This window comes from Suncus etruscus, chromosome 2 (assembly GCF_024139225.1).
Source record: "Suncus etruscus isolate mSunEtr1 chromosome 2, mSunEtr1.pri.cur, whole genome shotgun sequence".
NCBI lineage: Eukaryota > Metazoa > Chordata > Mammalia > Eulipotyphla > Soricidae > Suncus > Suncus etruscus.
In genome coordinates, this window is record NC_064849.1 from 114,641,705 (window position 1) to 114,713,793 (window position 72,089).

A 72,089-nucleotide genomic window follows, 5' to 3' on the forward strand; every position below is an offset into this window, starting at 1 on the left:
AAAGGCCATTGATTTTTGTGCATTGATTTTGTAGCCTGCAACCTTGCTATATGAGTCTATTGTTTCTAGAAGCTTTTTGGTAGAGTCTTTAGGGTTTTCTAAGTAGAGCATCATGTCATCTGCAAACAGTGAGAGCTTGACTTCTTCCTTTCCTATCTGGATGCCCTTGATATCTTTTTCTTGCCTAATCGCTATAGCAAGTATTTCCAGTGCTATGTTGAATAGCAGTGGTGAGAGAGGACAGCCTTGTCTTGTGCCAGAATTTAGAGGGAAGGCTTTTAGTTTTTCTCCATTGAGGATAATATTTGCCACTGGCTTGTGGTAGATGGCCTTCACTATATTGAGAAAGGTTCCCTCCATTCCCATCTTGCTGAGAGTTTTGATCAAGAATGGGTGTTGGACCTTATCAAATGCTTTCTCTGCATCTATTGATATGATCATGTGGTTTTTATTTTTCTTGTTGTTGATGTTGTGTATTATGTTGATAGACTTACGGATGTTAAACCATCCTTGCATTCCTGGGATGAAACCTACTTGATCGTAGTGGATGATCTTCTTAATGAGGTATTGAATCCTATTTGCCAGGATTTTGTTGAGGATCTTTGCATCTGCATTCATCAGCGATATTGGACTTTAATTTTCTTTTTTGGTAGCATCTCTGTCTGGTTTAGGTATCAAGGTGATGTTGGCTTCATAAAAGCTATTTGGGAGTGTTTCCACTTGTTCAATTTTATGAAAGAGTCTTGCCAGGATTGGTAGTAGTTCCTCTTGGAAAGTTTGATAGAATTCATTAGTGAATCCATCTGGGCCTGGGCTTTGGTTTTTGGGCAGACTTTTGATTACCATTTTTATTTCATCAATGGTGATGGGGGTGTTTAGATATGCTACATCCTCTTCTTTCAACCATGGAAGATTATTAGACTCCAAGAATTTATCCATTTCTTCCAGGTTCTCATTTTTAGTGGCATAGAGTTTTTCAAAGTAGTTTCTGATTACCCTTTGAATCTCTGTCATATCAGTAGTGATCTCTCCTTTTTCATTCCTAATATGAGTTATTAAGTTTCTCTCTCTCTCTTTCTTTGTTAGGTTTGCCAGTGGTCTATCAATCTTGTTTATTTTTTCAAAGAACAAACTTCTGCTTTCGTTGATCTTTCGGACTGTTTTTTGGGTTTCCACTTCGTTGATTTCTGCTCTCAGATTTGTTATTTCCTTCTGTCTTCCTATTCTTGGGTCCTTTTGTTGAGTACTTTCTAGTTCTATTAGCTGTGTTATTAAGCTACTCAGGTAAGCTCCTTCTTCCTTCCTGATGTGTGCTTGCAAAGCTGTAAATTTTCCTCTCAGTACTGCTTTTGCTGTGTCCCATAAGTTTCTGATAGTTTTGTGTCTTTATTGTCATTTGTTTCCAGGAACCTTTTGATTTCCTCCTTGATTTCATCTCGGACCCACTGGTTATTGAGTATGAGGTTGTTTAACTTCCAGGTGTTAAAGTGTTTCTTCTGAGTCCCTTTGGAATTCACAAATAATTTCAGAGCCTTGTGGTCAGCGAAGGTAGTCTGCAAAAATTTCTATCCTCTTGATATGTTTTATGTACCAGCATGTAGTCTATCCTGGAGAATGTCCCATGTACATTGGAGAAGAATGTGTAATCAGTTTCTGGGGATGGAGTGTCCTATATATATCCACTAGGGCCTCTTTCTTCCATTTCTCTCCTCAGGTCTAGTATATTCTTGTTGGTTTTCAGTCTGGTTGACCTATCCAGTGTTGACAAAAGCAGTGTTGAGGTCCCCCACAATTATTGTGTTGTTATTGATATTGTTTTTCAGATTTTGTCAACAGTTGTTTTAAAATATTTTGCTGGCCCCTTATTTGGGTGCATATATGTTTAGGAGAGTTTATTTCTTCCTGCTCTACATACCCCTTGATTAATATAAAATGTCCATCTTTGTCCCTTACAACCTTCCTGAGTATAAAGTTTTGCATTATCTGATATTAGTATGGCCACTCCAGCTTTTTTATGGAGTTGTTTGCTTGGATAAATTTTTCTCCAGCCTTTTATTTTGAGTCTATGTTTGTTCTGACTATTCAGGGTGCGTTTCTTGTAGGCAGCAGAAGGTTGGATTGAGTTTTTGATCCATTTAGCCACTCTGTGTCTCTTAACTGGTGCATTTAGGTCCATTGACGTTGAGAGAAAAAATTGTCCTGGGATTTAATGCCATCTTTATATCGAAATTTGGTGTGTCTTTTGGTTAGTCTTGTTTTAAATTAGGTCTTTCAGTTTTTCTCTTAAGACTGGTTTTGAGCCTATAAAGTTTCTGAGCTGTTTTTTGTCTGTGAAACCATGTATTCTTCCGTCAAACCGGAAAGTGAGTTTTTGCTGGGGTACAGTATTCTAGGTGAAGCATTCATTTCATTCAGTTCTTGTCACAATATCCCCACCACTGCTTTCTGCATTGAGTGTTTTCTGGTGACAGGTCTGCTGTAAATCTCAAGGATGCTTGCTTGAATGTAATTTCCCCTTTTGATCTTGCTGTTTTCCCAGAATTCTGTCTCTATCTGTGGGATTTGTCATTGTGACTAGGATGTGTCTTGGGTGGTTTTTCTGGGGTCTCTTTTGTTGATACTCTTCGAGCATGCAGGATTTGATCACAAATATTCTTAGCTCTGGAAGTTTCTCTTTAATGATGTTCTTGACCGTTGATTCTTCCTGGAAATTTTCTTCCTGGGTCTCTGGGACGCCAATGATTCTTAAGTTGTTTTCTGTTGATCTTATCATAGACTTCAATTTTCATACTGTTTCCCATTCTTGACTAATTTTTCCATTGTCAGTTCATTTGCTTTAAGTTTTTTTCCAATCTCTCCTGCTGTATGGAATTGTTATGTATCTCATCTTCCACAGCACCAAGTCTATTCACAGCTTCTGATACCCTGTCCCAGAGCTTATCCATTTTGTCATTCACTTCGTTTACTGATTTTTTCAGGCCTGTTAGTTGACATGTTATTTCAGTTTGGAGTTTTGTGATTTCTGTCTTCATATTTTCTTGATTATTATTAGTGTTCTGTTCCACTCTATCCATGGTTTTTTTGAGGTCTTTGAGCATCTTCCATATTGCTACTCTAAAGTCCTTATCTGAGAGGTTGATTAGTTGGTTGGTCATTAACTGGTCATCAGAATTGTCATCTTCATTCTCTATGTCTGATGCTGGCCTGCGTTGTTTTCCCCATTGTCACACTTGTATTGTGGGTTTTTTCTACGTGTTGTGGTGGTATTCATTGGTTATATGATGCAGGCAGCACACTTCTCTGGCTCCGCCCTTTCTGGATGGGCCTGCTTGCCTCCAAGGTAGGGGAGTCCCTCTCGTGGGATGAAGCCTCACACAGGATCAAATCTTAGGCCCGAGCATGCAGCAGAGAAGACAGTCTGGAGAGAAGTTCTTGCTTCTGTGATCCAACACTTTCTTAGTGTGTTTTTTTTTTCTTCTTGTGATGGTGTTATTTTTTTAGAAAGAGCGCGCGGCTGCGTACGAAGTGGAGCTAAGTGCCTTCTGGAGCCTCTTTTCAGCCCACTCTCAGGAGGTTCATGCAGCAGGATAGTAGAGAGACACACACAGGCAGCACTCACAGTTTTTCACAGTCGGGCCCCACTGGACAGGCGTAGTTTTCACTCGCTTGCTTGGCAGCTTCAGAATGCTGTATTTTTGGGGTCGCTTTCCAAGACTCTGAGGAGAGTTGCTGGGTAGCTTCAGTTTTTGGGGAGTTTGCTTCCCAGGGCTCTGAGGTGAGCTTCCAGAGTTCAGGGAAAGACCAGAGAAGAGTAGACAGGGCTCCCTTCAGGTCCTCAGTTTCCTCAGAAGGGAGCACAGCCGGGTGGAGACTCTGCAGGTAGAGATATTAGCACTCTGCCTGGAAACCCCCACATGCAGCCATTTCTTATTCACTTCACTGGCTCGCTGGCTAGCTTCCGAATGTAGTTTTTTTGGGTGTTCGCTTCCCAGGGCTCTGAGGAGAGCTTCCAGAGTTCAGGAAAGACAGAGAAGAGGTAGGACAGGGCTCCCTTCAGGGTCCTCAGTTTCCTCAGAAGAGCACAGCCGATGGAGACTCTGCAGGTAGAGCAATCATCACTCTGCCTGGAAACCCCCACATTCCAGCCATTTCTTACTCAGCCTCACGTTGCTGGTTAGCTTCAGTTTTTTTGGAGGTTTGCTTCCCAGGGCTCTGAGGAGAGCTTCCAGAGGTTCAGGAAAGACAGAGAAGAGTAGGAACAGGGCTCCCTTCAGGTCCTCAGTTTCCTCAGAAGGAGCACAGCCGGTGGAGACTCTGCAGGTAGAGCAATCAGCACTCTGCCTGAAACCCCCACATCCAGACCATTTCTTACTTACTCACTTGCTGGGTAGCTTCAGTTTTTTTGAGTTTGCTTTCCAGGGCTCTGAGGGAGAGCTTCCAGAGTTCAGGAAAGACAGAGAAGAGTAGGACAGGGCTCCCTTCAGGGTCCTCAGTTTCCTCAGAAGAAGCACAGCCGGATGGGAGACTCTGCAGGTAGAGCAATCAGCACTCTGCCTGGAAACCCCCACATGCAGCCATTTCTTACTCCTATTACTTTTCTATTTGTTTATATTGGTGAACTGCATAATCTTTCCTGGTCTAAAAGGGTATAAAATAGTAGATCAATGCTATTTTTATCAATATTTTCCTGATTAATTTTGAGGCTGAGAATATTCCTATAGATTTTTTGCTTCCTGTTCATAATTTTCCATCCATTTTATTAGATTCTTTGTACTTACTTATTTCTTAAATAGTTCTTTTTATTTAGTTTTTTGGGGGGCACACCTGGTAGTGTTTGGGGGTTACTCCTGGCTCAGTGATCAGAAATTCTTCAGGCAGGCTCAGGGGACCAGGGTGGGATGCCAGGGATTGAACTTGGGTCGCTCACATAGCAAGACAAATGCCCTACCTTCTGTGCTATTGCTCCCAGCCCTCTCTTGAATAGGTTCTTGACAATCTGAAATTAGTCCTCAGTATTAACTATCATTTGACATTCCACAGGCTTTTGAATAAGTTATGTAGTTCAAGGGGAAGAAGCTTTCAATTTGAAAGAATTTTGATGGATATTAAGATATACAAGGGTTAAAAATCTTCATCTTCATATTGCAAAGATCTCCTATATACATTTTTGTTTTTAATATTTGGGGGCCATACCTTATTGCTCAAGATTTACTCCTGACTCTGTGCTCAAAGGATCACTCATAGGCAGGCTTGGGGGGACTATATGAGATGCTGGGGTCCAAATCTAGGTAAGCCCCAGGCAAGGCAAGCACCTAACCTATTATACTATCTCTCAGCTTCTCTCTTACACATTTCTAATAATCGTTTTCAAGTGATATATACCGTGGAGGGGATCTTTCCAACTGCTATTCATAGAACTCAGGAGCTTTCCCCATTGATCTCTAAATGTATTAGTGGTTTCATGCAAGGAGCATAAAGATGTGGGCTTTCTTGGGGTCCTGTTTTGCCAAGAATTGCCCAGGCTATACTGGTGGTACTCTGTGGTGCCTCCAGTGCTCCACCAGTGTTTTCTAGGGTTTGAACCTTGAATGAATTCATGGATGTCATAAAGTACCTTAAACCCCTGTTTAAGGTGCCTAAATTATATTTTTTCAATTTTGGACCGTCAGATATATTTGAAATTTTTAAAGAAGAGCATGAAAGTTGGAAAGTAACCTCATTTTCTCCCACACTTGTGACTTGTAATATTTCTCCACCTGTTTGTAATACCACATTAATCACACATGAATCATATAATCTGTTATTTTTGGGTCTTGCAGTAGTTTCTTCTTAATCTACAGATCTCTATGCAGCTGTGCCAGACTGTCTCAACTAGTTAGACTTATATTATGTCTAGACCTGTTTCCTCGTATTGTTTCTTCTTTCTCAAAATGATCTTGTCTGTTCTTGTTTATATATTTCTCTATTCTATTTTAAATTTCAAACAAATTTGTAGAATTGGTTTAGTTTAATAATATTTTTCAGCTCCTACTTTGATTATGAATGCACTGAGTTGATAATATTATTGGGGGACATTATAGATTTACAGAACTGTCATTACATGACAAAATAGATTAAATTCAGTGGTCTATTATTTGCAGCAATTTTACTGTGACTATCACAGAAGCACTGAAGATATATTCTTCTAGTATTCAGCAGCTGTTGTCAAATTCAGCAAAGAAATTATTTACTAATGGATTACCTATGTACATCTTCATTGCTTCACTTTACCAACAAATAAAATTATTAACCAACGTTCATATTAGAACTTTATCATCATTATTGGTAGCCATATTACATAATATATGGGAAAAATCCCACTTATTAATATATACATACATATGATATATAGAGATGTATGCACATGATAAATTATCTAATCTATTATTATATACAGAACATTGTGAAAGCTATGATGTAATATTTTTCCTGAGAAATCTGGTTTTTAAACATTTTGTCAATATATCATGTATCTAGCCCATGTCCTTCTTCCAGTCTTAATATCCCACTGCAGAAGACCACTCTACTCTCCACGAACAGAAATGCCAGAATAATTAATCTCCCCAAGTAGCAGATCTCAGCCAATGATTGACACATAATACTCTAGATACTCCCTTCTTGGGTGGGATGGCTCTGAAATATGTATTACACTATATCCAGAGCTTCCCTGAACAAATGGTTCCAGTTCTCCAAAGCATGGACTGACTTGATTATTATCTGTATGATATATATTTTTTCTTTTAATTTGCTCTTTGTTTCCTGTGCATCTTCTAGATAAGCTTATACATGAATTCTTGTCTCATGGTTTGAGCTAATTTTGTGGTAGGGTACTCAGTAGTCTATGTTTCTTGGGCATTTCAACCAAGTTAAATATATAAAAAAGTCTTACTGAGGAAGAATTTTGTGAAGGGAGAGTTGTTGTTTCATTCTGAGCACTGCTACTCAAGAAAGGAGACGAATATATTTGTGGATGATGTGCAATTTCTTTACTTTGGAAGTTTGACAACATTTTCTTATTTTCCAGGACTCTCATAATAGTCTATTGTTGGTCTGGATAACTTAAAGCAAAAATTAATTTCTTCACAATGCAGAGGCTGAAAGACTGAAATCAAGGTGTTAGCAGAGTTGGTTCTTTCTGAAGACTGACTAAGAATCTATTTCCATATTTTCTCCCAGCTCTTGACAATACTTAACATCCTGGGTAAATCTTTAATTGTAAGTGGATCACTTTGAAGTCTTCCTCTGTCTTTACATGACTTTGATGCTATGTGTCTTTGTGTCTTCAGATGTGTTATAGCTTTTTGGTTGTCTCTCTTTAATAAGCACATCAGTCATACCAGCTAAGGGCCCACCTTATACATTTAACTTACTCAACAACCTGAATCTGTTATAATTCTATTTTCAGAGTTCCTGAGGTACTGGGAGGTCCTGGGGAATAGAACTGAAATCAATCCATTCATATTGCCAGAAACAGGCAGTCTCTTAGCATGGTGAACTGAGAGAGCTCCTACCTTCTTATAAATTTGAAAGAATTTGAACTGCCTACATAAATAGCTTAATAATGCAGCTTATAAAATTAGAAAATGATCAACAAAAGAAACAAAAAATACGTACAAAGAAGGAAATAACAAAGCTTATAGCAGAAATCAATAAAGTGGAAATCCAAAAAAGAATCCAAAGGATCAATGAAAGCAAAAGTTGGTTTTTGGAAAAATGAAGAAGATTGATAAACCACTGGCAAAACTCACGTAGAAAAGGAGAGAAAAACTTAATAAACCTTAATAAAAATGAACTGAGGGAGATCACTACAGATACTGCAGAGATTCAAAGGTTAATCTGAGACTACTTTAAGAAACTCTATGCCACGAAACATGAGAACCTGAAAGAAATCGATAAATTCTTGGACTCTTGTAATCTTCCACAATTAAACCAGGTTGATTTAGCATATCTAAACAGACATATAACTATAGAGGAAATTAAAATGTTAATCAAAAGCCTTACCAAAAACAAAAGCCCAGGCCCAGATAAATTCACTAACAAATTTTTTCAAACCTTTTAAGAGGAACCAATTCTTTTCCAGCTCTTTCATGAAATTGAAGAAACAGGAACACTCCTAAATAGTTTTTATGAAACTAATATCACCTTGATACCAAAACCAGATAGAGCTGCTGCAAAACCAGATAGAGCTGCTGCATCAGACCAATATCCCTGATGAACACAAATGCAAAGATCCTCAACAAAATCCTGGAAAATAGGATTCAATGCTTCATCAGGAAGGTCATACACCCCGACCAAATAGGTTTTATTCCAGGAATGCAAGGATAGTTTAATATATGTAAATCAATCAACATAATACATATGAACAAAAAGAAAAATAAAACCACATGATCATATCAATAGATGCAGAGAAAGCATCTGATAAGGTCCAACACCCATTCTTGATAAAACAAAACTCTTATCAAGAATGGAATGGAAGGAACTTTTCTCAGTATAGTTGAAGCCATCTAACACAAGCTAATGGCAAATATTATTATCAATGGACATAAACTAAAAGCCTTTCCTCTAAAATCTGGTACAAGACTGCCCTTTCTTTTTTTTCTTTTTCTTTTTTTTTTTGGTTTTTGGGCCACACCCGGCGGTGCTCAGAGGTTACTCCTGGCTGTCTGCTCAGAAATAGCTCCTGGCAGGCACGGGGGACCATATAGGACACCGGGATTCAAACCAACCACCTTTGGTCCTGGATCGGCTGCTTGCAAGGCAAACGCCTCTGTGCTATCTCTCCGGGCCCATGACTGCCCTTTCTTACCACTCCTATTCAACATAGTGCTGGAAGTTCTTGCTATAACAATTAGGCAAGAAAACGATATCAAGGGGGAGCCAGTGAGGTGGCGCTAAAGGTAAGGTATCTGCCTTGCAAGCGCTAGCCAAGGAAAAATCGCAACCGTGGTTCTATCCCTTGGCGTCCCATATGGTCCCTCCCCAAGCCAGGGGCAATTTCTGAGCACTTAGCCAGGAGTAACCCTGAGCATCAAATGGGTGTGGCCCAAACCCCCCCCCCCAAAAAAAAAGATATCAAGGGGCATCCAGATAGGAAAAGAAGAAATAAAGCTTTCACTCTTTGCAGATGACATGATACTAAATTTAGAAAATCCTAATGATATCTACCAAAAAGCTTCTAGAAACAATAGATTCATATAGCAAAGTGGCAGGCTACAAAATTAACACGCAAAAATCAATGGCCTTCTTTACACCAATAATGAGAGAGAAGAAATGAACGAAGAATGAGAAAAGCAGTGCTGGCAGGGGTGTGGTGAGAATGGAACTCTTTTGTCTTTTTTTGTTTGTTTGTTTTTGTTTTTTGGTTTTGGCCACACCCAGCGGTGCTCAGGGTAAGAAAGAAACTGCTGGTGGGAATGCCGTCTAATCCAATCTTTATGGAAAGCAATATGGAAATTCCTTCAAAAACTGGAAATTGAGCTCCCATCTGATCCAGCTATACCACTCCTAGGGATATACCCTAGGAACACAAAAATACAACACAAAAATCCCTTCCTTACACCTATATTCATTGCAGCACTATTTACAATAGCTAGATTCTGGAAACAACCAAGATGCTCTTCAACAGATGAATGGCTAAAGAAACTGTGGTACATATACACAATGGAATATTATGCAGCCACCAGGAGAGATAAAGTCAAGAAATTTTCCTATACATGGATGTATATGGAATCTAGTATGCTGAGTGAAATAAGTCAGAGGGAGAGAGATAGACACAGAATAGTCTCACTCATCTATTTGTTAGATCGTTAGATTATGAATTATATGGTGGTATAAACTACTATTCAACTCTGTCAGACTACCTTCCACTACAGAAGTAATGGCCAACATTCAATTATAAATTAAGATGGCTATTTTGTTTTAGTTGATGATTTAGTTGTAACTCAAGCTTTAAAAGTGGAAATATTAATCTATCAGAAACAATGTAGAATGCAAACATTTTTTTAAATCTTTCTAGGATTAGTGCATATGAACTTATAAATTTTAATATATTTTATATGGACTAAGGTCACAGAAAAAGTGTGTCTCAAAAAAATCCCCGACTTACCACATAGCTTTAACTTCTCACCCAGTGCTGGGAAGTGAGGATTACTATCCCTTTGTCAGAGATGAATAAAGTGAAGCTCAGTCTGATCAACTTGCCCTAAGCCTAAAAGCTAAGTTACGGGGAACACAGTAATTCAAATTCAACATTCCTTAGCACAGAGTCCAAAGTTATATATATATATATATATATAAAAAGAACAATTGTAAATACACAGCACAACAAGAGAGAAACAGGATGAAAGAACAAAGACATTAAGCTTTAAACAACCAAGTGACAGCAGAGTTTCTAAAGATTGATGGCAAAATGGACTGAAGGATCCAGCAATTCTTTCAACTCATCCAGACTAAGTCTAGAATGTGGGCCTCACCAGGAGCATACTGGTACCAGAAGGATATATGTTGAACAGAGGCCAACAGAACCATATAAACAATTAAAATTTCCAAGATTTATTTGATGGGAGACACATGCACTTAAAGCACCTCTAGCTTGCTTCATTAGGGAGGAAGACACCATCATGGCCACTCTTTGAAGTTGAGTGCAACACCAGGATGGATTAGTCTGGGAGCAGGAAGGGAAAGACACAGGAGTTAGAAGTGATGAAATGTGGACAAGAAACCCTCTAAGCTGATTGTAGAAAATGCTTTTTGGAAGAATTTCAGGGTAACTCCTTGAAGCTCTGAAGTCTTTCAGTTCCCCTGACTCACACTTTTTCCAGAAGACCTTGTGTTTCCTGAAGAAAGCCCTTTCTGATGCAGCCAGTAGCTGTAGCAGGTGGATTTGGCCAGGCTTGTATTCAATGTCAAGAGCACAGTAATCAAAAGACTCAAATGGGCTGGATGAAGTGACTCATTTGCTTTTGCTCCATGGGTCATGTCTATGAGTCATTCACTTCCATTTCATCCAAACTATGGGAAAGTAACATCAAAAAGAGCCTCCTCAGTGCTGTTATCAAATATTCAATGAAAAAAAAATCCTCCCTCTTATGATCCTTTTTAGACAAATGTTTATTTAGGTTTTTAATTTTGTTGCAATTTCTTTGATTTCTTAACATCCAGAAGGTGGGGTGTGTAGAAGGGAGGTTGTAAGCCAGACTGAGAAAGATTCCATGGCTCAGTGACTGTAGCTTGGGGCAGCAATCCAAAGTGCTCATCCTTGAAAAGAAAGGGAGAATACCCAGGCTCTTCTTTTAGTAAGGAAAGATAGAGATCCTTTAAAGCAGTTACAAGTATTAATGAACTGTTATTTCTAACACTGTGTGTAAAAACCCATGTCTAATGACTGGAGATGAAATAAGATGGGTGGATAATTTTTAACAAAGTATAGACCTTGACAGTAGCTAGTTCAGGGTTTGAATCCCAGAAATGTTATTTAATAATTATATTATCCTATGTTATCTGTAATACTTAGCTCTCATAACCCATAAGCACTAATTCTAGAATAGTAATTTTAATAAAAATAATAATCATGATACTAAAAAGCTAAAACCCTCTCCAACAAATACTATTGAGAAAACTAGATTGCCACATGCAAATGAAATAAATCACTATTTGAAATACAAAGATTAAATAAAAATAAATTTAAGTATTATATGTAAGATTCAAAGCCACTTAACATATAGAAGAAAAATATAGGCTATGTAAATCTGGACCTAGATATCCAAAAATGTATTTGAAGAAAAAAACTCCAATATAAGGGAAAATAAAAGGAAAATATACATGTGGGTCAACATAAATTTAAAGACTTTTATAAAGGTAAATAAACTAGCACAAAACCAAAAAGGTAACTTACTGCAAAAAGATGTTTATATGTCAAATGGCAAAAAAAAAAAAGGGTGGGGTTGTTACACAAAATAACCTATACCATAAACAACATATAACAAGGGCAATTGACAGATACTTCTTAAAAGACATGTAGATGGCTCAGCAGGTACTTGAAAACGGTGTCTAACTTTACTTATTAGGGAAAAAATAATCAATCCAAACTGAGATCTTACCTCACACCCAGGAGTATGGCCCATATCAAATAGGCCAACAAATGTTGACAGGTAAAGAAAAGGTAACTTGTATATTGTTTGTAGAAATGTACATTGATAAAGTCTCTATGGAAAATGGTATGGTAATTCCTTAAAAAATATACCCAAATAACATACTATATAGAATTACTGGGCTGAAGAGGTGGCACAGTGGTAGGTGTTTGCCTTGCATGCAGCTGACCTAGGATGGACCTCGGTTTGATCCCCTGGCATACCATATGGTCCCCCAAGCCAGAAGAGATTTCTGAGCGCATAGCCAGGAGTAACTCCTGAGCATCATGGGGTGTTGCCCCCCCCCCCAAATTACCATACCTAAGCCTTTATCAAGAGGACATGAAACATTAGTTTGAAAGGTCATTTGTACCCTAGGTCCTTGACAGTAGTATTTACAATAATCAGAACATAAAATTGATGTGAACTCTGATTCATAATCACCAAATCAAGTTTAGTGACACATAGCAAAGGAATACTACTGTGGAATATAAATAACAAAAGCAACTAATTGGCAAGTCAGAACAAAAATAATGTGAAGAATACTGTGGCTACCAGAGCAATATGGGAAGAGAAGCAGAAGTATGGACAGAGGGAATTATTTTAATATTGTAATGGAAATAGAATTTTGATAGTGGAATATCAATGAGATTGATATATATGTAGAGATTTAAAACTGTACTCCCCAAATTTTATAGCATTGTAAAAACAATAAAATTTGATTGAAAATCAGGTTATGGAATGCTAACATTTCTACCATTAATTTTACCCTGACTATACATACATTTTCTTACAACCTAGATATAAGTACTACTACTGTTCTCATTTCACAGGTGTGGAACTTGAGGCAGAGAATTGTAGAAATTTTTCCAGCATCATATGAGAAGAAAATGGCAGAGGCAGCCTAATGTCTGCCTTCTCAAGTTGTGTTGAGGCAGCTCAAAGTAGTAACTCCTAGGAAATATATATATACGTGTGTGTGTGTGTGTGTGTGTGTGTGTGTGTGTGTGTGTGTAATATACAGACCTATCTTTTAACAACTGAAGGTATAAAGGGAAAACTCTGTTTCAAATTTCCTTAACTTCTTTAATTTTTAATAAGTGAATCTCTCTACTACAATATCATACATAGAAGTAATATATAGGATTCCTTTTTTAAAACCTAAATTATCTAAAGTTGTTAGAGAATATTTACAAAAGAACAGCATCTGATATGAAGCTATATTCACCTTTTCTATTCTAAAACCTGTTTGGTTCTTCCAGTTAAACTAAAAGTCAGAAACCACTAAAAGGTTTGTTTAGAAACAAGTGCTTAGCGGTCTGAGTGATAGACAGGACAGCAGGTAGAGCACTTGCCTTGCATATGGGTATAACCCAAAAAACAGATAAAAATATCCCATAAAATAAAACAAGTTTGAGAGCTTAATTTAGAACCAAATGTCTTTTCTACACACATATGCATGCTTCTAATTTTATGTTCATGGCCATCATTAAATATAATGTTCAGTAAGCTTTCTTACTTAGCAGTATTGCTATTTATCTTTATTGGTATATTAGTCTGCTTGTCTGCCATATGGTAACATAGACTGTGTATTTTAAACAACAGAATTAAGTTTCTCACAGTTCTGAAGGTTGGAAAATCCAGGATCAAGATTTTAACAAGGGGTCTGAGCAATAGCACAGAGGTAGGGAGTTTGCCTTACATGTGGCCAACCCAGGACGGACCCGGGTTCGATTCCAAGCATCCAGATGGTCCCCAAGCCTGCCAGCAGCGATTTCTGAACACAGAGCCAGGTGCCACCAGGTGTGACTCCAAAACAAAAACTTAAACAAAACAAACAAAGATTTTAATAGGATTTGGTTTCTGAGGAACACTGTCTCACTAGCATCTTAGATGTTCATCTTCTAGCTGTGTTCTTCAGTATCCTTTGCTCTGTGAGAGGAGATGAGAAATATGTCTCTCTTCCCTGTATTTTTTTAAATTTTTTTGTTTGTATAAAATTGGGTTCTGCTCAGGGCGTACACCTGTTTTTGTGTTCAGCAATCACTCACTGTGGCTCAGGGTACCATATGGGTGCCAGTAATCAAACCTGGGTTGGCTGTGTGCAAGGCAAGTGTCTTATCTTTTGCATTATCACTCCAGCCCTTCTTCCTAGTCTTCTAAAGCTACTAATCCTGTAATATTAGAAGTCCATTCTTATGACTTCATTTAACCTTAATCTTCTCCTAAGGGTTTTTATGTCAATGGTAGTCACATTAGAAGTTAGGACTTCTACATATAAATATGAAGAATGGGAACACAATCCAGTCCCTAGCGTCTGATTAGTCTAGACTGAATTTTATTCTCAAGCCCATGTATCTTGATATAGAATTTTTATTTGTAGACAAATTATTGCTAAAGGGTTGTAAATGAATTGTTTCTCTAGCTCATGAACAGATTCAATGTAATAGAAAAAATCACTTAATAAAGCTGAGTGCAGTGGATAGAATAAAATAAAGGATAGTGGTACTCTGTCTTTAAAATTTTAATCTTAGTGACTATTGTGCTATTAATAGTGAAAATATTTAGCAACATAAACAAGAGCCTGAAATTAAAAGTTTAAATCTGAAAAAAGAAAGGGACCATTTTGTGGAAGGAATATGCTCTTTCCATTGGCTTATAAAATTTACTGTGTTGCTTTCATGTTAAAGAAAATAAATAGATATATTTGATTACTATAATGACCAACTTTCTGTATAATTCCTGAACCCTCAATGGGGATGGATTAGTTCATCTAAAAAAGTTTTTTAACTTAACTTGCATGTATGATAAAAGACTTTGGAAAATATTACTTGCTTTTGAGATTAATTCCTTATTTCCTTTGGCCACAGGCATGCTCAAATGCTGGAAGCATCTTTGTAAGTGAATAAGATTGGGAAAATAGGAAGATTATTAGGGTTGCACACAAAATTAGACATTTACCTGTATGATCCCTGGTACAGCAAGGCCTGGAAAGTGCTTCCAGAAATAGATCTAGTGACCTATAGCACTACTAAGGAAGAGTCTTCCCTCTACCTTGCCTCAATCCCATCCAAAGAAGAAATTTAAAAAGGAATTTTACAATTAGAAATTTAGATATTTATCTTCTAGTATTCAAAGTCTTGAGAGAATCTTTTTCATTCTTTTAATATAAATTCTTTAAGCACCATGATTACAAACATTATTGTAGTTGGATTTCCTTCATAAACAGAACACCCCCCTTCACCAGTGCAACACCCCACCCCCAGTGCCCCCCTCCCTTCTTCCCATCCCCTGCTTGTATTCGAGACAGGCATTCTATTACAGTTATATATATTTAAAGTTTAGTACGCTTTTTTTTTCTTTCTTAAAGGATAAGTGTTTTAAAAAAAATACAGTAGTAATGGTGTGAGAGTGGCAATCGCCGTTGTTTACATAGGCCCAGCAAAATAGGAGGAAAACGATTACAAGAAGACCTGACCCCTGAAGTTTTCTGGCATAAGACCAACTCCGGGCTCCAGCATACGAGTCTGCCCAACCCCTGAGTCATTCTCCGTGGTCCCAGTGAAACTTTCTCACACTTTAGCTGTGGTTGGTGTCAGGTTCCTGTATTTAACGATTTTGGATTCTGTGCATTTTCTTCATCGAAGTCAGGCTGGATGTGGAGCATCCTTTAGTTTCACCTCACCATTAGATGCAGGTTGTTGCTAAGTCATCTGGATGTTGAGAGTACACTTTGGAGTAAGTCAATGCCAGAGCAGTGATAGGGTCTTCCCTGCTAGAGGTTTGTGTCTTAGTAATGTTATAGACAATTGTGGTTGTTTCCATAGATGGTATCCATGGTTCAGGGTTATATGGGCAATGCCCATTTTGAGAGAATTTTTGTTTTTGTTTTTCGGCTCACACCCAATTGATGCTCAGAAGTTACTCCTGGCTAGGCGCTCAGAAATTGCTCCTGGCTTGGGGGAACCATATTGGTAACCGGGGATCGAACCACAGCTCTTCCTTGGCAAGTGCTTGCAAGGCAGACACCTTCGTCTAGCGCCACCTCGCCAGCCCCATGAGAGAATTTTTGAAAAATAAATTTAATCTCTGTAAGAATCAAAAAGATCTTATTGGATCTTCCCAGAGAGAATAAAAGACGAATGTTCCAGGGTCATGGATTTACTATTTTATGGCACAAAGTGATATATGTTAGAATCCTTCCCCTGACAGGTGGGAGAGAGGCAAAAAAGAGTCAGGAAAAAAAGACCTTTTGTGACTAAGGGGACTTTGAATAAATAGTGAGAACAATGAGGGTAAAAATAAAAGTTGCATTATTACTGCTTTAGAATTCCAGAAAGAAGACAGAGGTTTTTATGCTTTATATCTTTCTGGGAAGGAAAAACCAGTGAGCCTTTTGGGCCCTTTGGGAAGGTATGAGGACCTCCCAGAGAGGCAAAGCTAAAGATGCAATAGAGTTGACTCTGGACTAACCTAGGAGTGTACAGGTCCTGTCTATCCTGAGAGGGAGATCAGATAACTGGTTCACTGTGCACAGACCTCCTGCAGGTAGATAAGGAACCTGTTCCTGACACCAGAGCAGTCACAGGGTCCCTATGTCCAGCTCCATCTCTTTCTTTACCTCATGGTCATGTAGTACAAAGCTCTTTCCTTCTCTCCTCTCTCTATCACGTTGGGGAGTGGGCAAAGAAGGGAATGAAGTGGAATAGTGAGAACAGCAAGAAAAGGAAGAAGGCTTCTGAAAGAATGAGAATTTGTATTCAAGATCAACCAATATGATGGGAAATTATCATTTAAATGATAAATTGAGACTGTCTTAAACAAGAGAGGACTAAATGTTACATTTATTTAACTAGGAACTAGGAACAGTATCAAGTGAGACTATAAGTGGAAAATAGCTTATAATCTTTGTACTTCTGGACTACATAGCATGAATGGCTTTTACTGTATCAGCTTCTTGTATCTTAAGTCTCTCTGTGTATTTCTGTATGTGTGTTGATATATTGTCCTTGTAACATGGAATTTCAGGAAGTACAATAAAAACATAGTAGAAAATCCAAGACTAATCAATATATCTATTAGCTATGGTGTGAGACATATCAGTATTCAATATCCTACTTTCATTGGATCCTACTTGCTGAGTCAAAAAGAGCTTCTTTTCCTCTTTGAATTTAGCAACCAACCTCCTGAAGTGAGATTTGCAAATAGAAGGCAAACTGTCTACCATCAGCACCATTCTACTAGCACTGGCAGCTGGCATCTGCTGAGCATACCAATGTTTACTATTCTCTGCCAAGTGTTTTGCATAATGTATCAATCTGTGCAGTAACCTTTGAAACAGTACTTATATTGGCCCCATTATAAAGATGAGAGAATATAAAAATGAGAAAATGAAGCTCATAGATGAATTATTTAAGCCAAAACTCAAGATTATGTTCTATGGTTCCAAGTTTATGAATGTTTCTCCAATCCCCACCCACCCCATTCTACACTAATTTTAAGCTTCTTTTGAAAATGAGACTTTCAGAGAAATTCTGGTATCTTGGAAGTTCTATTTTGGGGTGTTCTAGTCTCAGGGCTACATTTTGTTGTGGTACTTTATTTTTTAAATTTTTTTAAAAATAAAATCTAGGGCCGGGCGGTGGCGCTGGAGGTAAGGTGCCTGCCTTGCCCGCGCTAGCCTAGGACGGACCACGGTTCAATCCCCCGGCGTCCCAAATGGTCCCCTAAGCCAGGAGCGACTTCTGAGTGCATAGCCAGGAGTAACCCCTGAGCATCAAATGGGTGTGGCCCCAAAAAAATAAATAAATAAATAAAATCTAGCAAAGCAACAGGGTATTGAAAGTAGCCATTCAAAGTAAAATAAAGCGATTCTTTAGATTCAGTGTATATTGAGTATTTACCATAAGTGTTTAGTCATATGGTATTTTTACTCACCCAGATGACCACATGAGAATATAACAATTCTTTATTATTTTCTTTAAGGGTCTTTGGGCCATACTCAGCAGTGCTTAGGAATTGCTCCTGGTTCTGTGCTCGGGAGCAGCTACTGCCAGTGATTAGGGGATTGAATGGAGGAGTCAGCAGGTTGCAAAGCAAGTACACTGCCCACTATATTATCTCTGTAGCCTCTGGAACAATTTTCTTTACTTTTCCCTTCTTTCTTTCCTTCTCTCCTTCCTTTTTTATTTTTATTGAGATTTATGGTTTACAATACTATTAATAATGGTTTCCATGCACGTAATTCCAACACCCGACCAATTACCAATGCGTCCGTCTTCCTCCCCCAAGGATTCCATAACCCTACCGTCTTTTTTCATTCTCCCCCAACTCAAATTATGTTGCCTTTGAACCTTTGTTGCTACCTCATGTCCCACACAGGATACAGATAGTCCTGTTTCTGTCCTTTTTCTCTGACTCACTCAACATGATATCCTCTAGTTTCATCCATTAAGCAATTCTTATTGCCATTTCACAGGTCAGAAAATCAAGGTGAAAAAATATAACACTTTGCCCAAGTTTACTTCTTTGTCTCTTTTCACTTGAGGTGAGACCTACAAAAACAAATCTATCATGGTTGAGAGGTTTCATTTAAATATGTTCATCTCCTATGGACAGCAAAGCCTCTTCTCCACAGGTCTGAACTACTTTCCAGGATGGATGACATTGTTTTGTGCCTTTCTGGGTTGATGCCAGGGCCAATGTGACTTTCTCTCCCTAAGTAAAAATTGCCCAGTTTTTGACAAGGACATTCCTTCTTCAACCTTGTCTTTCCTCAGGATTTTTTTTCCTTACCCATGGGACTCAATCCTTTCTGAGACTCAGACATACTCTTTCCTCTCCACTCCCTTTCTCAAGACAGTCTCTGAATTCAGATATTTTATGAAAGTGCTTCTACTTTGCTTGCAGTATGGCCTTTCACTGTGAAATACTGATGTATTCAGTATACATGCTGATGTATTCATATTTCTATGGAAGAGCTATCATTTATAAGTGAATTCTGGACTCCAAAGATCTTGGGGAGAGGAATGCCTATAGAGAAGTTCTGGGTGTCTGCTTGGGAGTTTATCTACTTTAGCTTTTTGCTGTTCTTAGTTGAGGCTTTAGCCTCATAGCTGCTTGCAGTTTGAGGCAATCATTGAGGTGAAGAAGGGAACACAAGCCCCATTTTCCCAGGGCCTCTGTTGGCATTTTTGATTGCCGTCCTGCTTCTACTGAATCAAGAGGACTGGTCCCTCTCCTGGTGGCTAGGTCGCAGGCCCTCCTTTTCTTTCCACTTTATACTTCAAAAGAGCCAAAGAGGTGACTTTCAGTGCTGTCTAGCACACCTAACCTTATTTTATTTTGGAGCAAATTAACTTTCTTATCTTAGATTCTGAAACACCTTTCTTGGCCTCTCTCTTATTTTCATCCATCTCTAGGTATAAAGTTTCAGACTGAGATGTGAGTCATTAGGTGTGGTCTCTCAATAGGAGACCACTTACAATTTTATAATCAATTCTAAATAGATTAAACCCAGAGAAAAGACAGCTAATCTCTCCAAATTTCTTCATCTGCTCTGGCCAAATGATGGGAAACATAGGTGTGAACCCCAATATGTGGAAAATAGTGTCATGGCCTTCTTGATTGAAAGCTCTTAACAACTTTGCTTCAGTACCTATTCCCACTCCCACCTCCACTAAGGCTAAGTTGTTTCTTTTGCATTTCCATTTGGCATTCCTTTTTCACCTGATCTACCTAACTTAAGCAAATTCTATTTAGGTAGTTTTGAAGAAAAACTATTTTGTAGTGTATCTCCATTAGAATACCCAATGGCTTGCTACTCACTGTACAGTCTGACACTATTGTCTTTTTTTGGGGGGGGGGTTACACCCGGCAGCACTCAGGGTTTACTCCTGGCTCTAAACTCAAAAATCACTCCTAGCAGGCACGGGGGACCATATGGAATGCTGGGATTTGAACCACGGTCCTTCTGCATGCAAAGCAAATGTCCTACCTCCATGCTATCTCTCTGGCCCCACACTATTGTCTTTAAATCCTTATCTGAGTCCACTCTTCCATGAAAACATACATCGCTTTGGCTCCATTCATTTCCATTCATTGGGGATCCACCACACCCTGTGTGTCATATTATATTTAGCATTTAATTGTGTGAAGCTATTCTTTTACTTAGAACTATTACTTCCATATGTAGGTCTTGTCTCTTTTCCATGGCACTTTCTGTTTCCTGCATAAATGTGTTTATGTTTGCTGTGTGTAAATATCTGTAGACTTTTAATAAATGCAAATAGAATGAAGGATGCACTTGAAGTGTTTCAACAGGATGACCCTAGAGTTTAATTCAGAAGAAAAGTCCAGCTCAAAGGAATGCTTACTCTTTGACCACTTCCTCTGAGTAGAAAGTCCCGGCTAGGCTGGTTATCAATAAATAGTGAAATATCAGCAAGTGTTTACTACTGCTTAGTAGATGGTAATTCCTGGAAGCACCTCACAGATAAAGCCTATTCTCTACACATTTCACTCATACCCTGGTGTCAGCAAAATTTCTTAACTCCTGAAATGACATACATGGAAAATATGTTCTGTCACCAGCCATATATAAAATTAAAAACTCATATGCCAGGTTCTAGAAGCACAGTAGACTGAAAGAAGATTTCATTGGGATTCTCTCTTTATAAGTTTGTGCATTTAAGGATTTGGGTGTTAAAAAAACGACATACACACAAAGGAACCATGATAAGGGTCATTATATTGACATTCCTATATTGTTGCAGGACAGGAAGATGAGACAAGGGCAGGTCTTAGACAAATGACAAACCTTATTAGCAACAGTTCTGGTAAACATTGTAAAACCTCAGCCCTGAGCTTGTTAACATTTTACAGAATGCTTTGTCCCTTTTAAGCATGCTACAAAGCAAGAATGAATTCACACAGTCCCTTTAGAGGTCAGTGGGGATTTCTCTGCTTTTTCAAATGATGACTAATCACAAGCTAATGTGTAACTGACAACTGCCAAGCTGGATTTAGAAACCAGGCACCACTTTGCTTAGCAACTTGGAGAAGACACAACTACAGAGAGAGAGTTGTACAAGTAGAACATATTGGAGAGAGAAACTACAGAGGCACCCACACATGGGCACGTGCACGCACACACACATGCATACACACACATAAGACTAGGTTTTCTAGTATTTTCTACAGCTAGATTATGGGAAGTGACTCATGTCTCTTTTTGTATTCTTTGGTGACTTAGTATGGTTTTCCCTCAGCCACTGGGGACCTTAGTTTCCAAGAGATGAAGGATGTTTTTCAAAAGAACATGTAGCAGATTTTTTTTCTAGGGAATAATTGAGAAAAAAAAAGTTTACTTTCAAAGGACATGTAGTCAGGGAGGTAGTATGGGAAAAATCCAACCAATACTTTGTTAAACATCAGTAGTCAAGTTGCTCGTTTCAGTAAGAAGGCTCAGGGGAAAGTGTCAAGCTCATGACCCGAGAGATAGAGTATAGTTATTAGGTGCTTGTCTTGCATGTGGCTCATGTTATGTTATTTATTTTTAATATAATTTTTATCTTTCCTTCTATTTTGTTTGTTTTGGGTCACATCCAACTATGCTTAGGGCTCCTGACTCTGACCAAAGATCACTCCTGGAAGAGACTGAAAGGTCTTATGGGATGCTGGAGATGAAACCCAAGTCAGCAGCTTGCAAGGCAAGTGCCACAGCTGCTGTACTATCTCTCAGGATCCGTGACCCTGGTTTAATATTTAGTACCATATACGGTCCCTTGAGCACAATAGATGTGATCCCTGAATACAGAACCAGGAGTAGGCCTTAATACAAGTGGGAAGAACCAAAGAAAGAGAGAGAGAGAAGAGAGAAAAGGGAAGAAAAGAGACTACTGTGTGGTAATGGGGATCGATATAATTAATTTTCTGTAGATCAAAAGTATTGCAAACATTTTCTCAGGAACATTTTAGTTTCAGAAAGGCTATCAATTTATAAATATAAATTAAGTGCTATCTTTGAAAGTAAATAAAATATCAAGGAATAAAACAATGGTCCATTATGTGAAATTTTCCTCAAGCAAATTTTAAACTACATGCTTTAGAAAGGACTGTGTGTACAGGGTGGAAGGAGAAGAATAAGGGGGAGAGGAGTTGAGGAGGATACATCTCTGAGGAATGTGGCCTTGGGTTACTCACGCAAATTCCTATAAAGGAAAAATATGACAGAGGAATTGAATAAATGAACTCTATCTAAGAGGTGTTTGGGCCAAAACATGACTTTGATGAAAGAAATCAAATCTGTGTTTTGAATGTTAAGATAATGTTGATCGGGGGCCGGAGAGATAGCATGGAGGTAAGGCATTTGCCTTTCATGTAGGAGGTCATCGGTTCAAATCCCGGCGCCCCATATGGTCCCCCGTGCCTGCCAGGAGCAATTTCTGAGCCTGGAGCCAGGAATAACCCCTGAGCCCTGCCGGGTGTGACCCAAAAACCACAAAAAAAAAAAAAAAAAAAAAGATAATGTTGATCAAAGCTACAAAAGTTGGATGAAAATAATATTACTGTCATTTTTGAAGTTTTAGAAAAGAAATGAGATGACCTTTGGATCACATGGGGAAAAGTAGATAGGTGTCTGAAAACAAAAATCATGCAAACCTATTCATAGAATATCCATCAATATAAGTAAATGGCATATGAATTCATGCTGCATGAAAAGAAATTTAAAGTAGGAGCCTGAAGCCTGCTATAATGGGGGTAGGCATTTAGGTCTGAGAAGGAACCATTATGACAATGATAGTGGGAAGTGATCATTCTGGACAAGAACTAGATGCTGAAATGAGGTAAAGTGATATGTATGATACCCTTTCAGTAACAGTATTGCAAACCACAATGCCTAAAGAAAAAAAATGAAAAGTGTTTGCCAAAGCAGCAGGGCTTGAAGGAAGATGGAAAGTGGGGCCATTGGTGGAGGAAAGTAGACACTGGGGAAGGACTGGTGCTTGAACTTTGTATGACTGAAACTCAATGCTTAAAACTTGATAACTTATATGTAGTTCACAATGTCTGAATAAATGAAAAAGTAGTAGTCTTCTCCTATTCATAATTAATGAAATAGTCACTATAAAGTAGGAATATCCAAGTCTATAAAGGACTAGGTGAAAAATAATACCATAAATATGTACAACTCATTTTACCATTAATAAAATATCAACATAGATTACTTAATAATTTTAGATGACTTCTAAGAAATTGATAAGAGCAAATTTTTATCACCACTTTTACAGATTGGGAAGGTGAAGTGGTTTCCTAAGGTGAAGTCTAGTATAGATCATTTTCTAAACTATGGTCTTTGAACACCTGACACAGGCTCTCAAGCACATCATTGGTTGCTCAAACCAATAGCTTTGAAGTACTCAAACCTGCCATCAATGTATACCAAATAGAACTTTAAAATCTTAGAACCAGGGACACAGTACAGAGGTTACAGGCCCAATCCCAGTTTGGTACCCAAAACTGCATGGTCCCCTGAGCATCACCTTTGAATGTCTGTCCTCAGAACTGATGGATAAGGCGTTGGATACTACTGGGGTGGCAGAGTGTTGCTTATACCCAAGACCTGAGCAGCACCACATCCTCAGCTCTAATGTTCAACTATATGTTCTGGTTGGTTATGAATCAACAAGCACTGCTGGGTGTACTCTTCCCACTCTGCTCCAACACACACACACACACACACACACACACACACACACACACACACACACACGTCAAGTACAAAGGAAACAAAGAAATATAATCTACTACCATGTTCAAGTCTATTCCAGAATTGGCTTTAGTATACTCAAATGAATTTCTATGTGTTGTCTGAAGGGTAGCATATTCATTCATTCATTCACAATCAATTATTAGTAACTTGTATGACATTCACTATTGAGGGTATATGGCACCACCTTTAGGAGTGGTAGGTGAGATACAATCCAAAGCATTGAGTAGGATTCTAAGGAACTTAAAAGTTCTTGAGAGGGTAGAGTGTTGAATTTGGGTGGGATGCAGAAAGAGGGGCTTAGAGACATTCTGAAAAGTGTTTTGCAGTTGTTTCAGTTTTCCCAGTAGTGTTTGGAGCCACCAGGGCTGGGGAAATCAGATGGTGCCAGGGACAAAACCCAGGTCCTGTGTGTGTGCCATTTGCTCTCCAGCCTTTGAGTTCTTTCCCTCTCCCTAAACAGAAATTCTCCCCACCCCAACCTCTTTTTTCTATATTTCTACCAGTCACAGAAACACAAGACCTGTAGAAAATAACTGCACAAATTCTGAGGACAAGGGGTGCTGAGATTTTTTTAAGATCTATGCAACTTCAGACAAGTCAAAGAACACCCCCAGGTATCCATATCCTCAGCTATAAAGGAAAGGTGTTGAACTTAGCTGCCTTGTTCGGGTTCACAATGCAAGACTACACGTAGTCTCTAGTAGGCTGCTCAACCCACACAAAGCAACTCCATCCAGAAGAAAGTTGCCTTTAGTGACCATACCAGGAATGTTTACAGATTTACCACAACCATTGGGATGGTTCTGAGAGCTGCCAGTTCTCTGGGGTCTGAGGGAAGAAGCCAGCATTGTCGTCAGTCAGCTGTGTAATTCAGAAAGAGCCACAGTGGCAAAGAGGAACTCGCACTGCGGGAGCAAAGTGACTCAGAACCGAGCCAGTGCTCTCCATTCAGCTCTCAGCCCCCAAACGGAGCTCTGATTGTGGAAATTAGACCTTTGAGCAGTGTTCCATGTGTTTATTCTCCTTGCATCAAAGAGGCTTTCATCTCCCTAGAGCAAATTATTAACACATTCCACCAAAGATGTGAAGGTGGAGACCTGGCCTTGAAGGAAAAAAATAATCACACCATAATAAAGAGCTGCCCAAAACGTGAACTTAGAGAAACTAACATGAAAGTCCCTATTTTTAATGACAGTGATTGGCTAGATGCCAAGGTCCTTGTGCCCAGGGGAGCATGGCTCGCTGATTCCTCGTCCGCAGGCTGACCTTTCTGGGCCCAGGAATTTTCCATCCGCAGGCTAGCAGCGTGGGAGGCCAGAGCCTTTGCAGGTTCAGCAGGTTGAGGCGCTCACAGTCAGTTGCTTTCAGTTTTAGCTGGACTCTGGGTCCTGTTGGCTGAGTAAGCAGTGACCCTCAATTCCAGGCAGTAAATCTTTGCTTCTCAAGATTATTTGGTTGAGGAGAGGAAAGAGAAAACGAAAGGGCGGGGGGGGTGGGTGAGGGATGGGGGTAGATGTGGGAAGCCTTTCAACAAATCTCAGATATATTTAAGAGGAAAAACAGAAAATCAGCAAGCAGTTGTTAAACTTTCTCTAAAGGAATACTCCCAAAAGAGGAGGGTGGGAGGAGAGAGGGAGAGAGAGAAAGAGAGAGAGAGAGAGAGAGAGAGAGAGAGAGAGAGATGAGAGAGAGAGGAGAGAGAGAGAGAGAGAGAGAGAGAGAGAGAGAAGAGAGAGAGAGAGAGAGAGAGAGAGAGAGAGAGAGAGAGAGAGAGAGAGAGAGACAGAGGGAGGGAGAGAGAGAGATTTTTCTACAGCAAGTCTACTTGATTTACAAGAGCCATTTGGTGCTCAGACACCCACTTGGAGTTCAAATGCATGTGGCAATAGGATGAATTGCAAAGAATTCAGGAACTGATTTATTGCCATTGAAAACCAGGACAGACCTAGAGTTCTGATTTTTTTTTCCTTTTTTTTTTTTTTTTTTTTTTTTTGTTTCCAAGTAACAATAAAAATATATGATACCAAATATCCTACATTGAGCAATGGTGACTGGTGACAACCAAGATTCATGAACAGCCATAAACATGTTGCTGAATATGAGTGTGTTCTCATTTGAGGGACAGAGGAGGAGAGAAAAAAATAGAGATAGCCAGAATACAAATGACACGTGAAATCCTCTATCTCACTAAATAGTCAGTGTATCCTTGTTAAAAATCAGGTCAAAGTTTGGGCCCTTAGCATTGCCATATGACTGAGCACACATTTGTAAAGCAAGGCTTGACAGCTGACATGAGTGATGATACATAACAAAGCCTTAAGCACTATTTCAGATATAATGCTTAATATATGCTTAATATAAGCACTTCTTTCATATATAGGTTTTGAAACCTTGACTAATCAAAGCAAGAACCGTTTGTATAACTTTTGACTATTTCTCAAAGCATCTTTCATATGTGCTACTGCTATAATTACTTGCAATGACTATATTCAGAAACAAAACTTTGGGATATGTAAAATTTTTCTAATTTTTTATCTCTAGCTTTATGCTATACTTGGGGTTCTCTACAAGAGTAATTTTGTTCTCTCTAAATCCACCCAAATGACTTTTTTGGAGGAGAGCCACTCTCAGCAGTGCTCAGGGATTATTCCTAGATGTGACCCACATTAAGACACATCTTAATTCTTTAACTAGTCCCCAAGATGACTTTTAATTATCTAAAGACATTGTTATTTTCTCAATTTGCAGGGAGAATATTACTGGCATTTAAGGGTAGTGTGCAAGAGTCAACTAAATTATTCATATACATATACAGAGTAGCTTCCTTACTTTAAGTATTATCTATTCCGGGGCCAGAGCAGTGGCACAGTGGTAGGGCATTTGCCTTTCATGTGGCTGACCTAGGAAGGACCACAGTTCGATCTCCCGGTGTCCCATATGGTCCCCCAATTCAAGAGTGATTTCTGAGAGCATAGCCAGGAGTAATCCCTGAGCATCACTGAGTGTGGCCCCCAAAACAAAACAACAATAACTGTTGCAAGTCAGCCCTTGATGGGGTTGACTGATGGAGGGATGGAGGATGAGGTCTTTCCCCTCCAGCTCAGAGCACGCGTCTCCCACCCTGTTCAGCCGGCGGTTCTGAGGTGAAGCGGTGGGTAAAAGGCTAGCAGACAGTCAGGCTTGTGAAAATATCAGCTTTATTCGGAGGGCAAGACTGAAGCCAAAAGTCTCAGCATCAGTTCCAGCCAAAAAAGCCCCTCGCCTTTCACAGACCCTTGGTTTTATCCCCCAGAGTCAGGTGCCACCCAATGATGGGAGCAGAATCAGGTACCACCCTAGGGTGAGAGCAGAATGCCAGGTCATACCCTAGGGTAGGGCACAATCACCGGTCAGGATAGGGTCAGTAACATAATAATCCCATTGAAATGTTTACATACACAACAAACAACAACAAAAGAATTACCTATTCCAAAAAGTCAGACTTACTCTGATTCTTCTCTTTAACTTTAGATCTTTTTTTTTTTTTTGGAGGGGAGAAGACTCCCAAGTGGTGTTCAGGGGACCCAGGGACCATTCCTGGCAATTATTAGTGGTTTCAGTGTAAGAATCAGAATGTTGCTCAGACCCTTTGGTATTAGATACCACCCTAGAGGTCTTTGAGGACCTCTACAGGTATACACGATGATTCATAGTGGACAAAAATTGTGCTTGAATTTGAAATATGTCCCTGTACTATCTCTGTAGTCTCTCAATCTCATTTTTTTTTTTATTATTTCTGTCTTCATCTACTCCTGGGACTTCCCTTGGCCCCTTAAACCTTGCCTTAGGATCTCAGTACTGAATTATAGATATAATCAAGCTCCTGCCTGAGTGCCATTACATTTGTTTTTTCCTTTGGACATTTTGTCTCCACATTCACATATGCACTTCCTCACCTCCTTTGGGGATTTACTCCATTGTCACCTTCTAGTCATGCTGACCTTGACAACCTTATTGAGAATTGCAGTGCTTCCAATATTTCTTGTCCTGTATCTTCCTGTATTTCATTTATATTATTTTTACCCCACAATATTACTTATCTATCCATAGTACTAATTTCTACCTACCTCATACTGTTTCATCAATGAGTGGAGAGAATTCTGTTTGTTTTGTTTGCTGCTGTGTTCCCAGAGCTTAGAACAGGGTCTGTATAGGGAAAATTCTCAGAAACAGTTAACCAACTAAATAAAATAAAGAACAATGGATTTTTGGGGGGGTTCACACCTGGCAGTGCCCAGGGGTTACTCCTGGCTCTATGCTCAGAAATCACTCCTGGCAGGCTCAGGGGATCATAAGGGATGCCGGATCACTGTCCTTCTGCCTACAAGGCAAACATCCTACCTCCACATTATCTCTCCAGCCCCAGAACAGTGAATTTTTATATGCACATACAGATGTATAGAGCATTGCTTGTTCTACTTCTCATCACCCTCACCCTCATGTTTTCACTGTACACTTACTATTTCTTAAATCTAGTATTTTATAGAAGTGAAATAACTAGAGCCAGTTCAGTCTTCAATGCTAATTCTTAGGCCAGAACTGAATCAGCATTTCAAAAACACTGTATTTTACGCATGGCAAATCCATTTTAACTACTTTTCCATTACTGAGCATATCTGTATGTCTAGCTTTTATGTTGTTGTTGTTTTGAGGTCACACCCAGCAGGTCTCATGGGTTAATCCTGCTCTGCTCTCAAGAATTACTCCTGGCAGTGCTCAGAGGACTATATGCGATGCTGGGAATTGAAACTGGGCTGATGGCATGCAAGACAAATGCCCTACCCACTGTGCTATGGCTCCAGACCCATATATTTGTATGTTTGGCATTCTTAACTCACATTAGAATATCTCAGCTGGGCAATAGTGAGTTTTGCAATCTAGTGTTCTGATAATCTATGACAAATACTGACATGAATTCATATAGATTTTCTAAATATTTTGAAATCACTTATTCACTCAGTCGAGTAATGCAATCATAATATAGAAATATGGGTTTCAAATACACCAATCAAACATTTAATATTTGTTACATATTGACTTAGTTTGTATTGAGTTAACACATATGATGCATTTGTGTATAGATAAAGAATAGATAGTAAGGAACTAGAATAGTTTGCATAAGATACTGACAGAATGGGGACCAGGGGACCAGGGTAAGCAGGTCTTGAAGAGAATATATAGGCCAGTCAGAAGTTCAGAGTTAGAGTAATTAGGTCATATTGGTCAGATATGCCAAACTGAGCATTTCCAAATGTCAAGAAGACTGTAAAGTTTAAAGAACTTCCCAACAGTCTTAGTCCAACTTCTTCATTGAAGAAATCAAAGGCCAGAAACAAAAGGCTAGGCATTAAGACAAGACACTTGAGTTTATCTCCAGTGTCAACTGAACCAGAATAGAGATACATTTCATCCAAAACTGACTTTAGAAATTAATTTTACTAGATGGTGTGATGGTGGAACTTTGGAAGCCTGGCAGAAAACGCACTTGAGAGAAAGAAAGTACCCCATATTTCAGTGTGTTTTAAATAAGTCTTTCCTAAGTGAGGCTGTCAGATCATGTCCTAGATTCCAGGTTTCCTCTTTAAAGTTTGATATGAATTAATGTGGAATGTTTCAGTTTGATTTGGGAAGATTGGGGACCTAAAGACACAAGAGTGGAAACTCTCCCAAAGCTAAAGCAGCTAGCTAATACTGTTACTGCTGTTTCTGCTCTAGGGAATGGAACAACCAGGACTGAGTGTGGATGTATTATTTTAATTCTGATTATGACATTAACCATCTTTAAAAAAATACTTTAGATTTTATCATTACTCCTTGAATTTTCTTTTCTTTTTTGGGGAGTTGGTCACAACCGGCAGTGCTCAGGGGTTACTCCTGGCTCTACGCTTAGAAATTGCTCCTGGCAGGCTCGGGGGACCTTTTGGGATGCCAGGATTTGAACCAACGTCCTACTGCATGCAAGACAAACGCTCTACCTCCACGCTATCTCTCTGGCCTGGAATTTTCTATTTTTGGTGACCACCAGACAACAAAAGTTCTCCCAATCTTGCAAAAGTGCCTCAAGGCTTGGGTTGGAACAGCTAATAGCAGAAACTGGGGTGGAGATTTATTTCACAAAGGCTAATTTTATGTCTTTGTAGATCCCTTTAAGTTTTTTCCTCCGAACTTGCCTCTCTGTTACACCAGTCTTTTGACAAACACAGTCTTTTGTGTTGTGAAATCTCTCAAAATGGAACAGAAGTAAGAACACTGTTTATGTTTTTGCTCTACATCTGGAAATGCTTGGGTTACTCCTTGCTCTGAGTTCAAGAATCATTCCTGGCTATGCTCAAAGTACTATATGTATGTCGGGGATTGAATCCAGGTCAACCACATCCAAGATAAGCACGTATCTGTTACACTATTGCTCCAGACCTGTACAGTAAGAACACTGTGACCAGATGGACAGGGAAGATTGAAGGTATAATGAAGTGAGGGTCGTGTTCGCTTTAGCAGCACATATACTAAAATTGGAATGATACAGAGAAGATTAGCATGGCCCCTGCGCAAGGATGACACGCAAATTCGTGAAGTGAGGGTCATCATGAGACCAGACCCTTTATGTAATCATTCCCCTTTATGGTCCAGTGATTTTCAAGACCCCCATGTACTCGATAGATATATCAAGGAGGCAAAGCAAGCCTTGGTCAGGAGTTTGTGCTTGGTCAGGAGTTACACACATCAGGAAAATATTCTCAGGCTATTCTTTAGTTACATAACAGATGTCAAGTTGGATTTACTATAACTTCACACTTTATCCTTATCTTCCAAGATCTGCAATGGAGACAAGATCAACAACGAATAGCAAAACAAACAAAGAAACAAACTATAAATTGGGCTTCCATATAACCTAGCAACACCACTGCTAGGAATATACCTTACAGCCCCCAAAAAACACAATGCATAAAAATTCTCTGCACTTCTCTATTCATTGCAGCACTATACACAATAAACAGAATCTGAAAACAAGCTAAGTATCTGAGAATAGATGAGTGGATAAAAAACTGTGATACACAAAAGCACTGAGGGGAGAGTAAATGATCATGCAAGGAGTCTATAGTTAATCCCATGACAGTATACTTCAGGGATGGAGAAACCCTGTGTCTCCTAGGCCAAGGGAATTCCTTCTACAATATCCCCAATAATTACTGTGCCTATGCAGGGGGAAAAAGAAAAAAAATAAGCACAAAATAATCATTTTTCCACATATATATATATTGATTGATTGATTGTTTTTTTGACATCTTTATTTTGGTATAGATATTGAAGTTGATGTCTCCTTTTGTATTTTATATTATTTTATCTTATCTTTTTCTTTTTGCACTCCGGCATGATTTGAATTCAGAACTGAGACTATTGTGTGGTGCTTCTCTTTATTGCTCTAGGGCTCACTGGATATTTAATTTGACATTTATTTTTGTATTGTTATGGTGTTTCAATTACCTTTTTCATGTCCTCTCTCAAACTGAGGCTGATAGCCACTAGAAGGACTCCACCCATTTTCAGCATATTTTTATTAATTAATTAATTTTTAAAATTTTTGCTTAATATTTACCCTATCCTATTGCTTTTCTTTCCCTCAAACAAAACCACATAACTCGATTTATCTAGATTAGCCTCTCAAATTGAGGGAGAAACAAGGGAGGGCACCAGGACCAAATAGATGTATGATCGCTGATAGTAAGCTAGACAAAGAGGGGACCTCCTACCCTAGCAGCCTGGGGGGTGATGGTGGGAGATATGGGTTGCAGAAAGGGAACAAGGAAGGGGAGAGGACAAATTTGGTGGTGGGTATTCCCATGATTCAATGTTAATATGTACCTAAAATACTAATGTGAAAGATATGTAAGCCACTATGATCAAAATAAAAATTAAAAAAAAGTAAAAAAATACAAAAAAACTGTGGTATACCTACACAATAGAATACTAAACTACTGTTAGAATAAATAAAATCATAAAATTTACTTATACTTGGATGGATATGGAGAATATTATGCTGAGAAAAATGAGTTAGAGGGAGAGGAATAGATATAGAATGATCACACTCATTTGTGGAATATAAAAAAAAGATAGTATGGTAATAATATCCAAACACAATAAAGAGAATGACCATTAGGACCATTCTATGGCAGGAAGCTTGCCACAAATAGAGGAGTGCAGTTAGGGCAGAGAAGGGACCATTATAACAATGATAGATGAAAATAATCACTCTGGACAAGGAAGCGTGCTGAAAGGAGATAAAGTTATAGGCATGATATTCCTTCAGTAATAATATTGCAAACCACAGTGTCTAAAAAGAAAAAGGAAGAAAAGAAAGGGAAAAAAGGAAGAAAAAAAGAAAAAAGGGAAGAAAAATATCTGACACAGAGGCAGGCATTATAGAACAGAAAAGAAACTGAGGCATTGGTGGTGAAAAATATTCACTGGTGAAGGGTTTTGTACCTTGTATGGATAAAACTCAATCATGAACAACTTTTTAACTGTGTATCTCATGGTGATTCAGTTAAATAATTTATTCATTAAAAAGCAAAAACAGAGGCCAGAGCAACAGCACAGTAGTAGGGTGTTTGCCTTGCATGTGGATGACACAGATCGGACCTTGGTTCGATCTCTGGTGTCCCATATGGTCCCCCAAGCTAGGAACAATTTCTGAGCACATAGCCAGAAGTAACCCCTGAGCATCACTGGGTGTGGCCCAAAACAAACAAAAAAGGCAAAACAAAGAATAACTCTGCCAGAGGCAACAGAAACTGAGAAATAGTAGTTAGCAGGAAGCTTAATATTGGGGAGGGGTATGGAGATAAGGATGGGAAAGAACACTGTGGCAATGGTGGAGAAAAATGGACACTGATGAAAGGTGTGGTGCTGAAATGTGTTATTATGAAACCCTACCATGGTGCTTAAAAAAAAAGGAACAGCAAAGAAAACACAATCTGATAGCAGGTTATTAAATCATAAATTTTTGTTCCTTTTCCTAATCTATTGTGAAATATCATGAGAGAAATTCATAGGTGATTAAAATCATAAGACTAGGTGTGGTCCAGAGAAATAGGGTAGTGGTGCTGATGGTAAAGTAGGTAGGATACTTACTTTTCACACTGTTGACCTCTCAGTTAAATTTCTGGCAGCTCATATGGTTCCATTACTCTGTCAGGAGTGATCCCTGAGTACAGAGCGAGGAGTAAGCCCTGAGAACCTGTGGGTGTGGCCCAAAAACAAATTAAAAAATAAAGAATAGGTGTTTAACAGATTATGAAAATAACTTGATCATGTCAACAAGTAATCTAAAAGTCAAACTAGAAAAATTATATAAATGTAGGAAGGGGATTATCTGGAGTTCAGGGATTTGTCATATTCAATCATGTTTTGGTAAAAAGAAAGCTGTATTGATAAAATGATAAAATGTGAAAGGGCATGCTTAATATATAGAGAAATTCTTGGGAGAGTATGTTGGATTTCAGTCTTTGGTTATATTTTGATACACAGGCTTAATCCTACTAATAAATATATTATTAAAAATAGAATAGAATAGAAATAATCTTATAAAATAAAGAACAAAGTTAGAGGACCTACATTTCCCAATTTTAAAATTTAAAACAAAGCTATGGTAATCAAAACAGTGTGATGCTGGCATTAGGACAGGTTTATAAATCAGTGGAACACAATCAAGGACCCCAAAATAAACCTTTATATATATACATATATATGTATATATATATATATATATATATATATATATATATATATATATATATATGTTTTGGTTTTGGGGCCACACCTGGTGGTGCTCAGGGGTTACTCCTGGCTGTCTGCTCAGAAATAGCTCCTAACAGGCATGGGGGACCATATGGGACACCGGGATTCGAACCAATCACCTTTGGTCCTGGATCGGCTGCTTGCAAGGCAAATGCCGCTGTGATATCTCTCCGGGTCCAAACCTTTATATTTATACCACAGTTTGTTTATCCACTAATCTTTTCATAGACATTTTGGCTGTTTCTAATTTCTAGCTATTACAAATAGAATTGCAATGAACATTTGCATACAATCTTTGTATGAACATATGCTCTCATTTTTCACAAATATCAGGAGTACTGGCATTATTATGTAAGATTATTTTTAATTAAAAGTTTTCCTGTGATAGAAAATATACAACATATACAATTTTCATTTATAATTATTTTAGCCTTTTATTTTATTTTATTTTATTTTATTTTAGATCACCCGGTGACTCTCAGGGGTTACTCCTAGTTATGTGCTCAGAAATAGCCCCTGGCTTGGGGGACCATATGGGACGCTGGGGGATTGAATTGCAGTCAGTCCTAGGTTAGCGCATGCATGGCAACCACCATACCGCCTGAGCCACCGCTCCATCTTAACCATATTAAAGTGCTTTGTTGAGTATGTTCAAATTACTGTTAAACAAAACTTTTCCATCTTGAAAATCTGAAGTTCTCTGCTCATTAAGCAACAGCTCACTGCTTTCCCCATATCCTGACCCATGATAAACACTATTTTACTTCCTCTTTCTCTGGTTGGCTACTTTAGATACCTCACACTAGACTCATGCTATCTGTTTCTTTGGGCTAAAGTTACTCAACACAATGCCATCAAGTTTCATTGGGGCTGCAGCATGGGAAAGTTTTCTTCTTTTATAATGCTGAAAAATAACCTTTCATGTGTATATGCCATACTTGATTTTGGCATTCATCTGTGCATGGACATCTGGATTACTTCCATCTCTTGGCTATTGGAACAGTGTTGCTATAAACTTCGGCATGCAAATATCTACTAAAAATTTATTTAGTTTAAGGAAACTCACAAACTATTCACTAAAATGGCTGTCTCAGATTACATTTTCAACAGTAGGATATGGCAGTCTCAGTTCTTCAAAATCCTGTCAACATTTGGTATGACCAGTTCTATTAATTTTAGCTACTTTCATAGGTGTCCAGTAATATCTCATTATGGTCTTAATTTGCACTTTACCAATGACTAATGACGTTAAGCATTTTACCATATGATTACTGTTTGTTTCTCCTTCGGGAAGGTTGAGGAACTCTAAGTGAAACAATGGACTGGGTGGAAACTCTCCCAAAAGTCAGAGCTCCTTGTTTTTACTGTGTTTTTTTTTTTTTTTTTTTCTGCAGCTGTTCCAGACAATGATTCCACAGGCTGAGTGTGGGTTTGTTGTCTTGACACTGCCTGTGATAATGGTCCGTTTAGAAAATGTTCTGGGCTTTATCATCTAGCCACATATTTTGTGTATCTTTAAAATTAGGTCATTCGTTTTCTTGTACTTGAGTTTGGAAGTTATTTATATTTTTGAATAAATCCTTTGTAAGATATATAAGATCTTATACAATTTGAAATATTTTCTCCAACTTTTTATTCTCTTAACAGTATCTTTGAGAGTATTTTTTTACTTATATAAAGTTATTTATCAATGTTTTATTTACAGATTATCTTTGGTGTACTAGTTAGGAAATCTTTGCCTAACATTGGATCACAGATTACTCCTGCATTTTCCTATAAGAAAACTTACTGTACTGGAGCTGCATAGGGCCCTACTAACAATGCTTACAAAATTTTATATTTGTTAGCTTTACCTTTAAACCTATGATCCACTTGAATTAAATTTAAATATCGTGGATAGATCAAGGGTTATATTTTTATATCAAAATTATTTAGCATGTTTTATAACTACCCCTTTCTTTATTAAACTGTCTTTGTCAAAAGTCGGTCCATGTGTTAATGGGTCTATTTCTGAATTCTATTCTACTCTACTGAGCCATTGTTAAGCTCTTGTCATATTATATTCATACCATTGTACATCATAAAATCAGGTAGCATTAATGCTCCAAATTTGTTAGAACTTTAAACTGCTGGGGCCAGAGAGATAACGCAGTGGTAGGTCACTTGCCTTGCATGCAGCTGACCCTTATGAGCTCCCAGCCTTCCAGGGGCAATTTCTGAGTGAAGAGCCAGGAGTAACCCCTGAGCACCACTGGGTGTGGCCCCAAAACTGATCAATTAATCAATCAATTAATCAAGTTTTTTAGAAAAAGAACTTTACACTGTTTTGTTATTCTTGGTTATTCACTTTTACTTTCATGTAAATTTTAGAATAAATTTAATTTCTATCAAAACAGTCTACTAGGATTGTATTGATTCTATGGATCATTTCAGATAGCATTGACATCTTTATTTATTTATTTATTTATTTATTTTTGCTTTTTGGGCCACACCCGGTGACACTTAGGGGTTACTCCTGACTATGCACTCAGAAATCGCTCCTGGTTTGGGGACCATATGGGATGCCAGGGAATGAAACCACGGTCCATCCTAGACTAATGCATACAAGGCAGATGCCCTACCACTTGTGCCACTGCTTCAGTCCCAGCACTAACATCTTAACATTACTGAATCATATGAGGGATAATATCAATCACCAATAATTGTTATCTTTTTAAATTCCTCTAAACTAAACTTTTATAGTGTTTTTTGCATTGTTATTAGACATCCTTTTTAATCATATTTATTTTTATTATTTAATGTCTTTGGAGTATTTGTTGTTGTTGTTGTTGTTGTTGCTTCTGGTTTTTTTTTTGTTTGTTTGTTTTGGGTCACACCTGGTGGTGGGGCTCAGGGGTTACTTCTGGCTCTGCACTCAGAAATTACTCCTGACAGACTCGGGGACCATATGGGATGCCAGGATTCAAACCACCATCTGTCATGCAAGGCAAACACCCTATTGCTGTGCTCCCTCTCCGGTCCCGTCTTTGGAGTATTTTTTTTAAACAATTTGTTATTTTAAATTATTCATGCTGAATTGGTTTTTAATGATCACATTTCTCTTTGAGATACTTGTGGATCCTCTAATACTACTAGATGTGTAAGAAAGTAAAAAATGTGGGACCAGAGAGATGGCATGGAGGTAAGGCGTTTGCCCTGCATGCAGAAGGACAGTGTTTCAAATCCCGGCATCCCATATGGTCCCCCGAGCCTGCCAGGAGCGATTTCTGAGCGTAGAGCCAGGAGTAACCCCTGAGCACTGCCGGGTGTGACCCCCAAATCTCCCCCCCAAACCCCCTCCCCCCCAAAAGAAAGTCAAAGGTGTTGGTTTATTTTATGACATGCCCACTAAATTGTACTTTTACAGGTCTGGCTGAAGGCAAATTTTACCCTGATTTTCTTTGCTACTTGATGTAGGTAGAATCCCTTTTCTTTATCTTTGTATGAGGAGAGTTCTTGTTTTTTCTTTTCTAGGGTTTCCTGGTTCTCTGTTATGGCAAACAAAACCCAGAGATTAAGCTCCTGGCACAAATATGACCAGTTTTCTAGTCACGATGGGCTTTTGGCCACTGAAAGCCACAAAGCTTCGCTGGGCAGGAAGTGGGGCACAGACGGCAGGTGGCTTGCCAAGGCAGCTGAAAGAGAGCTCTATATTCATGGCAGGATTGTAGAGCTTGGACAGCCGTGACAGTACTACATACCTGCCAGTCCCAGTAGTGAGATAATTAGGGTAATTTAGGTTTTGTCTTCAGGTCACAATGTTTAGAACTGTCAGCAGTATCCATAATGTTTAAAAATGAAGAATCATGGTCCAGCAAAGAGCAGAAAGAACCTAGTAAAGTCTTCATGCAGGTATGAAAAGATGAGAGGCCACAGATTAATTTTTACCCTAATACAACTTGATTTGGGGAAATTGGAAAGAAAAATGGATCATATCCAAAAGAGACAAATAGAAACAAGAGATCTAGGTCATGTTACAAGTTCTATATCTTAAGGAGATTTTTCATTTTTAAAAGACCTGAGATTTAATTACTAATGTGGCTTTATGGTGATTACCCATAAGGTCTCCGGATATTTAGTAGAAAGTTCCACCCTAGGGCCACTTTTTAAAATCTTAGCCTTAACTACAATCTTTATTTTATTCAATTGCAAGCTTTTACCTTCCTGTGATTTCAAGAGCAATAAAAGAACACCATACTCTCAGCCCATGCTCATCAATTCATGAAATCTTGCTTTCTTTTTATCAAATAAGGCATTCGTATCTTTGGTGAAAATATAAAACATTATACTTACCTGGCAGGGGAGATACCATGATCACGAAGGTGGTTTTCCCAGGAAGAGTCTCACCCATTGCACTCCGAGTGTGCTGACCCCTGCGGTGTGCTGACCCCTGTGATTTCCCCAAATGTGGGAAACTCAACTGCATAATTTGTGGTAATGGGGACTGCGTTCGCGCTCTCCCCTGAAGAAAAATAAAATAAAACATTAGACATTGTCATTTAAACCTTTTTTGTTAATAAATTTATTAGAAAGCAGTTTTTCTTAACCCTGAAAGTACAGCAAGTATATTTTTCTGTCCCTTGATAGTACAATTACAAAAATTTTCTAAAACTACAACTGGCTGAGGGCTCCAGGTCTTGATCCAAAGCCTGTGACTTCAAAGTGAACACAGAATAGAATATTTATTAGAATAAGGACCCCACTCCACTTTACCCACAAAGCCTGTTATTTTGTGTTTCATTATTTTGTTTGTTTTGTATTTCGGCCACACACAGCAGTGTTCAAGGATTACTTCTGGTTCTGCACTCAGGAATTACTCCTGGTGGTGCTTGGGGAATCATATGGGATGCTGAGGATTGAGCTCAGGTAGATTGCATTCAAAGCAATTGCCTTTCATATTGTACTATTGCTCTGTTCCTATTTAGTATATATCACCTCAAAAGAAAAGGCTCAGATATAAGTCTTGGGGCAGCAAATATCAGAGGAATGCAAGGAAGATTCTACTGGAGACAGAGCTTAATAGATAAAACCAGAATAGATGAACTTGTACCAAGAGAGACCCTAGTGCCACCCCTTAATTTAACTAAGAATCACACCCAGAGGGAAGATGGGAGATTTAACATGTTAATGAAACATGACCCATGCAGAACAAAAAGCCACACTAGGCAGGCACTAAAGTAGTCACCTCTTCTAGCTGTCTGTGCTATAAGGACTGAAGTGGGTCAGGGTCAGGATGATTTCAACTGAGACTCAGTAGGTAGTGAGTGAGGGGTTTCCAAGCTGGCCCCTACTTGTCTTTCTTTCTGCTCAGGACTTAGGATAAAAAAATGCATCATGTAAGTCTATATTTGTGTGTCTATTTCTTCCTAATTACTACCAGAGAGGGGACAGGCCAGATCTACTCTCAGAGCTGTCACAGAATTAGACAGCAGTGAGAGGTGCCCAATGATGGGAAGGGATGAAAACCCACTGGCTTGTTCACTTTTAAATGGCTAATGCTGAGTTTAATGTATAGGAATTGTACCTAAAATTTAAAAATAACACATAGAAATGTTTAATATCCTTTTGATTATTGCAATGCACTCAATCTTTCCACATGGGCATTCATGTAGAAACATCCTATGTGATGAATAATTTGAGAGAATATGACCCAGTTTCTTCAGAGCCTGGTGAGGGCAGAGCTTCAGAAGTGTCAGCTCTCTTTTTATTCAGGTTGCATCACAAACTTAGAATCAGAGAGACCAGGGGAAACAGAAGTGAGCATAAGAAGGATACAAGTTCTTTAGCCTAATTAAAACAAGAGCCATCATTTTTAGTCCAGGGAAGTGCCAGGAAGCTGACCTTGCGACAGGCCAGCAGAGAGAATCAAGATGTTACCCCACAAACAAAGGCTCCTTTCTCTCACACCCAACTCCAAGTCCTCAGGCATTAAAGTACACATACACACTTACTAACATAAGTATAAATCAGCCAATCACATGTTTGGTAACTTTATCTGAAAAGTTGCTCAAGGGTTATGCAGGTCTTAGATTTAGTCCTTCCTCTCCCTTCCACCCCCTCTCTCTTCTTTTGTAAGACTCATGGTTGAAATATTTTTTAAATTGGGAAAAGAAAAATGGAATTCAGTACTACTGAATCAGAGAGTATATTCTTTGCAAGTACTTTGACTAAATTTGGTGATGCAGCTAGCTGTTCCATAATTAAAAATTTTTTTTTACCAATAAATTCCCGGTTAAGGGCACTGTGAAATAGGGCTTATTCCATGAAAATTCATTTGACTGAATAATGAGCCAAGGGTCCTAGACCTGCTTGGTGTATATATCACTTAGCTTCTCCCTTTTATGGCCTCAAACTGCACCCTATGAAATCCTCCAAACTGCACCCTATGAAATCCTCATAAAAACAGCCCTGGTAGAGTTTACCATAGAGGCAATAAGAAAATACATTATGTATCTGAATAATAGGTTAATAACTGACATCTTAAAAGGTTGAAAAAGGGGCTGGAGAGATAGCATGGAGGTAAGGCATTTGCCTTGCATCCAGAAGGACGGTGGTTCGAATCCCAGCATCCCACATGGTTCCCCGAGCCTGTCAGGAGCGATTTCTGAGCAAAGAGCCAGGAGTAACCCTTGAGCGCTGCTGGGTGTGACCCAAAAACCAAAAACCAAAAACCAAAAAAAAAAAAAAAAAAGTTAAAAAAGGATAAATTTCCAGGCATTTGTTAAGTTGTTATTAAATTTATAGTAAACTAGAGATTCAGGTTGTGAGGAAGATAAGGAGGGCATCACAAGTTTTGTATCAGAAATTAAAATTATTGTTTCTACAAGATCACTGGGACTTCAACTGACATGAAAACATTCTGAAGAATAATAAGACCCAATTTACAGTTGAGATTACAGATCAAGTATGATGAGAGTTGGGAAAAGTAGCAAACAGTGCTTTATATATATTTTTGTTTCTTTGTATTGGGCTCAGAAATCCTCCCAAACAATGTTTAGCATTCTCAGGAGGCTCTCCCTTAAACTTTTGCTTAACTTCAATGATTATTCAATTAAAGGGGTTTTTTTGGGGGGGGACTATTTTTTCAATAATATCTTTATTTAGGGGCCTGAGCGGTGGCACAAGCAATAGGGCATCTGCCTTAAATGTGCTAACCTAGGATGGGCCACAGTTTGAATCTCTGGTATCCCATATGGTCCCCCAAGCAAGGAGCAATTTCTGAGCACAGATCTAGGCGTAACCCCTGAGCATCACCAGATGTGGCCCAAAAACCAAGAAAAAAATCTTTATTTAAACACCATGATTACAAACATAGTAGTAGTTGGGATTCAGTTATAAAAAAAAAAAGAACACTCCCTGGGCCGGAGAGATAGCATGGAGGTAAGGCATTTGCCTTGCATGCAGAAGGATGGTGATTCAAATCCCGGCATCCCATATTATTCCCCGAGCCTGCCAGGAGCGATTTCTGAGCATAGAGCCAGAAGTAACCCCTGAGCGCTGCTGGGTGTGACCCAAAAAACAAAGCAAATAAAACAAAACAAAACAAAAATGAACACTCCCCCTTCACCAGTGCTACCTTCCTTTTCTCACTCACTATTATTGTCATAATAGTTGTTAGTGTAGTTATTTCTCTAACTGCACTCACCACTCTTTGTGGTAAGCTTCATATCATGGGCTGGTCCTTCCAGCCTTCATATCTTGGCATTATTACCACATTGTCATTTATTATTACATATTACACTTATTTTTCTTATATCCCACATATGAGTGAGACTATTTTGTATCTATCTCTCTCCCTATGACTTATTTCACTCAGCGTAATAGTTTCCTTGTCCATCTATGTATAGAAAAAACTCATGACTTCATTTTCTGACAGTTGCATAATATTTCATTGTGTATAGTACCACCATTTCTTTAGTCACTCATCTGTTTTTGGGCATCTGAGTTGTTTCCAGATTCTGGCTACTGTAAATAGCGCTGTTTTATTGTAAATAAAAGAGGACACAAGGAAATAGAGACATGATGTGAATTAACATCATTAAAATAGCAATATTCCCCAAAGTACTATACAGATTTAATGCAATTCCTCTAAGGATACCCTTGAAATTCTTCAAAGAAGTGGATTAAACATTTCTAAAATTCATTTGGAACAATAAACATATCCATAAATAGCTAGAGCACCCTTAGGACAAAGAATATGGGAGTCATCACCTTCCCCAACTTTAAATTTTACTACAAAGCAATAGTCATTAAAACAACATGGAATTGGAATAAAGACAGACCCTCAGATCAATGGAATAGACTTGAGTATTCAGAGAATGTTCTCCAGACATACAATCAATCAATCTTTGATAAAGGGGCAAGAAACACAAAATAGAACAAGGAAAGCCTCCTCAACAAGTGGTGTTGGCACAACTGGTCAGCCACATGCAAAAAAGTGAACTGAAACCTCCATTTAACACTATGTACAAGGTCAAATCCAAATGGATTATAGACCTGGATATAAGACCCAAAACCATAAGGTATATAGAAGAACATGACATTAAGACTAAAGGCATCTTCAAGGAAGAAACAATACTTCTGCACACCTATATTCATACAAACAGTGCTTTAAAAGAGCATCTATCAGCTGGAAAGATAGCTCAAATGGCTAAATTGAATTCCTTCTATTCATGAACCCCAAGTTTGGTCCTCAACTCCTCAGCACTTTACAACATATCACCTCCACAAATCTATGAATGTAGCCAGGAGTACCTCAGCATTGCTTGGCCCAAGCAGCATCATACAAAGGGTCTGAGCATTGAACCCTCTGATCAAGTTGTCAGATTGTCACTGGTAATGGTACGTGGGTCCTCTGAACATTGCTTGAGAGGCCACCAAACAAAAACAAGCAAATCAAAATAATAAAAAATCAAGCTTGTTGAGAAATCTCCCTAAATCATTCCTGTTCAAGAGAAAATAAAAAATATCTAGCTTCTGTGAAGAAAGCAAGAATATGATATGCAAACTTAGGTTTGCAATATACAGCATTAGAACAACACTGTATGACATCACTGATAAAATATTTTAAGTCCTCTTCATAGAGATCACACTTACTGAGGGATCCCTGATTATTTAGGATACTACACAAAACCCACTTTTAAAAATCCCTGAGTCAGTTCTCTGTTTCCCAATTCAATATGTACAGTCATACATATTTTCACTTTTACTGGAACTTAACCAGCCTACCACCTGCAAAGGCAAAGACCCTTTTGTATGGTAACAAGAGGTCTAGGTAGGAAATGGAATTGCTGTGTTCTCTGATGATATTGGTTTTTGAAGAGAAATGAAAATCTATTGGCTTGGTTTTTTTCTTTTTGTGGAGGAAACTTAGCCTCATGATTATATATTTTTATTTAATTTTATTTATTTAAAGAACATTTATCAAATAGTTGACATAATTGTTCATGATGAATTTGTTTCCAGATAAATAAAAGCAGTTATTGAAAAAAAAAACGAAAAATAATGGAGAAGAGAAAGAAAGTAAACGGAAAAGTACAGTAGCAAGCTAATTTGTGAAAATTATTGTATTACCAATGAAGTCATTAATATAATGGCAGATAGTTTAGTAAACTCTTGTTCTTATATGCCAAGTCTGTTAAATTGGGGTGTTTCTTTAGGGGTGACAGAATCAAAAAATGAAGTTGCTCAGATATTCAGAGCTATAATACAACACATTTTAGGGGCATATACTCAGCTGCAGGGCTTCCTGGAAGGAATAAGGCCCTGTTTGAACAAGGCAACTGTGTTTGTGGTGTGATCATGGCTGCCAGGCTTTCCCAGAAGAAGGAAGATGCAGGTGAGGTGCCTGCACTCACTCCAAAGAAAAACTCTGGTGATAGCCCAAATAACAAGCATACCTGAAGTGTGGTCATACTGGAGTTCCTGCAGGGAATTGTAGAGGATCAGTGATGAGGCAGGCCATGGGGAAACACTGATTTGGGGTGATGGAGGCACCAAGCATGGCTTTGACAGGGTAAGCACTTGGCCCACCTTCTTCTAAGATGGTCAACTTTGTGCTGCGTGAGCTGGTATAGCCATAATCTCTCATGGCTAAGTTATATCTCGTTCAAGAAAAGAGTGAATCTTTTGAACTGGTCCTGTTTGAACATGGCAACTAATGCTGTTGATTTTTATTAAATGCACACTATTTTAGTTCTGGTCCTCCTACATGGTTCTGGTGTAAAAGTACCTCAGTTCCAGCTTTTCCATCCATCAAGCAAATTCCTAGTTTATGTCTTTTTTTCAATTCTGTGATTATTTTAAAATTTGTAAAAAATAAAAAGTACAGCATGGCTGCAAATTATATTAATAAATGGGAGCCAAATTTGTTAAGTGAGCTTTATAGTAGAGAACATTGAGAGGATTCCTAGATGACCCCCTGTACCCAGTTCACCTGGTATGGTAATCCAAGGACCCCAGAGGGAGATAGATCTTGTTGGTAAACAAGAAAATTTTCTAGTCTTGAATTTTCACAGACAATACACATGGGACAGCTCACGGTGGCGTTGAGTCAATATGCTAGACTGTTTACAATTAATTGTCAAAACAAATTCCTTAGAATCATGTTTGTTTGCTTTTTGTTAATATAGTAACCAAAAATAAAATCCAATGAAACCTAGGAAAACTGTTGCCATTTTTGTTAAGCCACAATGCATCCAATTAACTTTAAAGAATGCACTCCCAAGGCCAAAGAAACAAAACATTTAAAGAGTCATGTATATTGAGTCCAGAAACAATTAGATACTGAGACCATACAGAAAGAAACAATGCTAATGTGTTTGGACCAGTTTCCCACCATCTCCCACATACACATCTTTTGATGATAATTGAATGAAGGGCAATATCCAGATGAACAGGAAGACTTCAGCATCGAGTGATGTGAAGGAGATCTAAAGTGTTTCTTACTTCAGAACACTGCTGCTTTTTGGAAATATTTGAGAATATGATAGTTTTAAAAATGTAAACACAGTCTAAGAGACTTTCTTAGAGTCATTAGCTTTTCAAATAGAGAGACAGTAAATTTATTAGATGCAGGGAAAAAAGAATAGGGTGTTTTCACCTTCTATTTAAGGGGATGTATCTGTTTTTACTGTTCTTAAACTATTTGACTTTCTTCTTTTGATCTGATTTCAGAAAATGTCAGTTTGATTTCAGCAAAGGACCTGACAAATTCTATTATCCCAGATTTCAGGATAATAGATAATCCTGGAAGAGTTTATCATCACAATATATTTATTTAATTTTAAAATTGACAGAAAGGTTTAAAGGCTTGTTATGTGCTTTAGTAATCTTTAATAGGGATCAGTGTCTTAACCTAAGTAATATATATCTAATAGAATTTAAAATATCAGCCAAATCATGAAAACAGGTATATATGAATAAGAATCACTTCCTAGTAAAATTAGACTAATTATTTTTTACCTATTTTTATTTATGTGGCCTGATAATTGATCATGCAATAGTATTGTGGTCTTACTACAAACTTATAATAGATAATACATGATACATGTATTATCATGTATACATATGTATACATGATACATAATACATGAAGCAAGGAGATGCCTAGCATGAAAATAGTCAATGCCTAACAGGGTCTGTGAATTTTATATTGCAAATCTCTTAACAGTCTATTAAAGATTCAGGCTAAACCAAGGACTCAAATACCAATGTATATATGGAACTGCAAAGAGTAATTGATTTTGATTTTGTTTAAATAAAAATTTGACATTTTCAAAAATAAAATTATTCTGATTTTATGTGATGAGGATGATGGTGGAGGTAGAGAGTGGGGTGGGATGGGAGGCATCTGGCATCATTATAGGACCATGCAGGGTTAGATGGATAGTGAACATGGGACTCCTCTATGTAAAACATGCACATCCACTCTTTGTACTACCTCCCTGTATTCATAGACAGTTTATTTGAAATATATTTATACTTTATACATTTTTCCAATAATCCTTGAACTTGTCTCTCATTCTTCCAAGGTGCTGGAGTGTAACTTAGTGTATAGTATATACTTTGCATATGTAAGATCCTAGGTTCTATTTCTGGCAACCTTCAAAATACTTCCATTAGAAACCTAGTGTAGATCAAAAAGATCATTAGTACTTTCTAGACTTGTGCTTGTAGATACACTCTTCTTGTTTCTCCTTTCCCAATTCTTCCTATATTGCTTCTACCTAAGAAACTCAGTACCTATATGTGCAATTAATTTCAAGATACCTATCCATAAATTGTGTTAGAAATATATAAGTCCTTTAAAATTAGTGTTCTGATCCCATTTCTGCTAATTTTCCTTTTCTGTGCCTCTTGTATAAGCTGTTGAAGACTCAGAAGCCTTGCTCTGTATACAAGCCTGCTCCTTTCACATTTTTAAACACAAAATTCTCAGCAGAAATAAACCCTTAAAATAACAGACCCGAAGACATGTTTATCTTTGCTTTATAGATTCCTAAGCTTTTTTCTGATAAAGCATAAATTAGGCAAGGCTCAGGTTAAGTCAAAAATAGTCAAGGTTAACTGTGCAAGAGTGAAGTGGGAATTAAAACCTCAAGCATCAATAGGCAACTTGGACTAAAACATTAACCATCACCTTCAAATATCTGCAATTAATGTGTGTTGTTGATAGACTTGAAGACTCCTACTATTTACATATTATATTTTTCTTTTGCTTTAGAGTGAGTGTTTTGTTGTTCTTAAAAAACTACAACTTCTGCTAGGGAGAATTCTTTTCTTGGTCTCAGAAAAAGATAATAAATTATATTTTCTGAATACAACAGTTAACAAAATGGTGGTCCTATTTTCCTGGGAAGTCCAGGTAGGAATACTGAAGTGATTAAATATAGAATGTTTCTTTTAGTTCAGACCAGTAAAACTGCTGAGCTTTTTTGTTTATATCTGTGGTTCTATTTATTTTGACTGTATAGATTGATGCATCAATGGAAAATGCTGTTCCCAGTGAGTCATTAAAGTTAGCTCTGTGATCATCATTTCCCTGATGGCCCTGCCTCATCATTGACCCTCTACGATTCCCTGAGGGGATACAGATCTGACCACACTTCAGGTTCGCTGGCTGTTGGTTTATATCACCAGGGCTTTTTTGGGAGCAAATGTGGACACCCTCCCCCAAACCTTCCTTTTTCTGAGAAAGCCTTATAGCTGTAATTACATCGACCAATGCAGTCACCATATTAGAACTGGACCTTCTTTCAGGAGGCCTTGCATTTGAGTATATGTCCCTATAATTCATGGTATCGTAGCTTTGAATTTATGGGCAACTTCATTTGTTTGATGCTATTATTCCTACATTTAACAGACTGAACATATAACAACATGAGCTTACTAATCCTTCTGCCATTGTATTAATGACTTTGTTGGTCATACAATAATTTTCTCAAATAAGCTTGTTACTCTACTTTTTCTTTCTTTTCTTTCTCTCCATTTTCCATTTTATTTTTTTCTTTCCATTTCTTTTCAGTAACTTTGCTTTCAACTATCTAGAAACAAACATTATGATCAACTATGTGATACATTTTCTTTAACTGAAAAAGTAAATAAATTACTATGTCTTTAGTGTTATACTAAAAAAAAAGTTAGCTCTGTGTGTGTGAGTATGGTTGAGAGAGAGAGAGAAAAGAGAGAGAGAGAGAGAGAGAGAGAGAGAAAGAGAGAGAGAGAAAGGAAGAGAGAAAATAGATAGATGTAGGTCAGTTTCAGGGGGTCAAAAAAACTCTTGCCCATAGATGTATCTGATATATACAAAATAATACTTTAGATATATTCCCATGCTACAATGAAGAATATTTTAATGTAAAGGATAAAGTTGTGAATAATGAATTCTTGGCTCTGCTTCAATGCAAGATTTCTTGCTCAGGGTTCATCTGGTTAGCATAAATTCAAAGGATCCCAGGACTTCCAAAGTCAGAAACAATTTTTTTATAATGAAATAATCTGAGAAACTGTTAGACTGAACAAAACATATTTTTATTTACTGAAAAATCATCAATAAGAAGGCTAGTATTCAGCCAAAGGCCCCCTAGGCTGCCCACTTAGTCCAGGGGACTGAGATCCCCCTAAGCCAAAGGGTCTTCAGGGCCATGCCTGGTAAATTGGGCCCTGGGGGGAGGGTGGGGGAGAAAAATCCCTCACCTATGCATACAAAAACTACAGAGGCAGAGGCTGGGCTCAGAAGATTCAACATGCCAGGACTTCTAGGTGTCTTCGACTGGTATGTTGGGTGCTCTGGGCAGGACAGCTAGCCATAGGCCCCTGGGCTGCCCACTTAGTCCAGGGGACTGAGATCCCCCTCACCCTAGACTGGACCCCATTCAGGAGTTCTCTTCTTACTATTATTCATTTCAAAAGTGCGGGGGCTACATATATACTTTTTAACAACACCCAAAAATATTCTTAATTCTCTACTGCTTTTAGGAAAAAAAATGAAATTCCCTAGATTTGGAGGATAATATTCAAATAGGTCTCTAAAATCAGTGTATATGTAGATGTGACTTCCTATACAGTGGTCTTCTCTGACTGCCAAGCCTAATCCATAAACAATTCATTTATACAATGTATATAACCCCTCCCCCACACAGAGCCCCTTCTACTCCCTCATCCCCAATCTGGATTCACTATCTTCCCCTTAATTAACTCTCTTTACCCTCAGTTCTTTAGTTTGTTAGGCACCAAGACCGACCTCCTGCCCCAACAGATTCTGTCCTTTCACACACCGCTACAAAGCTCATTATTACTCAACTCTCCCACCCCCAACCATTAGTACCTAACATTTACCCTTTTTAACTTCAGTACTACACATTTCTAATCAGACCAAAGTCCTGCATTGGATTTAACAACCCCCTACTATTTCAAAGGACATAAAATGGACACATATGTCTTTTGAATATTTTATATGTATTTTCTTTAACAGCTCTAACTCTTTCTAAATATTCTTTTACCATGACAATTCTACCCACTGTTTATCGTGTCTTCTCTTTGTGAGCTGTTCAATAAGGAATTTTGGTGGAAGAGTCCCTCAGTTTAATGCTTATGATTGAACCATATCATGGGGATTGTTGGACTTGTTCTTATGGCCCCCATATGTGCCGATAACACCACGTGGCATTGTTCCTTGTTTGCATAGGCACATTAAAATGGGAAAATACTATACATACAAATAAATTCTTATATATTAGAGATCGGAATACACAAATCTCGTAGTGCAATAGGGCCATACACCCTGAACATTGATATAATGAACTGGCACAGGCCTCAGAAGAATGGGCATCCTCCATTCGCCCCTGAACCAGGGACACTATCTATGAAACATCCAAGGTTTTTTATAACAACACCTGGAAGCAATCCTCTACCAGGGAAGACACTATCAAGGTTCTGACATAGACCTGCTCAAAAGACAGTTCCCTTAACACTAAGAAGACTTGACAACAACAATGACCTGCTTACAGGACAAGGTTCTCTGCATTGCCCTATAATTGTGAGGTGAAAGGAGAGGACGCTCTGTACCATCCTGACTGCAATATAGGATATGCAGATTCCAGGATCTTTAATACAGAAACATGATACCAACAACAGAGACTGTGTGAAAAATAAAAGTGTATTGGCACTACAGACAATGGCCTGGATTGGACAAATTAGTTTGCCTGGAGCCTAGAGTTGGTCTTATGCCAGGAAACTTCAGGGGTAGGGTCTCCTTGTATTTAGGCCAAGGCTTTTTCTTTCCATGTCCCTCATATTTTGGTGGGCCTATGCAAACAATAATTGCCACTCTGACATCGTTTTTACTATACTCCTTTGACTCTAATCCTTAAGAAAAACAACCCACTTAAACTTTTAGGTTAATTTAAACTAACATGCATGTGCATGGAAATGGAAAAAAGTACTTTGCCTTCAATGTTTAAGGAGTTATATAAGTTTTATGTCTTTAGATTGCTTTGTGTGCTGCTAAAAAATATGTACTACAATCTGGAAACTTGAGGACAAAGTAATTGTACATGGGTTCTGTTTTATTTTTCTTAATGTTCTTTGGCTGAAAGTTCAAAGTTAAGATATCAGCAATGGGACTACTGAGAATTCTGTTTATGGGTGATTGTCTTTCCACTGTAACTTTACCCTGTCCTTTTTCTTTGCATCTTTGTTCTCATACTTAAAAATAAAAGATTAAAAAAAGAAAAAAAAGAAGGCTAGTATTCATCTTGAATTTGCAAGAGTAGATAATATTCTAAATGTATTTGAGCTTAATGCATATTATATCTAAAGATCTTATGTACTGCAAGGAATCAAACCAATGTTTGATTCCAAAGTTAATAGAAAACTTGTTTTGGACATTTATACTTGCTCCAGCACCAATCAGAACCTTCCTTTTGCCCACTTATTTGAATCTCGTGAGTAAGGGAACTTTGGGCTAGATCCATTGCCTGATGGATTGCATGTTTCAGTATCCTACTTAGAATTAAAAAACTATCAGTAGTCTATGAGATAAAATGAAATATGATTTCAAAGTCTAAGGTTCATTAAGTAACCTAGAAATAGTTATTATTATTAGATCATTAGAAGTTTCATTAAGACTTAATAACTTATAGCTAGAATCTGGAAGCAACCCAGGTGCTTGACAATAGATGAGTGACTAAAGAAATTTTGGTCTATCTACACAATGGAAGCCATTAGGAAAAATAAAGTCATGAAATGACTTTAAAGTCATGGATGAACATAGAGATTATTATGTTGCATGAAATAAATTAGAGGGAGAGGGATAAACATAGAATAATCTCACTTGTCTGTGGAATATAAGGAAAATAAAAGACATGATAAAAGAGATGATATCCAGAGACAATCCATGGTAGAAAGTCCATGGTAGGAAGCTTCCACAAAGAGCAGAGTGTGCAGTTAGAGTAGAGAAGGGTCTACTATGGAAGGGACATGCATGGCACCCCTTCATTAAGAGTAGTGCAAACCACAATGTCAAAAAAGGAAAGAGAGAGTGAGGGAGGGAGAGAAAGAGGGAGGGAGAGAAGGAAAATGCAGGGAGGGAAGAATGAGTGGGAGAGAAGAGGGAAACAATTGACACTCGTGATGGAAAATGCACGCTGGTGAAGGTTGTTTTGCATTATAAGACTGTAACTCAATCATGAAGAACTTTATATGTGGAAAAAAAAACCCTCTAGTATGAACAACCTTGTAACCATGGTGTTTCAATTTAAAAAATAAATAAAAATAAAAGACTCAGTAAATTGAATTACCAGAGAATATGGAGAATAAGGAACTTGCTTTACATACAGATAACACAGTCTTATCCCTGGCACCACATATAGTTTTCCAAGCATCACAAGGAATGGTTCCTGAACACAGAGACAGGCATAGACCTTGAGCACTGCTGGGTATAACACAAAGCCTCTCCCTGCTTCCCCCTCAAAAAGTATAGCAGAAATATAGAAGAAGTCTGCGGGAAGTCTAGTAGCTATAGGTAGCAGTGACAAATTTCTTGAACTGCATAATTTCCTTGAACTACTTTTACTCTTTAACTTCTATGAGGGTCTCTTATGAATCTATCACCCAGGAATCAATTTAAGTTTATGCACCTTCTCTCAGAAGTACCAGAGACTACTATACATATTACAATTATGTTTAAAATAAATATGCTACTTTCATGTACAAAGTGATATTTTTAAATCTTCAATTAATTTTAGACTGGTGCTTTCTAATATGAAGGAGGGCCAAGCTAGAAGATAATTTACTGATACCTACTGATTTCGCTGTCTGGCATCACTGTTTCTTGGCAAGGCTTAATGACTTTCTTAGTTTGACCATTTGGTTAGAGAAAAGAAGGCAGTATGAGGGATGAAACAACTCATCTGTCTAAGACCAGATCAGGCCAATTCAAGACATTAGTCTAGTGAGTCACATATGACATGGAGCAGGGGTCTCAAACCCAATTTACCTGGGGGCCGCAGGAGGCAAAGTCGGGGTGAGGCAGAGCCACATAAGGGATTCCCTTACCAAATATTCGCAATAAAAAAAATCGCACTAATAAAAAAAAATCGCAAAAAATTGCTTTAAACATTTGCAAACGGAACTGCTCAGGGTATGCGAATGTTTAATGCAATTTTTTTCTTACTAATGCGATTTTTATTGCGATTATTCAGTAAGCAAATATTCGCGAATACTGCAATATTTGAAGGCCGGCCGCGGGCCACAAAATGTTATACAGAGGGCCGCAAACGACCCATGGGCCAGGAGTTTGAGACTCCTGACATGGAGTAAGTTAAAGGGAAATGCATGTATAACTGTGTAACTAATCTGACTCAATCGCCTGAACCTCTGTTAAGAGGAACTAGGACTATTTATATCTGAAATTTATAACTGGAAGATAATTAGAGATTAGTGCAACATTCCTCCTCACTATAAACAAATAGATGTTCTAAGGGTGTCTTCTGGACCAGATACCAGATCTTTGAGAAAATAATTCACATTTTGTTTTTCCACCACAGCAATAAGCATCTATTTCTGATAGAACAGACACAGTTCTAAAGATTTTTCCCAGAGTTTTTGCAGTTAATTAGACTTACTACCTTGCTATACATTATCTTACTTTAAAAATCAGAGAATGGTTAGATAAAGAAAAAATAATGAAAGATATGAAAGCTTTGGCCAGATCTGCAAACCAGACAATGCAAAGCGTGAGGAATTTCTCCAGTTTGCCCCAAATATAAGCTTCTGGCTGGGTGTAAGTGATCTTCCCAAATAAGAGCTTTGTAGCAGCTGGGTCACACAATGATGTCTCAGTTGAAAGCTTCAAATCTGCTTGAAGAATGACCTGCTTCCTCTGGGACTTCAGCTTCTGTTCAGGAAACAGAAGGATACTAAAGACATCCACTCCTGTGGTAAAACAAAGTCCCAGGCCAAAATAATAAATAAATAAAACAACAACACACATTAAAAAACCCTATTTCTCATAGGGCAGTGAATTAATGTAATAAAAAGCTGGCGAACTAATTCCAAGAAATAAAAGCTTTGCATAGGAGATCAGGAAGATATGTTTATTCTGTATTTGAGGCCCTTACCTGATCAGGGTACAAATGGAATGACTTTTGAGGAAATGGAGGAAAATTTGTAGAAGAGTGCTGCATGGCTAGGAGAGGTTAAAATACAAAGACAGGGAGCATGGATAAATAATTTCCTATTACCACCCACCATCTCCTCCACCATAAAGTTCAATTGGAGAGGCAGCAGTTGCGGGGAGAATATAGAGTAAGATCAGTTGGAGAATATGTAGAGAGATACTATATTACTAGACATTCTGGAGCCCTATCAGAGTTTAACCCAAAGGTAAAGTAAAACTAAAGCTCAAGAGATAGGACAGGTATAAGGAGTTTGCCTTGTGATGCAACCAAATGTGGTTCTATCCCGAGCATTGCTTATGGTGCCCCAAGCCCCACTATGGTACATTGCTGTATATAGATCCAGGAATTGAGCACCACTTGGTATGGCCCCAAACCAAATAAAAACAAAATCAAAAAGAAAATACCAAAGGTAAATTCCGAACATATTTGTACCATATGTCATTAAAATTTAATAAGAATTAGAGACTGAGAAATAGTACAGGAGGTAGGGCATTTATTTGGCACACAACTGAGCTGAGTTTTATTCCCAGAATAGTCCCCCATGTAGTCCCCAAAACACATCTAAGAAGAGTAATTCTTTTTTTTTGTTTTGTTTTGTTTTTTGTTTTTGGTTTTTGGGCCACACCCGGCAGTGCTCAGGGGTTACTACTGGCTTTCTGCTCAGAAATAGCTCCTAGCAGGCATGGGGGATCATATGGAACTCCGGGGTATCGAACCAACCACCTTAGGTCCTGGATCGACTGCTTGCAAGGCAAATGCCACTGTGCTATCTCTCCAGCCCCAGAAGAGTAATTCTTGAATTCAGAATCAGGAATAAATCCTGAGCATCATGAAGTTGACCCCTCTCAATAATTAAGAAATAGAAATAAAGCAAAATTACCTTAAAGTTTATTAAATCCTCAGCATCTTAATTGCTAAAAAGGTCAAAGAGTAAGCAAGGTGGCCAAAGAGGTTGGTCTAAATATAGGTGGACTCAATGTAGTTGTGATTCAACACAAGCATAGCTCAACACAAGAAATCTGAATAATCAACTCCTATTTTTAAGGTCCAGGAGAGCATAAACTTGTATTTTTAAATAACACATTTAAATAGTCAAAGCAAAAACTGACTCAAAGTATAAAGTTGAAAGATTATTCTTCAAGCAAATAACTCCCTCTAAAAGGCTAGGGTAACCATCAGATGACATAGACTTCAGGCTCAAAAAGATTATAAAAGGCAAAAAGAATAATTTCTTAAAAGTCAAAGGATATGTAGATCAGGAAGAAATCAAACTCCTGTACGTATATGAACCAAGAGGGGCCAGCAAAATACTCAAAACAATTGCTAATGAAGAAATACATCAATAGCAACACAAGAGTAATTGAAAACTTCAATACCATTCTATTACCTCTTGATAGATTAGAGAAATTAAAAATCAACAATGAAATACTGGCTTTGACAGGAGAAATAAAAGAGAGGTGTATGTGGGGGGGCCTTTCACCCCCTCACCCAAATAGAATACACATTCTTCTCTAGTGCACTTAGGACATTTTCCAAGATAGACTACATGTTGGGTCACAAAGCATATCTCCATAAAATCAAACCACAATTTACTGAAAATGGAAGTAAACTATCAACAAACATGGAGAAATAACCCTAACATCTGGAAATTAAATATCTCAATACTGAAAACAAGTGGAACAGAGATGAAATCAAAGATTTATGGAAACAAACTAGAATAAAGACATGCACTATCAGAATTTTTGGAATACAGCAAAAGCAGTATAAAGAGGAAAGTTTATAGCTTTGCAAGTATTAATCAGTATGGAAGAAAGGATCCACATAAATAACTTGACTACACAGCTTACAAAATAGAAAAATTGTCAACAAAAATGAGCTGAAAGCATACAGAAGGAAGGAAATCATAAAAATTAGAACAAAAATGAATGAACTGAAAACACAAAAAAATTGAAATAACAATAAAAACAAGAATTGGTTCTTTAAAAAAATAAACAACATTGGTAAATCAGTAGCAAGATTCACAAAGAAAGAAAGAGAATCCTCTCTTGAATCAGAAATGAAAGGGAGATGAGACAAAAGACACTAGAAATTCGAAGGATAATCCAATTACTTTGAGAATCTTAATGCCACAAAATGAGATTACATAAAAGTAATAAATTTGTGAACTCTTATAACCTCTCAAAATTGAGCCAAGATGATTTGAAACAACTGAACAGATCTATCACTATGGAAGGAATTAAAATGGCAATCAAAAGTCTTCCCAAAAACAAAAGGCCAGGCCAGAGAGATTCGTTAGTGAATTATTTCAAATCTTTACAGAGGACCTACTGTCAATCCTTTTCAGGATCTTCCAGAAAACTGGATAAACAGAAACCTCCCAAGCTAATATTTATTACTTTGATATTAAAAGCAGAAAGAAACACCACAAAAAGGAATTGTAGGCCAATATCCTTGATGAACATAGATACAAAGGTCCTTAAAATATTAGTAAATAGAATCCATCAATTCATAAAAAAAATAAAATAAAATAAAAAACCAACAAAAAAACCATGCACCAGGACCAAAGAGGATTCATTTCAGGGATGAAAAAATACTTCAACATACACAATTCAAGTAATATAACACACCATATCAATAAAAGAAATAATAAAAATCAGATGACAATATAAATAGATTACAGAGAAAAGCATTTGACAATATCCAGAAACCATTCATGATAAAAACTCTCAAAATGGGAATCAAAGGAACTTTCCTCAATATAGTCAAAGCCATTTACCACAAGCTCATGGCAAACAATATACTCAATGGGTAAAATTAAAACTTTTCCTCTAAGATCTGTAACATGACAAGGTTACAGATTCTCATGACTCCAATTCAATATAGAACATAACAAATAGGTAAGAAAAAGATATCAAGTGCATCCAGACAGAAAAGGAAGAAGTTAAGCTCTCACTGTTTACAGAAGACACACTATATTTAGAAAATCCCATAGAAACAATATATTTGTATAGGAAAATGGAAGGCTACAAAATTTATACACAAACCCATGGCTTTTCTATATAGAAATAATGACAGAAAAGAAAGTAATATTTTTATGTATCATACTAATTTTTATTTTGACCAAAGTGGATTACAAATCTTTCACAGTAATATTTTAGGTACATAGTGACATTGAATCAGGGGCATTCCCACCACCAATGTTGTCCTCCCACCACCCCTATTCCTAGCATGCATCCCACATCCCCCTCCTTTACCCCCAGGCTGCTAGTATAAGTAGTCCCCTCTGTGTCTAGCTTGTTGTAGATTGGGTATCAATTCTGTTGTTGTTGGCTTTGGATTTGGTGTTTAAGTCTGATCATTTTTTTTATTTCTGCTTAATGGTCATACAACTGTTTGGTCTTGGTACCCTCCATTATTTCCCCCTCAATTTGTGAGGAGGAACAAGATGGTTCAAGTTATGTGGTTCTGTTTGAAGGAAAGAAAAAAATAAAATGGGGCAAAAATCAAACAAGCAAAAAAATATGCGGAGTCCTTCTAGAGGCTTTAAATATCAATTTGAAAGAAGAAAGGGAAAAAGGAAGAAAAACATAATACAAAAAGAAAAATCAAACAAAAAATCCAAAAAGCACCACAACAATAAAGAAAACCACCACACAATAACCACGGTCCTGAAGTAAAAACAAAACAAATCACAAATATATGGAAAAACCAACAATAACAAAACCAAAAATTATTTTGTGCTGCTTATTCTTTTCTTCTTTCTTTCTTCTTTCTTCTTTCTTCTTTCTTCTTTCTTTCTTCTTTCTTCTTTCTTCTTTCTTTCTTTCTTTCTTTCTTTCTTTCTTTCTTTCTTTCTTTCTTTCTTTCTTTCTTTCTTCTTCCTTCCTTCCTTCCTTCCTTCCTTCCTTCCTTCCTTCCTTCCTTCCTTCCCTCCCTCCCCTCCCTCCCTCCCTCCCTCCCTCCCTCCCTCCCTCCCTCCCTCTTTCTTTCTTTCTTTCTTTCTTTCTTTCTTTCTTTCTTTCTTTCTTTCTTTCTTTCTTTCTTTCTTTCTTTCTTTCTTTCTTTTCTTTCTTTCTTTCTTTCTTTCTTTCTTTCTTTCTTTCTTTCTTTCTTTCTTTCTTTCTTTGTTTTGCACAGGCACAGTAAATATTGGGGAGTTTAGATAGGGAATTCCCTTGGCTTAAGACAGGGGTGGCGAACACGCGACTCCAGGACAAAATGAATGCGGCTCTTTGCCTCTTATCATTCTTTTGTATCCTGTGGCTCTTTGCCAAGTTCGGATTTTGTTCTGCTGCTTCTGAGGAGGGACCTCTGAGGAGAGATCTCCTAGCGCGGAGTCCCACCCCAGGCTGCGTCATCCCGTCTCCCATCCCTCGGAAACAACTGCATGGGCCAGCGAGCGGGGGACCCGTGTGTCACATGCTGGGTCACATCTTGCTGTGAGTTCTTAGTGTGGAGGATGCAGCACACCCTCACCATCACTGCAGGATTTTTACCCTCACTCAAAATGGCAAAATGCAATATGTGTTTCATAGATTATTGTTAAAATTAGATGCTTTTGTGTGAGTGTCTGTTTTGGCAGGTCACTGCGTGGTGTGGCTCTCTGACTCTCACAGTTTAAAATTTTGGCTCTTTGTGTCGAACTTGTTCGCCACCCCTGGCCTAAGAGATACAGGGTTTCTCTGCCCTTGAAGTATACTGTCATGGGAATAACTACAGACTCCATGCATGTTCATTTACTCTCCCCTAGGTCCTTTTGTGGTGTATGAAAGCCTTCTGCTCCATCATGGATGATAAAATGAGACTTCTGTATCTAGAGATCTTGGTATCTGCACAGATCAAAGGATGGAGCCTAGGATGGAGTCAAGAAAGAAATATTTTTTAAAAGCAATCCCATTCACAATTGTGCCTCAGAAAATCAAGTATCTTGGAATCAATTAAAAAGGTGAAAGACCTATACATTAAAAAATGCAAAACACCGCTTGAAAAATAAAAGAGGACACAAAGAAATGGAAAAACATCCCTGCTTATAGACTGGGAGAATTAACATAATAAAAATGGCAGTAATTCCCAAAGCACTGTTCAGGTTTAATGCAATTCCTATAAGAATACCCATACCATTTTTCAAAGAAATAGATCAAACATCCCTGACATTTATTTGTAACAATAAACCTCCATGAATAGCTAAAAATCCTTGGGGGAAAGAAACAGGAGACATTACTTTTCCCAACTTTAAACTGTATATAGCAGAAGTCATTAAAACAACATGGTATTAGAACAAAGGCAGAACCTCAGATCAATGGAATAGACTTGAATATCCTGAAACAGACCTTCAGGTATATAAACAATTAAATCTTGAAAAAGGAGTAAGAAATACAAAAGGAAGCAATGAAAGCTTCAACAATTGGTGTTGGCGTAACTGACCACCTACATGTAAAAAAGTGACTTCAGAACTCTCTTTAATACCATGCACAAAAGTTAAATAAAATGGTTTAAAGAACTTTATACAGACCTGAAGCCATAAGGTACAAGGAGGAAAACATAGGCAGAATTCTCCATAACTTAGAAGCTAACGACAGCTTCAAGGATGAAACAGCATTGACCAAGCAAGTGTAAGCAAAGATAAACAAATGGAACTACATTAAACTGAGAAGTTTCTGTACCTCAAAGAAAACTGACTATGATATAGAAACTGTACTCAGGGAAAATGAGAAGTGATTAATCCAATATCCATCTGATAAAGGGTTAATGTCTAAGATATAAAGGGACTAGTGGAGCTATACAAGACAAAAAAGGTTTAACCTCATCACAAAATGTGGAGAAGAGATCAACAGAAACTTATTCAAAGAATAAATACAGATGGCCAAATGGTTCATGAAAAATTACTCCACATCATTAATTATTGGGGAAATGCAAACCAAAACAACAATGAGATATGCTTTCAAACTACAGAGACTGGCACACATCAAAAAAAAAAACAAAACAACAACAACAAGAGTAACCAATGCTCGCAGGGCTGTGGGAGAAGAAACTCTCATTCACTGTTGGTGGGAATGTAGACTGAATCTACCTTTTGGGTAAACAATATGACCATTCCTCAAAAAACTAAAAACTAAGCTCCCAAAAATGACCCAGAAATATCACTTATGAGAATATTCCTTAGGGACCCCAAAATACAATGTAGAAAAAAGCATCTGTACTCCTATGTTTATTGCAGCACTATTCACAATAGCCAGAATCTGGAAACAACCAAGGCCTGAGAACAGATGTGTAGATAAAGAAACAATATTATAACTACACAATGGAATACTATGTAGCTGTTAGAAAAAAATAAAGATATGAAATTTGTTTATACATGAATGGCTATGGAGAGTATTATGCTGAGCAAAATGAGACAGAGGAAGAGAGATAGACATAGAATGATTGCACTCACTTGTAGAATATAAAAATGATAGTATCATAATAATATCCAAAGACAATAGAGACTGATAGGACACTTGCCACAAATAGCAAGGAGAGTGCAATTAGGGCAGAGAAGGAACAACTTTGACAATGGTAGTTGGAAATAATTACTCTGGACAAGAACTGGGTGATGAAAGGAGGTAAAGTTATATGCATGATAGCCCTTCAGAAACAAGAGAAAAAGGGTGAGAGGAATGTCTATTATAAAGGCAGTCATAGGGGAAGGCAAGAGAGGGAAACTGGGAACATTGGTAGTGAAAAATGTGTAATGGTGAAAGATATTGGACATTATAGGACTGAAACTTAATCATGAATAACTTTTTACCTGTGTATCTTATGGTGATTCAATTAAAAAAAATTTTTTTTTTTTACTTATTTGGTTGTTTTTCTTTCCTTTTTCTTTTCTTTTTTTTTTTTTTCCTTTTTGCTTTTCGGCCTACACCTGGTGACGCTCAAGGGTTACTCCTGGCTATGGGCTCAGAAATCGCTCCTGGCTTGGGGGACCATATGGGACGCCAGGGATCGAACCACAGTGTCCTGGGTCAGCCACGTGCAAGGCAAATGCCCTAACGCTGTGCCATCACTCCGGCCCTCAATTAAAATTTTTTTTAAAAACTGGGGCCGGAGAGATAGCACAGCGGCGTTTGCCTTGCAAGCAGCCAATCCAGGACCTAAGGTGGTTGGTTCGAATTCCTGCATCCCATATGGTCCCCCGTGCCTGCCAGGAGCTATTTCTGAGCAGATAGCCAGGAGTAACCCCTGAGCACTGCCAGGTGTGGCACAAAAACAAAATTTAAAAAAAAAAAACTTTATTTATTGATTGGTTGGTTTTTGGGCCACATCCAGTGGTGCTCAGGGGTTACTTCCTGGCTCTGCACTCAGAAATTGCTCCCGACAGGCTGGGAGATTATATGGGGATGCTGGGAGTAAAACAGGGTCCCTCCTAGGTCAGCTACATACAAGGCAAATGCCCGGGCCCGGGGAGGTAGCACAGCGGCGTTTGCCTTGCAAGCAGCCGATACAGGACCAAAGGTGGTTGGTTCGAATCCCAGTGTCCCATATGGTCCCCCGTGCCTGCCAGGAGCTATTTCTGAGCAGACAGCCAGAAGTAACCCCTGAGCAACGCCGGGTGTGGCCCCAAAACCAACCAACCAACCAACCAAACAAACAAACAAAACAAAAAAAATAAAAAAAACAAGGCAAATGCCCTACACTGTGCTATCTCTCCAGCTCCTCAATTAAAAATTTTATTTAATTATAAAAATAAAGCATAGCATACCAGAAAGGAAAAATAAGACTTGTATTTTAGGGAAATAAAGCAAAAAATGGTATACTTCAGTTTCTATTATTAATTTATATACAATATTTAAGATATCAATTTGCATGCCACTCCATATTTAAGAGAAAAAATTCTCAAAGAAGCAATGATTTTTAAAACATCTATTACAGATACATTAATTTACTGAAAATGGTGATAGTGTTGGGCATAAGATATGAAATTCCAGGGCCAAAAAAATCTGAAAATTACAATCACTAAATTAACATTAAATTTAACTGCACAAAAAGGATCTATAAACTTGGTAGCTAGTCAATAAAAATTACTCAAAATAAGAGCAAAAGTGAAAAATGTTGAAAGAAAAGAATATCAAAATAATCTACAGGATAATACCGGAAATCTAGTATGCATGTAATTAGTTTACATAAAAGTAAAAATAGATGACCAGAAAAAATTGAATAAATAATGACTGATTTTTTTAAATTTGTAAAATATCAATTCATAGACCCAAGAAACTAAAAAACTCCCTAGAGGGATACACAACAAATATATCTTACCTATGTATATTATAATTAAATTATTACTGAGGGGCCGGAGAGGTGGTACAAGTGGTAGGGCATTTGTCTTACATACGCTAACCTAGGATGGACCGTGGTTCAATCCCCCAGCATCCCATATGGTGCCCCAAGACAAGAGTGATTTCTGAGTTCATAGCCAGGGGTAACCCCTGAGCATCACTGGGTGTGGCCCAAAAAGCAAAAAAAAAAAAAAAAGAAAGAAAATTTATTATTGAAACCCAAAAGTAAAGAGAAAATTTACAAATCATGAAAGCAAAGAGACAGCTTACATAAAGGAAAATCAATATAAATATATTATAAATAAATATAAATATAAAAAATAAAAAATAAATATAAATATAAATGGAAACTTACTTTTATAGAAAAAAACACTGGAGAAAAAACTGAAGCATTATCTTTGAAGTACTGAAAGGAAAAAAATAAAATAAAAAATAAAACGGCCCTGTCGAATCAATTTTTATCTATATTCTTGGTTTGGGGGCCACACGTGACAGTGGTCAGGAATTTTTCCTGTCCTTGTCCTCAGGGAACACTCCTAGCAGGGCTCAGAACATATGTAGTTTTAAGGATCAAATCTGGGTTGGTCACATACAAGGCAAATGTTTTATCTGCTATAATTTCTAGCCCTGAATTCAGTATTTTATAGCCAGAAAATACAATAATTAAATTAAGAGTACAATAAATTAAAGTTATGTTTTGAGAAAAGAAAGTTGTATTTTGACAAAATAAAATGTCACACACAGCATACATTTTCTACTAAAGAATTACTAAAGAAAAGACGTTAGCTTGAAGAGGAATCAGTAAGAGTTTAGATCTATGAAGAGGCATGAAAGGTTACAGAAATGATGACTGCATGAAAATATAAATGCTGTTTTTCCACACTTGAGAATACTATTGTCTTTAAAAACAAAACGTAAAAGTAAAATGTATTGCAGGATTTATTAAATATGTGGAAGTAAAGTATCTGACGGTAATAGCACAGAAAATGGGAAGGAATAAGTGGAAGTACACAGTTGTAAACTCTTTCATGTGAGACTGCAATATTAACCCAAGGCAGACAAAAGACAGATGCTGTTTTTATCTGCTAGTGCAATAAAAGCTGATGCTCAGCCCTTTTTTAATTTGGCCAAGGTAATAAAGCAAATTAGTGATCAAACTTTGGTTAGGACCTGGGCATGCAGATTCTAGTCTATTGCTCTCAAAGTTGGAACTAAATCAAATATATGACATGGATGCCCTATAACTAAGTGAATCTTCTTTTCTAGCTTATATGGCTTTTCCTTTATAATGGCTAATTTTCTTTTTATTAAATATTAAAGTCACCATAATTTACATAGTTACTCATAGTTGAGTTTCAGGCATCCAATATTTCAAATCAATCCTACCACCAATGTCAAAGTGGATTAAGTTGCTTCATATTCTCCGTATTAGTGAATTCAGTAACTGTCCTCCTTCACTTTTTATTTCCTGTTTTGCATGATCACCTTTATCAAGCCATCCACTAATAGGCAAGTAGACTGATACACTTTTTCAGTATCATGAATAATGTCATTATAAACACAGCAGTGCCAGGACTAGAGCAGTGGTTCTCGAATAGTGTGGCGCGCCCCTGGAGGGTGCGAGTCTCCGTAAAGGGGGGGGGTGCATTTGACCTCAGCAAACACTGTCATAACAAGCTAAGCCCCGTGTTTATGTCTCCATATGTCTCTGGAGCTGAGAGTTGCTGTGTCCTGCTTCAAACCCCGCTTCGAAAAGTTATGCATTGCAAAACGTGCTCACTGTAGCCGTTAATCCAGACATCACCTCTTATTTAAAAAGTCAGCTCAAATTATTTTATATATTTTTGTTGTGCAGGTTAAAGTTTTTTTTAAATAAAGATACTATTTACAGTTGCACAGGGGGAGCGAAAAATGTTTTCTTTTTTCTAGGGGGGCATGACAGAAAATAATTGAGAAGCACTGGACTAGAGAAATAGTAAAGAGGACAGGGTGTTTGCTTTGCATGCAGCTGACTTGAACTTTATCTCTGGCATCCCATATGGCCCCTCAAGTCCTGCCAGAAATAATGCCTGAGCACAGAGGTAGGAGTGAGCCTAGAGTATTGCAAAATGTAAACCCCCTCCCAAACAAACAGAATAGCAGTTATGCTATATATTTCTGAAAGAGTATTTTAATATTTTTGAATAACTACCCAATAACAAAATTGCTGTATCTTATAAAACTTGTATTTTTTAATTAAGAAGTAGCTATTTTCCATTAAGACTTACACCAATTCTATTTCCACAAAGAGAAGAGCACAACAGCTCTTTTAGTTCCACCTTCTCATCAATACTTGTTTACAGTCTTTTTATTTTATACAGGGGCCACATCTAGTAGATAGGAATCAGTTAGAGTCAGGGCCTGGTACATGCTCTGTTCTGCTACTTTAAGCTACACCCAAGATCCCATAGGTATGAGAAGTAGTTGCTCGTTGTTTTTCTTATTTTCAGTTTCCTAGCAAGTGACATTGAGCATATGGGCCTTTTTTAAGAAAATAAAAGGTTTTCTTCTACCCTTGAAAATAAATCTACAGAAAACTTTGAGAAATATTGACTCAAGTGGCTAAAATCTTCTTCCATAGAATTGTGTGCAGTTGCAAAATTACAACAGAAGGAAAAAGTATGTAATGGATAAAAATAAAGTTTAGAATTATTGTAACAAAATCAATACAAGACTTTATTTTTTTATAATTATGATATCCTGTTCCACCCCTATTTTAAGAATATACTCAGGGATGCTCCTTGCTAAGAGAAAAATGTCTAGAAAGTTTTCGGAGCTCCTGACAACCATGACTGATGGGGAAATAGTTATTCTTAACAAAAGCATTGTAAAAATAAAATTACTTCCTTATATGGTAAACAGGTTTAAGAAATAAATATAGGTTGCAATAATTTTTATCTAGTTGTTTTGCCTTCAATAGCTAGTGAGTGCCAAGTGAAAATATTCCTTTCTAACAAGACTTGGGATATCTCTTTTTTAGCATCCATATACTTCTCAGGCAATGTGATTTAAGCAACTTGTTTTGGAAATTTAGATTAAATTGCCTTGTGTGCAATTTTATTTTCCCTTGGGCTGTACAGCTGCCAGCCATTTATTGCGTGTTTGGTCCTAGGGCAGGTTTTCTCCCCTCCCCTTCCCTTCTTGTGGTTCCTACAATAGAAATAACCATTTTTTAAAATGGAAAGGAACCCACTCCCTTTTCATAATCTCAGCTACAGATCTGCTTTTGATTCTGTATGCTTCATTTTGTTCCCTGAAGGATAATTTGGAGATTTGAGTAATTAACCCAAGACTCATAGGAGGCTGTCTTTCGAAGGCAGGCAATTTTGCTGTGGTAGAGTCGACCGCTGTCAAGCATTAACTTCTGAATAATGAAGCCTTTCAGACCCTCAGCTATCACACAAAGATGCACTTGAAGCTAGTGGCTTGGCGGAGTGTAAGCGGACTACATCTATTCTTTCCTTGGACAAAATAGTCCTCTTGATCTCTGGGTTGGAGCTATTTTTATTTTAGTTCAATTCTGCTTTGCTTTTTAACTTGGTGGCCACATCTTTCACTTATATTTTGATCCATGTCTTAATCTTGTTGCCTTTTCCCCCGAAAAAGACCTGCAAAAGATACCCTTCCCAATAACCACAGACCAGCTCCCCCTTTCAGTATATTTAGATCCCTCCTTTTTTTTTAGAGGACTGGTGACTCAGCTCCTGAACTAAATGGGAATTTACTCCTCTGATCACAGTACTTGTCTACTATTAACATGTAATGTCCGTGGTGCAGCACAGGGGCGGGGGGGGGGGGGAATAAGTACACCTGCAATTACCAACCAAATTACTATATAGCTTCTTGGTAAAGGGAACCACCAGAAATTCTAAGGCAAGCTGCAGTTCTTCCCTCCATTCTCACACTCCTTTCAATGCATCCTCACACATTTTTAGCAAAGCAACCCAATGGATTAGAAATTTCTGTGGTCTATTTGGTAACTCAATACTTAGTATATTAACAGATTCTAAGCAGGCTGTGCTGTTTTCTTCTCTCCACACTGGAATTGTGCCTGGGACTTATGGATTTTGAAAAAATTTATGAAATTACAGAGCTAATATAAAATAGAAGATACATAACCACCACAAATATATACCACTACAGAGACATAATTATAACCATTCCAAAATAGAAACTACATTTTATCTTCTCAGCAAGACATCAACTTGACTAAATGCTGATATTTAAAAATTACACTCCATTTGGAAATTTAGAGGTATACATTCTCACTCTTTAAATTTTCACTTATTTAAAACTGAGTTTATATATTTGAGACTTCAAATTTTCAAATAGTTATAAATAAAATTATTTTACCTAATTCTGTAATTTAGACACTTAATTTAAATTATATTAGTCAATGACTTTTTCGAGGCAGACTTACATATAAAAATGATTCACTCTTTTTCAAAAGTGATAGTTAATATGATCAAAACACTCAATGTCTCGGCAGGTTTTAAAGCAGACCTGGAAAGCAGATGAAGCTAAAAAGAAGGTTTTGTCTTTTGAATGGATGAACAGGACTTCCTTTCATTCTAGAAAGCTAGTAAGTAAAATGAAGGGGATGCACATTAGGAACCTGCTGTGTTCCTATTTGCTCTTATTCTTTCAAAGGCACACTTCACTTCTAGAAAAGTTCTGATAGTGTCTCTATAACTCAATGACCCCTCAAATATTTGAAGACAACTACCAAGTTGACCCAACGTTCATTCTCTCTATCCCTTATGTTACAGGTGACTCGAGTGAAATGAGGAATTAGGGAGTGAGTGGCCTCAGGAGGAAAAGAGAATTACTGACTTCCCACTTGACCCAACTTGTGGTCTAAGGAAAGGGGCTGGAAGGTCAGGATTGGGAGTTAGCCATGAGCACCTGCCCAGCATGTTCACTTTTATCTTACCATTACACTGTGAGGTTTGGAATTTGTCCTTGAAGAAAATAATTTTCAGGAAGTGAAAACAGTGAAGTAAGGTATATTTATTTGGGAATTATGAGGGAAAGTAAAGAGAAAGGAACAAGTTCATCATGAACAAAATGTTCTCCAGAAGAAAGAAAGGTCTGAAAGATTTGGGGGATGGTATTAATTATTATCCAAAATGCTTTGGCTTGAAATTCTTTGCATAAGTAGGAGGTTTGGTTCAAAGACAAAATGACTTTTATAATCTACATTGCCAGGACTTCATTTGCCTTCTTGCCTGCAGAACCTATAAATATTATTCTGGTTACTTTCTTTTGATAATTCTTCATATTGTCTCTCATAAAATGCAGTGTATAATAAAGGATAAAAATAACAGTACAAATGTGATTTATCAAGAAATGAAGTTTTTGCCATCTTAATAGTTTTAATATTTTATTTAAAATTAATTTAATTTTAGGTGCTGTGATTTACAATACCCTAGTTGTAGGATTTCCAGCACCACACTTTCCACCCATGTTCACTCCCTCCATCACTGTCACAGTGCACCCTCATTCGACTGCCCTACTGTGATGATATGCTTCCTACTAAAGAACATTTCTCAATTTCTGTTCCCTTTTGATATTCAATCCCTTACATTTCCTCTTTATATTTTTCAGATGAGAGAGGTCATTCTGTATCTGCCTCTCTCCTAACTTTATTCAGCATGATACTCTCTAGATTTATCCACATAGCAGCAAATTACATGACTTTATCTTGTCTTCTAGCCAAGTAGTATTCCATTGTGTATAGATACCACAGTCCCTTTACCCAGTCATCTATTCTTGGATACTTGGTTTGTTTCCAGATTTTGGCTATTCTGAATAGTACTGTAATGGCCCATGTGGGATCGGTGGCTCTGGGATCCATTGCCATAAAAACCTGGCCAACTGGGTCAGCAGTTCAATGAGTGTCCAAGGATGCAGTACTGCTCAGACTTCATGGTGCCAGGAAGCACCAGTGCCAATCCAATTAGTTTTGGGGGACATGGTGTCAGCATCTGATCCATGAACTCTTTCTTACTCCTGTACTTTTCCCTGTTTTTAGAATTTTATTATTATTTTTGTTTGTTTGTTTTGCTTTTAAGTCACACCTGGTGGCACTCAGGGGTTACTCCTGGCTTTGTGCTCAGAAATTTCTCCTGGCAGGCTCAAGGGACCATATGGGATGCCAGGGATCAAACCCAGGTCTGTCCTAGATCATCTGCGTGCAAGGCAAATATTCTACCACTGTGCTATTGCTCCAGCCCCAAGAATTTTATTCTTATATTTAGCTGTACCATATTCCATGAATATTGGAATTATCTTCAATAGGAGCATAAAATCTCCAGGTCATTTCACATCCTCACTGTCTTATTGCCTTTCTCAGATATTTGTGAAAATAATTTTCTAAATGTGTGTTTATTTACCTTTGATAATTGTAATTCTTCTTCCTTCCAAAACAAAAGTGAACTTTGTTTTTGTTATTCTAATTATTATCCCTATAGCTTTGTGCCAGCTTAAATTTGACAATTTTTCTTTCTGTGTTTAAAAGAACAAAGATGAGTAAGAATAAGGGTCTGTACCTTGTGTGTTCCAGGCAACAAAATTATTTCAGCTACCTGGAGGAAACTAACTTTAAAATTGAACAGTGGTATAATTCTTGATTCTGTCAAGATACACAAATTATATTTTTTTGGCTTCACTAAAATAACAACATTATGATTTTCAAAAGCTATCTAGGCAAGAATCATGCACCTATAATTTCTATGTTCAGGGGCCTGAGAGATAGTACAGTTGGTCAGGTGCCTGCTTTGCATAGAGCTAACTCAGGTTCAATTACTGGCACCCTGTAAGTCTCCTTATCCTGCCAGCAGTGATCCCTGAGTACAAAGCCAGAAATAAGCCCGAGACAGCCAGATGTGTCCCAAAACAACAATTTCCATTTGCAGCTTAACATTATATGACTCAATGTTATATGATTCAAATTTACTAACTTACTATTACATTTCTTGTGGAGATGGACTGTCTGAATTCAGAATAATAGAGTCATTTTTGGTGATTCAAAAACAAACAAAACAAAACAAAGGCACCACTCTAATTCAGATATAGCTAGAGAGTTAAATGGGAGATTTAATAATCTTTGTCTCTACTGTCCTCATATCACAGTCTTCCTTTTCCCTAAGTCTTGCTTTGTCTCACTTTTTCCAAATTCTGATAAAACACCACCATTTTCTGAGTTGTCATAGAAATTCCAATTATTTAAGTTTCAAGAACAGAGTCCAATTCAATATTCCTTGCCTGGCTTTGACCTTTGGCCAAAATCTAAACTAATTAGATCTCTGATAAGGACTTAATAATAGCCCTGGGGACATGCAATATAAGAGGGGGTCCTGCTCCAAATTAGAGGGCTTGGGACCCCAGGGACAGTGCCACATTCCCTGGCTGTGTTAATTAGCCAGGCCTGTTGCTAGTAAGTCTCTGGAGACATTTTACCAGGATCACAGACATGGTTTGTAATATACAGTATAGGAGGGAAAAAAGCCCAGCATCCTGGCTTTATGAAAAAGAAATTTTTGCCTCCTCCATACCATTTTCTCCTTACAATTTAAATTTTCTTTTTTGAAATAAGAACAATAAAATATAGTAATTATGCATTGATATTCAGAATAAATTAAGAAATACATTTCTCTTTCCCCAGTTGTGAAACTGAATTCAGTGTTCTTATTCTTCAACAAAACCTTTACTATTATTAGCTGAAAGCATGAGTTTATAATCATCTTTTAAATTCTATGGATCTCATCCATGGAATTTATTTGGTCTTCAATACTATCCTTTTCCCTAGGGACTCATTACTCATTTACACATCTAGAAAGTAAATAATGTGCCATTAACAGAACAAAAATGAATCCTCCAATTTATGGCACCAGTATATGCTTTTTTCTTTTTTCTTTTTTTTTTTAAACAAGACAAGCATTTGGAAACAGAATACTTTAAAAGGAAAAGATCAGAACTTGTTTTTCAATGAGTTGAGAACAACAGGCACCATTGTAGCCCAAAGCAAGGGTCTTACATACAATTTGGAAGGGGTGGGGAGAGCCATAACGAACTATTATATACAAGCTCACGATTTAGATTAAATATTCTTAGGTTCCAACTGGATTCCAATTTCCTTCTTAATGTGTATATCTATTTCAAAATTCAATAATGACTTTTTTAAGACCACAGTGTTCTGGAAAGAATAAAAAACATTGGTATTTTTTTTCTAAACTCAATTAACAAAAAAAGGGAGCATATTTCCACAGCAGCTATTCATCTGTGGCCCAATTGGCACCACAGGAAAAATTCTTCCCAGAATTCTCTGGGGTGGGAGAACAAGACACCATCTGGTTTCAACAACAGAGTTTGGGATCAGGATCTCACTCATCATAACAGAGCAGCATCAATCCTGCCCAAAGATGGCACCTATATCAAAGGACAGGCTTTCCTGTCTTTAAGCCTCTCTGGAGTGCAAGTGATTAATTCCATCTGTGTTGATTGAAGCTGGTTATACTGAACTTCCCTAGAAACCAGGGTCAAACTGCCAATGATGCTGTCAGGTTTGCTTTTTCTCACAGAGGGTCATGGGAGTAGTGTTAAGATTAGTAACATCTAACATTTAGGGACTATTATAACACTTCACATACAGGAGCCCATTTATTAATAATCATGACATCATGAATATCCTACTTGTTAGAGGAGCAAAATGAAATATCAAGAAGTTAAGATATATTTCAATTAGATTGAGCCAAGCAGACTAACTTAAGTGCAATGTTATTCAAAAGGAGGATATTATAAGGCACATATGTAATCTTATTTTAAATTTTTTATATTTTGGATGTTTTGATTACACTTGGCTGTGCTCAGGGAATCATGATGTGCCAGGTATCAAAATCCTGTAAAGCATGTGTTCAATCCATTGGTCTATCACTCCAGCTCCATATTTGTCATTTTAAATAATCAAGTTACCATGTTTTTAAAAATCAGATCAGAGTTGATAAAATTAATTTTCATGAAATACTTTACTTCAACATATATCCCAAATGTTATATTTCAACATAAAACAATATAAAAGTACAACTTATTTTGTGTTTTAAACTAAATTTTTGGAATCTAAAGTATAGTTTAATTTACAGCAGCCTTTGCTGGAAATAATCCCATCTTACTTCATATTGCTCTATGTGGAGTGTGTCCACTGAGATAACATTCTAAATATTCTCATTTCATTTATTTAGGAAAATATTTTGTAGTTGTTTCGGGGTTGGTGCTTAGGAGCTTTTCTGCTTCTATCACCAGGAATGATACCTCGTGGTAGCTGGGGGATCATTTGTGGTGCTGGTAATCAAATTAGGGTAGCTATATCCAAGGAAGGCACCTTAACCCCTTCTCTTTTACTCTGACCTCAATATTATAATTTACTACTATAAATAATGTCACTTACCCTGCAGTATAACTCTTCTCTTTGGTTGAATATGACATGTAAGTGCAGACATATAGAAGGAAAGGGGTTTGGGCAGTGTCTAGGGGACTAGACTAGTCTCCTCTGTGTCCTGAGTAGCCAAAGGTTGTCTAGTGAGAAGAAGGGAACAGTGAGTGGTGTCAGACCTCCATTTGTTCACAGAAAGCAGGACCTGTCTGTCACTGGGCACTAAGTTGTTCTGCTCTCAAACAGTTCAAGAAATTGTAGGCTATGTCCTACTTCGACCTCTTTAACCTTGCTCAGGGCTCGAGACAGAGGATGGGAAAAATGGAGAGGCAGAGGGCATTGAGGCACATATAAACATTTTTGTATATAAACATAAAAACATTTGCATCCTAAAGAAAGCATTTTCCCATAGAACTCACAAATCAGTTGTCTTACAAAATGTGTTTGACCATAATTCTCTGCAAGAAAAGCAACCACTTTGAAAAAATGTTTGGCAGTATCTACTAAAGTTGTCCTTCTAAGCACCCAATGAGCCAGCAAGACCACTCTCTACATGTAAATCTAATAGGAATATGCACATCTGCCTACCAAAGGACACTAGAACACTCATAGAAATAGTGTAATAGAATAAAAAATAACTCAAATATAAATGGAAATAACTCAAATGCCATCCACAGAAAACATTTGCTTGAAAATGTATGCAATGGCTGGTCAAACAATACACAACATGTATACTGGGCTCAGTGTGGTAACAAGAACAAGTAAAGTACTAGTGTGTACTCCAAACTAATGCTGAGTTAAAGTAAGCCAGCAATACAACACTAATAAAATATGCACTAGATTTCACTTGCACTAGATTCAAAACCAGAAAAACCTGTGATGGGGGCAGAAAACTAGCTCAGGACCAAGAGCACAAGCCTTATCTATCTGAAGATCTGAGTTAGATAAGCAGTTTTAGAGTCATCCAAGTAACAGTATGGTGGCCTTTGTGGATCCTAAAATGGCTACTTCTTGGTCTGGGTAGCATCATATTGCTGGGCTGAAACCATCTGGCTCAATTGTTAAGTACTGATGAGAGTGCTCAACAGGTTTTTTGATAAGTGCTTGAGAGCCCCCAACCTTCATCCCATACCCAAAAATCAAAATTATAAACCAAAATCTATGGTTTTAGATCTTCCTCTGACCTTTTTTCCTTCCTCTAACCCCTTGTCCTACCTGTTAAACTTCTAGTGGCATGCCATTTATGAGATTGTCACCTGGGCCTCCTTGATATTTCCCAGGAGTCAATAGGGGCTCATGTAACCCTTAGTT

General features: G+C 37.7%; 1 non-coding gene and 1 pseudogene across 1 annotated transcript; both read left to right on the plus strand.

Moving 5' to 3' along the window:
* The first annotated feature begins 30,458 nt into the window (after nucleotides 1-30,458).
* Nucleotides 30,459-30,565, plus strand: LOC126003236 (U6 spliceosomal RNA). The gene has a single exon (XR_007493768.1). It is a non-coding gene; the product is annotated as a U6 spliceosomal RNA (small nuclear RNA).
* Nucleotides 30,566-38,098: 7,533 nt separating this feature from the next.
* Nucleotides 38,099-38,278, plus strand: LOC126002797 (uncharacterized; annotated as a pseudogene).
* Nucleotides 38,279-72,089: the final 33,811 nt, after the last annotated feature.